Source organism: Theropithecus gelada, chromosome 5 (genome assembly GCF_003255815.1).
Source record: "Theropithecus gelada isolate Dixy chromosome 5, Tgel_1.0, whole genome shotgun sequence".
NCBI lineage: Eukaryota > Metazoa > Chordata > Mammalia > Primates > Cercopithecidae > Theropithecus > Theropithecus gelada.
This window is the reverse complement of record NC_037672.1, coordinates 174,813,105-174,885,193: the sequence shown is the minus strand read 5'-3', so window position 1 is coordinate 174,885,193 and position 72,089 is coordinate 174,813,105. Positions and strand designations below refer to the sequence as shown.

At 34.5% G+C, this 72,089-nt stretch overlaps 1 long non-coding RNA gene across 1 annotated transcript; it reads right to left on the bottom strand.

Annotated features, from left to right (window-relative positions):
- Window positions 1-39,179: 39,179 nt before the first annotated feature.
- Window positions 39,180-71,394, bottom strand: LOC112624211. The gene is made up of 4 exons (XR_003119365.1): window positions 71,315-71,394; window positions 65,474-65,576; window positions 53,835-53,974; window positions 39,180-39,263 (listed from the first exon to the last, which is right to left on the bottom strand). It is a non-coding gene; the product is annotated as an uncharacterized LOC112624211 (long non-coding RNA).
- Between the last annotated feature and the right edge of the window lie 695 nt (window positions 71,395-72,089).

Below are 72,089 nucleotides of genomic sequence, written 5' to 3'. Positions count from 1 at the left end.
GCATTATCAAATGCCCATTGATTTTAAAGAGATACAATTTTTTGCTGTAAAGTAGCCGACTTTTGAAATCAGTGGTTTTTATACAAATAAGGACTATTCTATAAAATGCATCCCTATCTGGGGATCAGGTTTTTGCTATTTATAATCATTTTGCCTTTTTTGTGACTATGAATATAAAGGATCTATTTTGAGTAATTTAGAAGCTAATTTTTAAAATTCTGTCTTCAGTCACAATTCCAGTGTTTAACATCATTATAAGTACTCGAAAGGTATTATTATAATATATTATTAATAATTGCTTTAAGTACATATTAAAGGCTTATTTAGTAAGTAGCATATTTGCCTGCGGGCAAATTTATTCACAGCCATATCAAGATTAATGCTCAAATACAGTACAAACATTCTCAATTATTTATACAATGCCTTTTCTCTTGAATTTCATTTTTTTCAGTTTCATTATAAAGTACGTTCTCGGTTTTTAATGTATTCAGTAACTTTAAAATAGAGATTTAACCAATATCATGGAAGAAGTCATTCACAACCCCCTGACAGAATTCCTCAGGCTTGGAGTAAAATGAAATTCTGGAGGGAGAAACCTGAATCTTTGCTGGCCTGAATTAACTAAATCAGTAGCCTACGCTAAAATCGAATGGATTTAAATTGATTAAATGTGTGCTTCCCTCGTGCATTGCTGTTCTTTAAGCAAGGCATGTGCGATTTCTAATGATAATTGTGTTTGTTGTGTACTTAGACTATAACAGGTGCCCTTCTAAGTGCTTTATGTGGAAACACTGAGATTATGACCTGAGTATTTCTTCCAAAGTTAATGTGCTGGAAACTGAATCCCCACTGTAACGGTGTTGAGAGGTAGGTCCTTTAAGAGATGATGAGGTCATGCAGACTCTGCCCCCGTGAGTGTTGCTGTTTTCACGAGAGCAGGTGAGTTATAAAAGCGAGTTTGGCTCCTCTTGCTCTCTCTCCTGGGTTGTCTTGCGTGTGGTACCTTTCACCAAACACCAAATGGACTAAGACAACTACTTAATCATCACAACAAACTTATTGAGAAACCGTATTTTTACCTCCGTTTATAAAATGAGAAAACTGAAACACAGGTGGATGTGCAGTCGCCGAAATTCACACGGTAAGTGGCACAGGCTTGATTTGACCTCAGGGTCTATACAGTAACTTAAGAGGTAGATAGTTCTTGCAAACTGTGACTTTAAAGGGCAAAAGGACTATAATGAAACCGATTTTCCCTTAGGCTAGTTGATACAAACTAGAGTTAAATTCTTAGGGTCTATTTCCGGTCACAAAAGCATCCTCGAAATTCTAAATGATGACCCTAAACACTTTTAATATAAAACACTGTATCATGAATGGCATGAGGTCAGACATAACGAAGTTCATGCACCTTTATGTTTTTCCACAATGTCAGACTTTTAATGATGCTATTTCAATCACGAAAATCCCAAGCTACGCGGAGCTCCCGAGGGGGCGGTTCCCCATCGTACTTCCGCTTCCGCCTGCAGTCGGGCTGTTCTCCATCGTACTTCCGTTCACTCTGCAGTGGGAGCCACAGGCACACAGGCTGAAGCTACTCCACAAGTCAGTCAATATAGCACACCATACGTACTAGTGTACTCAATATAAAAATGTTATAGGTTAAACATTTCACAACAAAGTAACATTTAACATAGAGAATAAGAAAAAGGATTATCTGTTCAGGGAGAGACGTGGAAAAAATGAATGGCCTGTGCTGGTCTGGATGGTCCATCAGTCAAAAGTCTTTGATGTGGGCACAGCCTTCAGCAGCAGATGCTGGGTGCTTATCACAAATGACAGTGAGACATTGTCTGTTAAGACAGAGGCTCAAGCTGATGAAGTCCTGCTATTTTTATGGCCACAGAGCCCTCTGGTGAGGACTGATAGTGGAGGAGTATGCCTGGTTATGTCCTTATCTGGTTGGATGCAGTCTTTTTTTTTTTTTAATTTATTTATTATTATTATACTTTAAGTTGTAGGGTACATGTGCATAACGTGCAGGTTTGTTACATATGTATGCTTGTGCCATGTTGGTCTGCTGCACCCATCAACTCGTCATTTACATCAGGTATAACTCCCAGTGCAATCCCTCCCCCCTCCCCCCTCCCCATGATAGGCCCCGGTGTGTGATGTTCCCCTTCCTGAGTCCAAGTGATCTCATTGTTCAGTTCCCACCTATGAGTGAGAACATGCGGTGTTTGGTTTTCTGTTCTTGTGATAGTTTGCTAAGAATGATGGTTTCCAGCTGCATCCATGTCCCTACAAAGGACGCAAACTCATCCTTTTTTATGGCTGCATAGTATTCCATGGTGTATATGTGCCACATTTTCTTAATCCAATCTGTCACTGATGGACATTTGGGTTGATTCCAAGTCTTTGCTATTGTGAATAGTGCTGGTCTTTATCAGCACGGTGACCCATCTTGTCCCTGTTGGCATGATGCCTTTTGAAATGTAAGATGGTGTCATCTTCTAAGATGGAGTTACTTATGTCTAGGGTGCTCTAAACAATCCACCTCATGATTTTAGTAATCACAATGCAAACAATATTTGAGGAAGGGGTTACAAAAATAAAAAATTACAAGTGACCTTGGTAATTAATTTTCTCTTGGCAGCTTGTTTACAAACTTTGTTTTACAAAGGCTGGCAATGCAGGTTTTCAGTTTATAGTTGGCAAAGAAGATGACTGCAATGAAGATAACAAAGTTCTATAAATGGTCTCAAAGATTTTAGACCAGTTCTGGAATCCAGTTTTTAATATATTTATTAGATTTCAAGCTAACCATGACCTATTACAAAAAGTGTGGCTAAAGGTCTTTTTGATCGTTTGCAAGAAGGTACATCTTCTGTGTAAGCCATCTAGGTATTTTTCAATGTGATTTTATGTGTTTAATATTGCTATTCTATGTGTTATTGTCTCAGTGGTGCATTTTAATTGTGCTAATTCTATGTGGAATTTATCATGAGCCTGTTCAAGTTCCTTTGAATTTTCTTGTTTGTCTTTGTCTGTGCAGTGTCTTCCCAAGGCGCTTCTTATTATGTTGGAGTGCCGTGAGAATGAAAAAAAATCTCTACTTTTTGTTTCTTCCATATAGTTGTAAGTTTTGAAGTGTTTGTGAGGGTGGTGTTTATGACATACATCAATTTGATACATTCTAATTGCAAGTGTATGTTGTGATGTTTTCGACTTGTGTGGTTATAATCAGGTTATGATTTTTCTCTGAGCACACTATCCAAGTGAAGTTTCCTAAGACTAGAGCCATTGTGGGTATTTTTGTAATGCTGATAGGTTAAGTAATCTAGTTTAGGTACTAAGTCCTGAAAGATATAGTATATAGTGTTTGACTGTTGGAATAGTAATTATCTTTATATTAAAAAGCCATCAATAAATAGTGGCTTTTCTAAGGAAGTTAGTTGGAAATTATGTCTTTTATTTGTCTATGGATTTGCCATTGTGCCAATATGCCAATAGTGAGTCTTCTCCTCTTAATTCACAAAGGTTTAATATACATTGCCCTGAATAGTCACATCCTAATGGTTTGAATGTGTTCAGTTGAACTACAGCTGCTTTGTCCCAATTTTCTGTGAATGATTTTCTGATTGTATTATGTTTCTTATATTGTTTCAAGTCTGAGTTACTAAAGTACTTATCCTAGTCCACTGTGTTTGCCCTAGTTTTTCACCAGAAGGTTTCTTAATGTAAATACGTTGACTTTTAGATGTCTACCTTGTGATCAGTATTGTAATTGAATTCCTTTTGATATTCTGTAAGAACATTGACATGAGTTATCATTGATTTATTTCATTGAGTGCCTGTGAAATTGATGACAGTTTAGATGTGGTAGTTGACATATCGGAATTAAGTTTATGTTTAAAATTAAATAAGTCTGTTTTAACTTCCTGAATTTCTGCTTTTTGTGTTTCTGCAATGACTAAGTTTGAAATAATTCCAATTGTTGCAAATATTTATAGCAGTTTTCTAAAGTACATTTTTCTAGTGTAAGTTTGGTAAAATGAACTGTATGTTATGTCCTTGTCCCTCAAATTGTATACACTGTGGTTAGATATTTGTGACTTTAAATTGTTAGTTTTCGGCCAGGCACAGTGGCTCATGCCTGTAATCCCAGCACTTTCGGAGGCCAAGGCAGGTGGATCACCTGAGGTCAGGAGTTTGAGACCAGCCTGGCTAACATGATGAAACCCCATCTCTACTAAAAATACAAAATTAGCTGCGCGTGGTGGTGTGCACCTGTAATCCCAGCTACTTGGGAGGCTGCAGCAGGAGAATTGCGTGAACCCAGGAGGTGGAGGTTGCAGTGAGTTGAGATCACACCATTACACTCATTGCACTCCAGCCTGGGCAACAGAGTGAGACTCTGTCTCCAAACAAAACAAAACAAAAAAAAATTTTGAAAAATATTTTCACTCTCGTAGGTATTGATTTGTAAATTAATCTTAGGGGTTAATTAGGATGGGTTCAAATAAATTTGATTTTAGTAATTTAGGTGGAGGGTTTATTGTCCCTTTGGTCCACTATGGTTTCTAGTGGTGTGTCTTTTAGCAACACATGTCATTCCAGCATCATGTCTCAATTATGCATGGTTCAGTGTCCCAAGGTTTACCATAGCTTTTCCAAAAGAGCTAACTTTAGATATAAATTTACATAAATGGGAATCTAGTCTGGTTATATTTTTGTAAATAGGGTGTTGAGCCGACCATGTAACGTTATTCTATGATTCATGGGATAGCTGGATAATAGAGAAAATGTAATTTGACATACCTGAATCTGTTTTTGTGAATTTTCCCACATTTATTTTGGTTCCTACTGTTTCTCACCAGTCAATTAATTGAAACTGTATGTTGTCTCTATCTACATCTTCGAAGTAAAAGGTTAGATCATCCTGATTTCCAGTGGGCACAATAGAAAAATAACTTGATCTCGTACATTTGGTTTTATAGGTAAATTTGTCTAGTATGATCATGTTTCTTGGATCATCTTGCGTAAAGAATGTGCTAATAATCTGTTTTGTATGTTGGTGTGAATGGTCCAAGTACTAGTGGTGAGTTAGATAATAGCAGATTGTAGGTATCTGGTCTGTGAGTACATGTAAATATTATCCCATTTTATTTGTTGTCCTTTATCAAAAATACTTATCTCCAGTGGTATCCAGGACCATAACGGGTTTCTGGAAGATGTTGAAATCCAGCAATCAATAGATTCAATAGGGATTTTGTGTAATTGTGACTCTTCTCTTTTTCCTGTAGTCCAATATGTATTTTGTGTCTATTGGCCAGAATGTACTACTGAGGGATAGTGTTGTAAATTAGTCTAGTACTCACCTTGTAAGGTATAATATTTGCATAATATTCTTCCTTATCTTTTATGACTATTAAAGTCGGTTGATTAAGATAAGACTGGGGGTTGCTCTTATGGAGTCTGTCTCTTTGATTTAAATGAAAGCATACCAGGTTAAGAGTTTATTGGAATATACTCATTTTGTCTAAGGTTTTTAATCCTCTTTTTATAGTCCATTAAGTCTCTCTAGATTTCCTGCCATGGGATTATAGGTAGGTGGAAATTGCACAGTATTATATCTCATTGATCTGTCAAAGCTTATGTAGCCTTTGATGCAAAATAATTTCCCTGATCACTTTCAATTATTTTAGGTGTTTTGTAGTGAACCACCCAATTTCTATGGCTGACATGGTATATTTGGCAGATGGCTATCTAGCTACTATTGCTATGACAATCTGTGTACATATACATTCACAATTGTTACTGCATATTTTTATTGGTAGCGGTGCTTTAATGATCCTATAAATTCTGTTGGCAAAAGGCATTGGATTTTTATGTATCTTTTTGTTTAGTATTTCTATATTCATCTAGGTAGTTTTACATTGCTCACAATTAGCTATAGGTTTTTTAACTTGGTGCCATGTCACATGTTGATTTCTGTCTGATAGCCACCTGAACAGTGAGTATATGCCCAATTGTTCTTTCTGCTTACATAATTGTAGGAGTATTTGAATACAAGCTGCTTCTGGGATCTGTTTAAAGTCATCTCCCTGTTTTATTAAAGCTACTGGGGGTACTTCTAGTATCTCCCATTTATTGTCTGATCTTCTCCTGAATTGTAGAGATGGTAATGAATGTCTCCATGAGTTGTCTGAATTTCCCTGTAGTTTTAATTCGGGTATGTTTTGTTTGTCAGTGGTTACGTTCCTTGTTAATGCATCTACCTATTATATTTTGTCATCTCTGAATAATCTTTTTGGTGTGCTGATACATGTTTGACAAATATCTTAATTCTGTTTGATAATTCAGATATTTCCTCCCAGTAATATTTGTACCATATATCTTTAGTATTAATTTTGAAATTATTTTGTTTCCATTTATGTGACCATACGGCTAAGCCACTTGCAACTATCCATGAATGTATAAAATGTAAGTTTTCTTTTGGTTTTCTGATACTGAATGTCTGACTTGGAACAACTGCAATCAGTTCTGCATGCTGTGCAGAGGGTGATTTGCCTGATGTCTTCAGGATTTTTTGGTCCTTGGGTCTGAGCACTGCTGCCATCTGTTGGGTCTGGCCTTGGGTCATGGCAGCTGATCCATCTGTAAACAAGGTATTATTCTAGACATTAGACCAGACTGGGCCTATTTACCTGGATTGGCATGGATTGTTCATATCCTCAGAATAAATTCCGGCAAGTCTATTTCAGCCTTGTGAATCTCCTTGGTGAGGAGGCCTGGTTGACCCTTAAAGCCTGTGTCTTGACCCTGGATGTACCATTACCATGTGAGCAGCTTTGGATCAATTTGGATACCTGTCAGTTCTTCAGAATTCAATTTTATCCTGTGAAGACGAGGCTTATGGCATCTTATTGTAATGTTACTGCCAGTCAGAGGCTCAGTATTTTCAAGACTTCCTATGTAAGCCATATGTGTTTTTCAAATGGGCTGTATTTGTTATTAGAGTATGGAAATTTTATTGTTGCAAATTCTACAAGGTGGGTGGATTTAGTATCTGGTTTATCTGTCCATATTGACCATGTTCCATATTTATCATTCATTAGAATTTGCAACCTAATTTGTGAATCTGGAGATGGATAATGCACTATCTAGGACATAGTGATGTACCTTTGAGTATTTGAAGTGCTTGTTTTTGTTCTTGTCCAAATGTGAAGTCTTGGAATTCTCTAGTTACATTATCTATTGGTTTCAGGATGATGTTTAAGGCATATGCTGTCTCCAGTATCCAGATAAACCTACTAGTCTTTGTGCTTCCTGTTTTTTGATGCTTTAAGGGCTTTTCTTTTATCTATCACTGTGGTTGGGATTTTTCTCCCTTCTCATGAACATTCTACTCCTGAAAGTTTACAGTTGGTGTCCGGGCCTGTGGTTTTATCTATATTAATAGTTCATCCCAGTGATCTTAAGTGTGTTATTAAGGGAGGTTTTTAAAAAAGTTTTTCTTGGTTCTTGTTTATCATTATAATGTCATCTATGTATGATACTATTAGAGATGTATATTTGGAGTGGTCTATGTGTGATAATAAAATGGAAGAGTTGACCAGGCGCGGTGGCTCACGCCTGTAATCCCAGCACTTGGGAGGCCGAGGCAGGCAGATCACGAGATCAGGAGATCGAGACCATCCTGGCTAACATGGTGAAACCCTGTCTCTACTAAAAATACAAAAAATTAGCCAGGCACATGCCTGTAGTCCCAACTACTTGGGAGGATGAGGCGGGAGAATCCCTTGAACCCAGCAAGCAGAGGTTGCAGTGAGCTGAGATCATGCCACTGCACTCCAGCTTGAGCAACAGAGCGAGACTCCTTCTCAAAAAAAAAAAAAAAAGGAAGAGCTGTTCCTGAACTATTCAGATGTCCGTGATGTAAACTTCAATTGCTATTGTTTGCCTTCCCAAGTAAAGGTGGTATATTCTTGGCTTGGTCTATTGGTATGCAAAGAACATGTCCAACAGGTTTATAAGTACATAGTATTTGCCGTTATAGTTCATGATCTTATTAATGACGTCTACATCTGGTAATACATGGCATTTTAGGTGAGACTTTTAGATTTCTATAGCCAATCATTAATCGATAGCCCCATTTGGTTTTAGAACAGGCCATACTAAACTATTAAAGTTATTTGAAATTCCAACTTTAATATCTTCCTTGAGAAATTCTAGATTTTTGCTGTTGTTTCTTTATGCCCTCCCTTTAATGATTAATGTTCAGTAGGGTATCAGCAGTGTTATGGGTTTCACTTTAATTTGTGCGAGATTAGAGAATTTTAGTTCCTTTAAGTTTTTTAATAGGCCACCACTGATTTCTAGGTATAGGTTTAGAGTTACAGAGAAGTATAAAAGCAGAGATTGGGAAGCCTTTAGTTAATTTTCCTCCAAGTCCTTCTATGTGGACATTTGTGCCAGAATGTCAGGAAGTATATATAAGAAGGCTTACTTGTGATACGGTTTCTAAAAGAAATGTGTGTACATATTTGTCAGTTTGTATAGCTAATTGCATATATGGTTGGTTATCCCTAGATTTGATTGCTATAGCTTGTACCCAAGGGGTTTCCGGTTTTTTTGACAAAAATTTTCTTGTAAAATTTCCTTATTGTTGCTGTTACTGTTTTTGAAATTGTGGGTTTGGTCCTGGACCTCAAGAATGTCTCCACCCATACATTTTAGTATCTAGCTGATGGCCTTGGACAGCCTTGTTGTCAGTTTGGTCCTTTTGTCCTTGGTTGCTAATTATTTTGCTTAGATTGCTAATTGTTTTATCTGGGTTGCCGATTCATCTGCCTTGGTTTATTTTGCCAAAATGGCTTAGGTCCATTTTGAGTGAACTTTGGGACTTGCTTGAAAAAAAAAAAAAATATATATATATATATATATATATATAATGGTGACTTCCTGAATTTATCTTTTGGTGTTTATATCAGGATTGTCATAGATATTACCTTATGGGTTCCTAATTCTACAGAAAGTTTAAAAGTTTCTAGTATAATATATCTTGTAGGGTTGTGCGTGCTTGAGAGAGCATTCATGTATGAGACCTTCAGGTTTGTGGTGCTCCTAATAGAAGTGGTCTTTTAATTTCATTTGTAGCTGGAATTTCAAGTGGAGTCACATATTGGTCATGTCTATCATATACCATCCCTAGGATAGCTGATTTTTTTTTTTTTTTTTTTTTTGTTGTTGTTGTATTCTTCTGTGCCTGTGTTAGATCATTCCACTGGAATCTGTCTCCTAATTTTGTTGGGTCTAAATACTAGTGGGCAGATTTCCAGGCTAATTGATTTAATCCCAGAGGGATAGGATGCTTGTTGGGTAATTTGTTTTTAGTTCTAATAGTCGATGATCCAGTAATGTGTTTTCTACTAATGTGGGGATCTGATGCCTTTCTGTGCCTGATAGTTCTATGATGTTTGCTCCATAATCCCATAGATGGAGGAGCCAGTCTACATATGTAGTCTGTCTGTAGCAAAAATCTGTTCTTATGTTTTGTAATTGTGCTCTGGCATATTCTGCATCCTCACTGATGTTCTGAGGTCTGCCATTTCCACGGTTATAATCTATAACTGTTTCTAGTTGCTATAGGTCTTGACACATATACCTCCACTCCAGGGTCATCATAATATACTAGATCCTCTCAATTGGGACCCAGGTCCCCATTTGGCCCCAAGGGTTCTCCCTTAAAGTTACATCTGAAAAGGATTTTTTTTTTCCTTAAAATTTTATGAGCTATCTATTTGCCTTTCTTTGGATCCCTGTCTATCTATGAGATACTTTACATTATGAGTACAGACATTTCTTCTTTAGGGACTCTGGTAATTAAGGGCTTAATATTTTTGGGGTCCCTCAAGTATGACCGTATATCCTCATGGCATTCATCATACAGGAAGCCTTTTTTGACTTCCAATTCTGTTGGGTGCCTCAACACTACGTACTGTATTTGGACAGTGAGCCCTCTAGCATACCATTCTTTCCTAGGGCCGACACATTATGCAATATTAGTGGCTACTCTGTTTAGTTTCTTAATAATAAATATTTCAATTTCCCACCTTAACCAACCGTACGAGTGGAGGTTATGCGATAATTCACTTTCCTTTCTTTCAGCCAAATGAAAAATTTGTTTTGACAGCCACCATCTCATTGTTGAGACCCTGCTTAGTATCAGCCTTTCTGGCTCCACCAGTTTCTTAGCTTGGCACCACCCAAGACCTTGGCAGCCTTCAATCTACATGGCATGGGTACAGAAATCCTATCACCTAAGATTTCACTAAGGAGCCGGGCTTTCAAGGTGAAGCAAGATTATGTATCTTTTTAGAGAGAGTGGCAAGTTGTTTTGCAAAACAGCTTGGTTTCTAATTTAAGTCTTAGTAGAGGTTTTGGCCTTAGGAATTTTCTTAATTTGATTTTTATAGTTATGTGATTATAAATGCCAATTAAGTTTAGTTTCGAAAAATTGTCTGTAGAGCAAAAGCACTGACTATAACTATTATTGTGAGTGACAGACGGTCAGAGATAACTAGGCCCATGCATGTTTGTGTCTTTCCACAATGGTCAGATTTTATTAATGCTGTTTAAATCACGAAAGCTACAAGTTCCATGGAGTTACCAAGGAAGCAATTCTCCTTAATCCATCCTGTTCACTCAGTAGTCAGAGCGACAGGCACACAGGCTCAAGCCACTCCACAAGTCAGTCAACATTGCAAACCATAAATAAATAGTATACTTAATCAATATGTAAATGTCATAGACTAAACATATCACAACAAACGAAGTAACATTTAACATTAAGCAAAAGGGGACAGAAGAACAGCAGTCCCGGGAGAGACGTGGACAAAAAGAGTATCCTGTCCTGGGTCCGGCGCATCCATCGGTCCATCAAGAGTCTGTGACGTAGGCAGAGCCTTCAACAGCAGACGCTAGGTGCTTATCACAAGTGACAGCAATATGGTGTCTGTTAACACCAGTGGTTTTGAACTGGTGACGTCCCACTCTTTTGAAGGTTACAGAGTCTTCTGGTGAGGACTGATAGTGCAAGAGTGTACCTGGTTGCATCCTTATCTGGCTGGATGCAGTCTTTATTGATTAGGTGAACCATCTTGTCCCTGTTGACATGATGCCTTTAGAAATGTAAGATGGAGTCTTTTTTGAAGATGTATTATATTTACTTATCTCAAAGGTGCTCTATACAATAGGCTATTGGAAACTGCAACTAAAAGGAAAACAACTATAAGAAACCAATTTTCCTTTAGGCTAATTGACATAAACCAGAGTTAAATCCATAAGGTATATTTGTGGTCACAAAAATATCACCAAATATCTAAATAATGACCTAAAATAGTTGTCATAATAAACATTAAAATAAATGTTAGCTATACATACATTTAAGAAAGATAAATCAAAACACATAAAATAAGTATTTACCTGCTTATTCCAGTTCAGGCCCTTAGGGAACCAGGGAGGACCCACACTACCAGGATGCCAAAGCATAGCAGGACGGCTCACACACATCCTAACTCACTCACATGGGGATCACGGAGACTTGCTAGTTCACTAACGGACACAGCTTTGGGCCATGGGAGGAACCCAGAGTCCCCAAAGAAAACCCACACAGATGTGGGGAGAACATGCAGACTCGAGACAGACAATAGCTCCTGGAGAGTGATGTTTTTCTCTCATCGATGTGACAGCAAAATGAGCACCTGCTGTACAACCGGAGTCTGTGCTTCTAACCACTACACCCCTGCTGCCACCATCTTGATTTCTTTATTATGTTATAGCATAAAATGCTTGAAAATTAAAGCCTATTCTTAGCCCTCTTTATCTCTCTCAAAAGGTCATTTAAAAACAAGTGCCAAGTGTTTTCTTTTTCTTTTTTATTGACATGACACATCTTATTAAAAACCAGGCACAATTAGTGGCTAATTTACTATATAAACTGGGTCTCTTCCTAAATCTACAGCTTGCTGGGTTTGTTTTTTCTTCTGCTTTGTTTTTCAACAGCTTTATTGAGGTATATGTTACGTCCAATAAATGTCACTTACTTTAAATGAACAATCTGAAAAGCGTTGAGGTATGTAAAATGTTGTCACAAGTGACAGCAATATGATGTCTGTTAACACAGTGGTTTTGAACCGGTGACGTCCCGTTCTTCATATGAGGTATGATCATATGTTATATGTTCGTGTAACAATGACCACAATGAAGATAGAGAATTTTACCAATATCTTGAATATTTTCCTCAAGCTTCTTTCCCAGAACCCTAGCTATAATCGATCTGCTTTGATATCATTTGCTTTTTCCAGAATGTCATCTAAATAAAACCAGGTAGTATGTGTTATCTGAGTTCTTTCACTTAGCATGATGTTTTGCAGTTGGTCCAGATTGTTACCTGTGTCAGTTGTTTGCTTCTTTTAATTGTGTGTGAAGTCCATATTATGCTTATATCAACATTTTATTAGCCATTCATCTGTTGATAGACATTTGGATTCTTTTCAATTTCAGGCTACTGTGAATAATGGTAGTAGCAACTTTTTTATACAGGGCTTTTTGTAGATACGTATTTTCATCACTCTTAAGTAAACCTCTAAAATTGGACTTGTTAGGTCATAAGGAACTTTAGCTTTAATTTTACAGGTGACTGCTAATCTGTTTTCCAAAATGACTGTACAATTTTGCATTCCATGGAGGAAAGTATGAGAGTTTCAGTTACTCTATATCCTCACGAACAGATGCCTTTTTAATTTTAGCTAAAGTGGGTATACAGTGTTATGATATTGTAGTGTTATTTTGTATCTCTCTGATGATTAGTGATTTTGAGCTTATTGGCCATCCATATATCTTCTTCTGTAAAGTATTTGTTAAACATTTTGACCCATTTATGGATTTTGTGTCTTTTACTTTTTGGATAACTTGCTATTTCATTGTTTGGGTTTTTTGATTTGCTTTTTGTTTTTGTTGGTTTATTGTGTTTTTTAACTTAGATCACTGAATTATGATATTTTATCTTTCCTGACATAATGATTTAAAGTCATAAAATGCCTTTAAGAACTAGGTTTAGTTTTATCCAATACCTTTTAATTTGTTGTGTTGACATTTCCATTTAATTCAAAATGTATTCTCATTTGCTCTGATTTTTTTTGTTGACCTAGGAATTATTGGGATCATTTTTGTTTAATTTCAAAGTATTTAGAAAAGTTTTGATATGCTTGCTTTATTAATTTTCATTGTAATTATGGTGGAGAGTTTTAATGCATCTTGTTTTGTTAATACTTATGTCTCAGTGTATTGTCTATCATGGTGAATATATGCCACCCACTTGAAAAGAATGTGGGCCTGTGGAGTGCCCCAAAATATTAAATAGGTCATGTGATTAATAGTGCTGTTCAGCTGTTACATGTTTTTGCTGATATTTTAAATCTGGTTGTTATATGAATTTCCAAAACAGGGGTGTTAAGACGTTCCAGCTATTTTGTGGGCTTGTGTAATTTATCCTTTAATTGTGTCCGTTTTTCTACATGTATTTTAAAACTCTCTTATTAGATCACATACACATTTACAATTGATGCCATTTTAGGGTGAATTGACATTTTTTTCATTAGGAAATGTCCCACTTAAGGTAATAACTATTTTTATACTAAAAACTATTTAACAAAAGTTACACTACTTTTCTTAAGATTTCTTTGTTTGCATAGCATATATTTCTGAGACATTTGTTTTCAACTTATGTCTATCATTGTACTTAAGACATGTCTTCTTTTTATCCATTACGATAATCGGTGGCTTTTTATGAGAGTCTATTATAGCTTCATGTAACAATTAGTATGGTAGCATGTTAGTATGTATTACTCTATCTGATGTTTCCTCTTATTTATTGACACATTTTGATGTTCATGTAAGCTTATTTTTATTTTGTCACTTAGCAGTTGTTCAAGTGATTCCTTAGCCAATTTTGAGTTTATTCTATGCCACTTTTCATGCAATGTAGAAAGTTTTAAATCAGAAAGGTGAACTTATCCTCACCCTCATGTTTTATATCGTGGTAGAAATCAGTAATTTCACATCTCTCCTTTTTTTAAAAAAAAATAGGCCTTTAGGTTTTCAAATACTTTTGCCCTCATTTTCTCTTTTCTGTCTGTATGCATTTGCTAGGCTGCCATAGCAAAATATCACAAAAAGGATATGAGGATCATAAATAACAGAAATTTAGTTTCTCATAGTTTTGAAGGCTAGAAATCTATGATTATGAGATGAGCAGAACTGGTTTCTTCTCAAGACTCTGACGAGGAATCTGTTCCATGTCACTACTTTAGCTTTTGGTGGTTTCTGTTAATCTTTGATATTCCTTGAATAGTAGAAGCATCACCGTGATCTCAGCCTTTATCTTCACGTACAATCTTCCTTTGTGGGTGTGAGTGTTCAAATTTCCCCTTCTGATAAGGACACCAGCCATATGGAATTAAGAGTTCATCCTATTATAACACTACCTCTTCTTAACAAATTACATCTGCAACAATACTATCTCCAAATAAGGTCACATTCTGAGGTACTAGGCGTTAAGACTTCAGCATACGGGTTTTGAAGGGACAAAATTCAACCCATAAAACTCTCCATCCAGAAATCAAATCATGTGTGTATTAAACTATTTGATATTATCTGATAGTTATCTGAGCCTCTATTCACTTACTAAGTTGTTTTCTAAGTAATAGTTGTAATTGCTATATCTTCTAGTTCACTGCCTCCTTTATGGGCATTCCTTGAGGTAACAGTTATATGTTTAAATTTTCAGTTATTGTTTATTTTTATCTCTGTAATTTCCATTTGTTAATTTTTATTCTTTCTATCCCTCTATTAATGTTTCCTATATTTTTGATCTTCGGAAACATTTTTTTTTTTTTTTACATGAGAATCTTCTTATTAGCAGTTTTTAAATCCTCATCTGCTAATGTTATCTGGTTTATCTCTGGAGTTTTGTCTTAGTTAATTTTTTATTATTGAAAATGGATCCCACATTATAAATTATTTGCATATTAGATAATTGTTGCAGTGTATCACAGACATTATTCATGTTACATTGTGGAGAATATGCATTTACTCATTAACTTTCTGATGTGTCATTTCTTTTGTTCTAGCAAATAAGTTGTTTGGATGCAAAATATGCACTCTTTTTTTGGGTAGCCACTCGTGATTTTAGTTTTGATCTTTTAATTTTAGCTGAATGCATTCATTCTGGTCTGTAAGTGAATGGTTGAGGTGTCAGCCAGGTATGCAAGAAGTCGATACCCATCCCTTTTCTGGCTCTTTAGTTGCCTGGACTTGGCATTTTCTGTTCAGTGGTCATAGTTGCCTGACGCTCAATTTCTTGGTTTCTCAGGCCAACAATACTGAGTTGCCCACTGATATTCACTGTTTGGTGCTAACTGTTCCTGCCTGTAGTCTAAACATGGCAAAAATGGGTGCAATCACTCTGTTATGCCCTCCTCTGAGTGTGAATGTCCTACCAAAATCTATTCCTTTTGTCCACTCTCCGTTGCCTTCAAGCATTTGCTTTTTAAATTAATAATTATAGAGTTTATAGTTGTGTGTGGGCCATCCAGCAGTGTTTTGATCCACCATTACCTAAAGCAAAAGTCCTGTCTGATTGTTCTTGTTATACTATACAGCCATTTCTTCACATTAGTGACCTTTAGGCATGTGAGGATTCCTAAAAGTTTACCATGTGGATTGTAGTTTTAGAGTAATAATTAGAGAAGGAGGATTAGAAATATTATAGTAATTATAGTAGCAACAGCAGTAATATCAGTAATCATAAAGTAGTGATCAGATAATCTTTGGGAAAGGCACTGTGCTAAATGTTGTTCATACACTCTTTCACTTAATCCTCACATTAATGTGGTAAGTTAAATATTATTCTGGTAACTTACCCAAGGTCATGCCGCTTCTAAGATACAGCCTTTGAAACCAAATCAGTCTGACTCAAAAACCTGTGCACTTTACTTCTGTATTCTGTGATTGCTTTTTACTTACGTTTGTATCAATGTTAATAATATATCTACAATTATTACATGGCATGTGATAAGACAGTGACTGGAAATGTTACATAAATCAAAGGCTCTCATCATCTATGTCTCATTTATAATAAAAAAAAAAAAGTAAAGAATTTCAGAAGTGGTAAGAGAGAACTCTCCAGTGTTGACTAAAAGGAAAAAAAAATATTACTCTAGGCAAGTAGCTTTTCTTGAAATAGCTGAGTTTGGGATCTGAGTGAAGACCGGAATGATTTCAAAAGGAGCTCTCACTTGGTTACACATTTTGAAGCAGGGTTCAGAAAGTGAATTTTAATTTTAATACCACATAGATAAGCATTTTCTTTCAACTTTTCTCTTTGAACATTTCTTTCAACTTTTTTTCTAATGTATTCCCCAAAATTCCAGAAAAAGTATTCAAAATAAACTATTATAAAATATTTATCAGTAAGTAATCAAGTTTTAAACTGAATGATGTTCTTTTCTCTTTAGCAAAGACACACACAAAGATTAAATGTTGACGTTAACAATTAAACTTTCATAAAGAAATAGAATTCTAAACTTTGAAACGTTTCTACACACATATACAAAACTTGAAACATATTTTTGAAGATGGAGGTATTATTTATATAATGTATAAATCTCTGATTTGACTTACTTTTCCTTTTCTTAATAGATTCAAGTTTATTTTTGAAACTATGTATTTAGAAGAGCCACGTTAATGGATAGGATCCTGTGGCAAACAAAATCTGAGATGCCCTCATTTTTCCTACCCATTGGTGCTTATACCTTTTTATAATCCCTTTCCTTGAGTGTCAGAAAGATAGGATTTGCTTCTAACCACTAAATATGGTAAAAGTGCTGAGATGTCACTCCCATCATTATATGACTTCATCTGACATACTGTCTTTCTAGCAGATTCACGATGGTGCTCTCCAGCTGGCCTTGAGGAAGCAAGCTGCCACGTTGCTCACTGCTCATGGAGAGGATCACACGTGGAGGAACTGTGCATAGCCTCCAGGAGCTGAGTGCAGCTTCCAGGTGACAGTCAGGAAAAATCTAGAGCTCTGAGTCGTACTACCGAGGTAAGGAAATAAATTTTGCCGACAACCTGACCAAACCTGCAAGTGGATTCTTCTCCAGGTAAGCCTCCAGATACAAATGTGGCCTGACTGATTCCAGAAGGCACCCTTCCTAGACCCTGAGTGGAAGAATGAAATAAACTGTGATGAGGTGTTTGTTCAATAGAAATAGGTGAGAGAATAAAGATGTGTCTTTTTTTTAAAGTCACTGTTTTTGTAGTGAAGTGTTTTTTGAGGAGTCTTGCTCTGTCGCCCAGGCTGGAGTGCAGTGGTGCAATCTCGGCTCACTGCAAGCTCCGCCTCCTGGGTTCACGCCATTCTCCTGCCTCAGCCTCCTGAGTAGCTGGGAGTACAGGCCAGGCCCACCGCGCCCAGCTAATTTTTGTATTTTTGGTAGAGACACAGTTTCACCGTGTTAGCCAGGATGGTCTCGATCTCCTGACCTCGTGATCCGCCCACCTCGGCCTCCCAAAGTGCTAGGATTACAGGTGTGAGCCACCACGTCTGGCCTTTTGTAGTGTATTTTACAGATAATTTATATAGCACTATCTTAAAATCATAAAAATTTCTATTCTTAAAAAAATGCATTCTTTTTAACAATTTTACTAATTGCCAAGCAATTTGGAAAATGTGCTAATTTATTATTCGATTGTTTGCCCTAAAATTACTAGCAATCACTACTGAATTAATTAAAGTGTTTTAAAACTTAATTTTGTATCTATAACTTGGTTTCTATGAATATTTAACATCTTAATTTGATTCAGATATCAGAAATTGGTCTATGCAGCCAAAAAAGTTTTCATTTAATTTATAGTTATGTGTTTTATATATATATATGTATATATATGTGTATATATATGTGTGTGTATATATGTGTGTATATATATATACACACAAAAAAAACTATATAGTTATATATTTGATGGCAAGAGGCAATAATGAATACTGGAAAGGGAGTTAAATTTGTAAATATATATAAATATCGACTACTTAAAACATTAGTGTTTTGTGGAGTTTTAAATGTATTGAGAGAGGAAATTTTGCAGACGGCAGAAGCATCTGAAGGAGCAATGTGTTCTGAAGTTCCCATGTAGATTTACTACAGAAATATTTCTATTACACTGAAAGATGTAAGAATATGTAATGTAATCTGTAACATAATTAAATTTTTTTAAATGAAATAACATCACATTATTAAATGGAATTATGGAACAATTAAAAGTATTAATTTAAAAGAAGACAACATAGGAGGGAAGGTAGGATCTTAAAACAAGTGAGTCAAATAGAAAACACAATAAAATTATAGGTAAAACTCAGCAATTTCAGTTATATGGAATATGTGGTAAATTCTCAAAATTAGACACTAATATTGTAGAGCTGGATTTTATTCTCAACCTAAATCTATCAAAAGTTTTGTTGCAAAGATAAAAGATACAATAGGGTTGAAAGAAAATCTTGGAAAATGATATGCCGTGGAAATCCTAAATAAATTGACTTAAAGCAGTTTACTAGCTAAAAGATAAAAATTTTGTAATAATGAATTATAATTATTTTGTAATCTCAAACTTCTATGTACTTAGTAACATAGCTATTACATAGATATAGCAAAAATTAATCAAATTCATGGGAAAAAGTAACCTTCAATATTAAAAACTACTTTAACACCTCCTCCAGTAGCTGATAGAAGGAATGGAAAAGTGAGCAAGGAATCGCTTTCTTTTCTTTTTCGTTGATATATGAGAGTCGTACGTATTTTGAAGGTATGTGACATTTTGATACGTGTATGCAATGTGAAATAATGAAGTCAGGGCAATTGAGTATTTACCACCTCAAACATTTATCTTTTCCTTCTGTTAGAAACATTATAAATATATTTTGAGAGATATAATAAATTATTGTTAACTATAATTTGCCTGCTGTACTATTGAATACCAGAACTTATTCTTTTTTTATCTAACTGTATCTTTGACCCTTGATTACCTTTTTCTCATCCTCCTTCCCTTCTCTTCTCAGCCTCTTTAATTCAAATATAATTTAAATATTTTTATTCCTATAGGAAGAACCTGGCATCAAAAAAACAACAAAAAATAAGTTTTATTCTCAGTTGCCATGAAACATTTGCCAAATTTTATAGCTGAGTCAAAGGAAATCCTCAAGATGTTTAAAATATTTAAATGTTTTTATTTCTCTAACAAATGATAACTGGAAAATTCCTAAGTGTGAAAACATCAAACCACATATCTCAGAAAATCCCAGAATTCAAAAGAGAAACAATGAAAACTAGAAAATATTTAGCTGAATACTAAACATATAAATTCTTGCAGGGTATAATTAAAGCATGGTTGGAATAAAATGTACCGGCTTAGATGAATAGATCAAAAGAATATGAGTAACAAAAGATTTGAAATGTTTTCTAATTCAAATTACGGGAAAATGCAAATTAAACTTAGTATGTAAAATGTTGTAATAAAGATATGGGTAGAAATCTAAAAAATAAAAAATATATAATAGAAAAGTTAGACAAAGCCAAAAGTTGATTTTTTGAAAAGATTGATAAACCTGATAAACACCTCATATCACTTGTTGATTAAAAATAAGAAAATAAAAATAACTATATGGCAACATTTAAAAGGGGACATTACAACACCATTAATATTATCATAATAAAGTATGTCAATATATTTGAAAATTAGGATAAACATGCTAAAGCTGACAGAATAATAAAAGATTTGCATGTTCTATCTATTGAAGAAATTTGAATGCATTATTAAAAACCATCACAAAAGGAAAATCACTAGTTCATATGACTCCACCTACAAATTTCTCAAAACACTCAAGGAATAACATCAGTTGTATACAAAGTCTTGAAGACATGATAAAAAAAAAAAAGAAAATATTTACCCAGTCTTTTAATAAAGCTAGCATAATCTTGGCATTAAATTTGAAGATAATAAAAAAAATGAAATTTCCAAAATAATTTCTGGAAATAAATTTCCAGAATACTCTGTCTTGTAAAAATAGATGGAAAAAAAAGAAAATAAATCAATCTGGGATTATGTACAAGATAATCTACCCCAGCTATTTGTAGGAAGACAGGGGTCATTTAGCATGTGATATATTAATGTATGAATGCTTTAATATGTTCTGCCACAATAACAAAACAGGAGAAATCAATGTGACTATCTCAAAAGATGGAGAAAAATACTTGTCTTCAATAGATACAGAAAAGACATCTGATAAAATTTGTCAGTCATTTAGATTTTAAAATTCATAGTATCTGTGTCTAATAAAAACATGTGTAAAATCTCCACTAAATACCATACTCCATGGTGAATTTTTAAAGCCTTGCCTCTAAAATTTGGGAAAAGACAAGGATATTTAAAATCATGCCTTTCTATTCAACGTTGCACTTGTCATTCTAGCCAAAATGAAATGCAGAATAAATATTTTAAATGTGGATACAATTTGGAAAGGAAGGAAAAAAGGCACTATTTGACATAAACACAGAAAATATAAAAGAATCTAGATAGCATGACATAAAAAACTGCAATCATTTACAAAATAAAGGGCAATGAACATATGAAAAGATTATTAAATGTATTTTTTTCTGGGTGATAAAAATTCATTCCATGGATTATTACAATTATTAAAATTATAATTGTAATAATTATATATAATTATTGTAAATAATCATAATTATATATATATATAGAGAGAGAGAGATGTCATGTTGAAATCAACAAGCTAACTCAAATGCATATGGAACTACATATGACCAAAAACAAACAAGATTGTATTGTGGAAAAGGTACAACACTGGAAGACTTACGATCTATTATAATGCTAGTTTAATTAAATTTGTTGTCTGAAAATTATATTAAATGACCAGAAAAACAGTCCTGAAATACTTCTACACAAATAGAGTCACCTGGTTTATGGCAACAGTGGCACTGCAGTTTAAAGGGGAAATATGAACTTTCAACTAAGGGTGCTAATTCAATGGAATGTCCTAAAGTAATGCCTACCTGATATTGTGCACAAAATTCTATTCTAAATGCATTAAAGTTTTTCTTGCCTTTTAAATTTGAAATCCAACAAATGCCGAAACTTAGAGGAGCATCTTTGTGATGTTAGTGTAGGCAAAGGTGTCTTGAAGAGGATCCAAAGGCATTAATCCTGCAACAATATATTGATGAATTGCATTAAATTAAAATTAAGAATTTCTATTTTTCAAAAGGCAGCTTTAAGAGAATGAAAAAGCAACCTGCAAATAGACAATCTGAATAGGCATGCCCACTTAAAAAAATTGAATCAATAATGAATAACCTGCCAAAACAGAAAGCCTTAGGTCCACATGTGTTCACTAGTGAATTCTACCATACATTTAATAAAAAATGTATACAAATTCTCTGTAATCTCCTCTAAAAGACAAAATCAGAGGGAGTGCTTTCTAATTAATTCCATGAGACCAGAGTTAGCTTCATATAAAAATTAAGGAGATTATAAGAAAATAAAACAATATCTTTCATGAACATGGATGCAAAAATCCTCAGAAAAAATTAACAGATTGAAATGAATAATTTATGAAAAGAATTATACACCAGAACTAAGTGGACTTCATCCCATGTAGGTAAGATTGGTTCAAAGTTCAAAATTAATATAATCCATCACATCAATAAACATACAAAGAAAAATCACATGATTACATCAATAGACAGAGAAAAGTCATTTGACAAAACAATACTTACTCCTGATTTTTTAAAGAAACACAACTCTCAGCAAATTAGAGTACTGGGGAACCTCTTCAGTTTGATAAAGAGTATCTACAAAAAAACCTACAGCTAACATCAGACTTAGTTTTTTAAAAACAAGTATTTCCACTTAGATCAGGTAAAAGACAAGAATGTCCCCTCACATCATTCCTTTCCAACATCATACTGAAAGTGCTATGCAGTAAGACATGAAAAGGAAATTAAATTATAGATATTGAGAAGGAAAAAATGAAACTGCTTTTGTTTGCAGATGATAGGACTGTCTATGTAGAAGATCTAAATGAACTGCCAAAATAAAAATAAAAATAAAAATAAAAAAAACTGGAGTCAGTAAGAATTTATAGCAAGGTTGCAAGATACAAAGTTATTATACAAAAGTCAATTGCTTTCTTGACTTACTATACCCGTAATGAACAACTGAAATTTAAAATTAAAAACACAATGCCATTTACACTAACACCCCAAAAGATGAAATACTTAAGTATAAATCTGACAAAATATGTATATGTGTCTATGTGAGGAAAAACTACCAAACACTGGTGAAAGTCATCAGAAAAGAACTCAATAAATGGAGACATTCTATATTCATGGATAAGAATATTCAGTATTGTTAAGATGTCAGTTCTTCCCAATTTTGCTATAGAATCAGTGTAATCCCAATCAAAATCTCAATGAAAGTTATTGTGTGGATATTAAAAAACTAATTCTAAAGTTCATATAGAGAGTTAAAAGATCCCCAAATAGCCAACACAATATTGATGGAAAAGAATAAAGTTAGAGGACTGACTCTACCCAACTTCAAACCTACTATAAAGCTATAGTAGTCAAGATAGTGTGATATTGGTGAAAGAATACAAACAAACAGATTAATGGAACAGAATAGAGAATCCATGAAAAGACCCACTCAAATGAAGTCAACCGACTTCTGACAAAGAAGCAAAAGCAGTTCAGTGGAGAAAAGATAATCTTTTCAGCAAGTAGTGCTTGAACAACCAAACATCCACAGGCAAAACAAAATCAATCTAGACATAGTTCTTACATCCTTCCCCAAAACCAAGTCAAAATAATCTAAATGTAAAAGGTACAACCATATATCTTCTAGAAGATAATATAGGAGAAAATCTAGATAACTTTGGGTATGGTGATAACTTTTCAGATTTAGCACCAAAGGTATGATATATAAATAAAAGAATTGATAAGCTGGACTTCATGAAAATTAAAAATTTCTGTCCTATAAAAAACAATGTCAAGAGAATGAGACTACAAGCCACAGACTAGAAGAAAATATGTGCTAAAGACATATTTGATAAAGGACTGTTAACTAATACAAAAATAATTAAAACCCAGCAATAAGGGAACAACCCAATTAAAAATGGGCAATAGACCCAAACAAACAGTTTATCAAAGAAAATACACAAATGGCATATAAGCCTGTGAAAAGGTGCTTGATATCAGGTCTTGGGCAATGGCAAATTAAAACAACAATGAGATACTCCTACACACCTATTAAAATGGTGAAAATCCAAAACACTGACACCACCAAATGCTAGTGAGGATGTGAAACAACAGAACTCATTCACTGCTAGTGGTCATGCAAAATAGTAAAGTCACTTTGGAAGTTTGATAGCTTCTTACAAAACTAGACATACTCTTACCAAATGATCCAGCAATGACACTCCTTGGTGATTATCCAGAGGAACTGGAATTTATGTCTTCACAAAAACCTGAAAAGGGATGCTTATAGCACATTTTTTTAAAAAAATTCAACTTTTATTTTAGATACAGGGGGTACATGTGCAGGTTTGTTACAAGGGTATATTGTATCCAAGTAGTGAGCATAATATACCCAGTAGGTAGTTTTTTAACCCACGTCCCCTTTCTTCCCTCCCCCCTCTATTAGTCCACAGTACCTATCATTCACATGTGTATGTCCATGTGAGCTCCTATGTTTAAGTGAGAACATGCAGTATTTCATTTTCTGTTCCTGTATTAGTTTGCTTAGGATTATGACCTCCAGCTTTATCCATGTTGCTGCAAAGAACATTTTATTCTTTTTTATGGCTGCATAGTGTTGCATGTTGTATATATACCACATTTCCTTTGTCCGGGCCACCGTTGATGGGCACCTAGTTTGACTCTATGTCTTTGCTATTGTGAATAGCATGGTAATGAACACACAAGTGCATACTTTTTTTGATATAGTAATCTGTTTTCCTTTGGTTATATACCCAGTAATAGGATTGCTGGGTCAAATGATAGCTGTGTTTGAAGTTCTTTGAGAAAATCCAAACTGCTTTCCATAGTAGCTGGACTAACTTACATTCCCATCAACATGGTGTACACTTTCCCTTTTCTCTGCAGCCTTGCTAGCATCTGCTGTCTTTTGACTTTTTAATAAAAGTGACTGGTGTGTGATGGTATCTCATTGTGGTTTTAATTTGCATTTCTCAGATGATTAGTGATTTCATATGTTTGTTGGCCACATGTACGTATTATTTTGAAAAGTGTCTATACATGTCCTTTGCTCATTTTTTAATGGGATTATTTGTTTTTTATTTGTTGATTTGTTTATGATCCTATTCTGGATATTAGATCTTTAATGTATAGTTTGCTAATATTTTCTCTCATTCTGTAGGTTGTCTGTTTACTCTGTTGATAGTTTATTTTGCTGTACAGAAGCTCTTTAATTCTCAATTGTCAATTTTTATTTTTGTTGCAATTGCTTTTGGGGACTTAATCATAAATTCTTTCCCAAGGCCGATGTCAAGAAGGTTTACTTCTGAGATTTTTGCACTTTGAGGTCTTACTTTTAAATCTTTAATCCATTGTGAGTCAATTTTTGTATATGGTAAAAGGTAGCGATCTAGTTTTTTGTTTGTTTGTTTTTTGGAGATGAAGTCTCACCCTGTCTCCAGGCTGGAGTGCAATGGCATAATCTTGGCTCACTGTGGTTTTATTCTGGGTTCTGTCTTCTGTTTCATTGGTCTAGGTGTCTGTTTTTATACCGGTACCATGCTGTTTTGCTTACAGTGTCCTTATAATATAATATGAAGTTGGATAGTATGATGTCTCCAACTTTGCACTTTTTGCTTAGGACTGCTTTGATATTCAAGCACTTTTCTGGCTCCAGATAAATTTTAGAGTAGTTTTTTTTTTGTTTTTTTTGTTTTTTTTGTTTTTTTTTTTTTTAATTCTGTGAAGAATGACATCTGTAGTTTCCTAGAAATAACATTGAATATGTAAATTGCTATAGGCAGTATGGCCATTTTAATGACATTAGTTCTTTCAATAGATGAGCATGGAATGTTTTTCCATTTATTTTTGTCGTCTCTGATTTCTTTTAGGAGTGTCTTGTAGTTCTCCTTGCGTATCATTTTCTTTATGGCTATTGTAAATGGGATTGTATTCTTGAATTGACTCTCAGCCTGGAAGTTACTGGTGGAGAGAAATGCTATTGATTTTTGTAATTTGCTTTTGTATCCTGAAATATTATTAAAATCATTTATTGGTTCCAGTAGCCTATGGGCAGAGACTTTAAGGTTTTCAAAGTATAAAATTATATCATAAGAGAGATAGGTTGACTTATTTTCCCATGTGAATGCCTTTTATTTATTTTTCTTGCCTGATTGCTCTGGCTTAGACATAAAGTACTGTATTGAATAGGAGAAGTGAGAGTGGGCATCCTTGTCTTATTACAGCTCTTAGGAAGAATGTTTCCAGCTTTTGCCCATTCAGTATGATATTGGCGGTAGGTTTGTCATAGATGGCTCTTATTATTTTGAGGCATGTCCTTTTGATGCCTGTTCTATTGAGGGTTTTTATCAAGAAGGAATGTTTCATTTTATCGAAAGTTTTTCTGCATCCATTGAGATGATTATGTTTTTTGTTTGTTTGTTTGTTTTTTAACTTTACCTCTGTTTATGTGGTGAATCACATTTGTTGACTGGTATATGTTGAAGCAACCTTGTATTCCAGGAGTAAAACCTACTTGATCATGGGGAATGAACTTCTTGGTGTGCTACTGGATTCAATTTGCTAGTAATTTGCTAAGAATTTTTGCATCTGTGTTCATCAAGGATATTGGCCTGAAGTTTTTGTTGTTGTTGTTGTTGTTTTTGTGTCTCTGCCAGATTTTGGTATCAGGATGAGGCTGAATTTTAGAATGAGTTAGGGAGGAGCCCCTCCTCGATTTTTATTGGAATAGTTTTAATAGTATTGTTTCCAGCTCTTCTTTGTATGACTCATAGATATTGGCTGCATCCATGCGGTCTAGGGCTTTTTTTGGTTGGTAGTTTAATTACTGATTCAACTTCAGAACTTGCCATTTGTCTATACAGGATTTTGTTTTCTTCCTGGTCCAATTTTGGGAGATTGTATGTTTCCAGAAATTGATCCATTTCCTCTAGAGTTTCTGATTTGTATGTTTAGAGTTGTTCTTAATAATCTCTGAGAATCTTTTGGTATTTCTGTGGGATCAGTTATAATGTCATCTTTGTTACCTCTTACTGCACTTAAGCTTATTTGGGTCTTCTCATTTTTCTTTGTTAATCTAACTAGTGTTCTATCAACCTTGTTTATTCTTTGGAAGAAACAACTCTTGTTTTCACTGATCTCTTGTATGGACTTTTGCATCTCAAGTTCATTCAGTTCTTTTCTGGTTTTAGTTATTGCTTTTCTTCTGCTAGCTTAGGGGTTGGTTTTATGTTGTTGTTGTTGTTGTTGTTGTTCTACTTCCTGTTGGTGTGTGATATGGTTTGGCTCTGTGTTCCCACCCAAATCTCATGTTAAATTGTGATCCTGAGTATTGGAGTTAGGTGGAAGGTGATTGGATCATAGGGTCAAATTTCTCCCTTGATGTTCTCATGATAGTGAGTGAGTTCTCATGAGATCTGGTTGTTTAAAAGTGTGTAGCACCTTCCCCTTTCTTCACTCTCTCCTGCCACAATGCGAAGACTTGCTTGCTTCCCCTTTGACCTTCCACCATGATTGTTTCCTGAGGCCTCCCAGCCTTGCTTCTTGTATAGCCTGCAGAACTGTAAGTCAACTAAACCTCTTTTCTTTAAAAAACGTTGAAGATAGTTCTTTATAGCAATGGGAGAGCGAACTAATATGGTGTGATGTTAGATCATTAATTGGAGGTCTTTCTAACTTCTTGATAAATATGTTTAACACTATAATCTTTTCTCTTAACATTGCTTTAACTGCATCCCAAAGATTTTGGTAAGTTGTGTCTCTATTTTCATTAGTTTCAAATAATGTTTTTGATTTTTGCCTTAATTTCATTGTTTACCCACGAGTTATTCAGAAGCAAGTTGTTCAGTTTTCATTGGTTTTGATTTTACTTTTATTGCCCTGTAATCTGAACGTACACTTGGTATGATTTTGAGTTTTTTGAACGTATTGAAAGTGGCTTTATAGCCAAGCATGTAGTCAATCTTAGAATACGTTCTGGGTGTGGGTGAGAAAATGTTTATTTTGTGGTTGTTGGGTGGAGTATCCTGTAGATGTCTATGAAGTCCAGATGGTCAAGTAGCTGCTTTGTTCATAATTGCCAAAACTTGAAAGCAACCAAGATGCTCTTTAGTAGGTGAATGAATAAAGAAACTAGATACAACAGCAGACAATGGAATATTATTCAGTACAAAAAAGAAATTTAAGCTGTCAATCCATGAACAGACATGAAGAAACCTTAAATGCATATTATAAAGTGAAAGAAACCAATGTGAAATTGTGGCATATTTTATGATTCCAACTAACCACAGTACAAATATCTAATAAGAGTTTATAAGAGAAAGATGTGATAGTAACTTCCCTAATGAATATATTCTAATGACTAACACATGAAATAGGCTACTCAACTATATCATCTTACACATTTTTTAAAACTCTGGAAACATAGGCTATTTGTTTTGAGTAAATATTTGAAAGGAGCAGATCTTACTGGAGGCTTGGAAAATGTAAGATTCAGGGATAGCGTAAGAAGCAGTGATAACGGGGGTTTTTACACAGTATTTTATAAGTTAAACAAAAGTGAAATCTTTCAAGTTGTAACATGAAAAACCTTCACTCAAATACAAAGTTCAAAATACATTGGTAGAGTGTAACACAACATGTTCAGCAGTCAAAGATGCATAAATCATTAAAAAATAGTCCCTAGATTTTTAAAAAACACAGAAGAAATGAAACTAAATTTTAGTGATAAACCAGAACAGTGCACAACAGTTAATTACAAACATTATGTCAAAATATACTATTCTGCTAGAATTATTACTTATTGGAAATTCAAATTCATATTATAAGCCAATACCATTACACTATTTATTTGAAAATGCAAATTCATATTATAAGCTAATACCGTTATATCCCAACCAGAATGTCTAAAATAGAAAGATGTAAAAAATAATGTTGGTGAGAAAGAGAAGCAATCCACACTCTCATCTATTGATAAAAGGAATATAAATTTTTAAAATCACTGTGGTAACTGTGAGAGCACTTTATCAAACTGAGAATATTAATATCCTCTAATCCAGCAATTCTACTCATTGGCGTATGTCAACAAGAGCATGTTTGTATGAGAGCCAAAAGACATGTTCTAGAATTTTTATAGAAGCATCATTTGTAACACTTAAAACCTAGACATAATCCAAAGGTCCATTAACACTATAATGGACATAAAATGTGTGGTATAATTGTGAATTTGATCACCATCTTGGAAGTGACTCATCTTTGTTAGAAATGAGATCAGTGATGACCAATACTAGAAAAGGATGCTAATTGACAAGTGTCCTGTTTCTGCTAATATTTCCTGACCTGGGAGCTAATTGAGTGTGCAAAATTGGTTAAAATGTACTGAACTGTGCACACACACACACACACATACACATGATTTGTGCACAATTTTGTAGGTATTCTATACTTAAATAAAATTCCACTAAGGAAAACACTATCTTGCTAGTATTTTAAGTTTGGATAGGCAAGGAATTGGCCAAAATTGATTATATAAGTTTTAAGAATCACATAGTATGGTCTACACTATTTTATTCAGGTGTAATAACTAATCAAAAATGAATTTAAATTATAGACTAGCTTATCCATTGGTAGAATGTAACATAACAACATGGTCAGCAGTCAAAGATGCATAAATCATTAAAAAATAGTCCTTAGATTTTTTAAAAACACAGAAGAAATGAAACTAAATTTTAGTAATAAACCTGAACAGTGCACAACAGTTAATTACAAACATTATGTCCAAGTATACTATTCTATTGGTAACTTTCTTGAAATGTAGCAAGCTTCCTCTTGATTTAAAAGTAAACTAAATGTTGCAACACTCTGTAACTCACATTATTATTTCCAGTGGGACATATTAAAGAATAGTCAATAGAATATGTTTCTCTTCAGATTTACACTCTTTAAAAAATAAACATTTATCTCTAACAAACGAGGTATTTGCTTTTCTTACTTATAAATGAAATAATAAGTAGAAAGAGAAGTATCTGAATTAACATTGTATAATAGTGCGTTTTTTAAATATGAGGATATTTTCTGGAACCTGTCTTTTAAAATGAATTTTGATATGATTTTTCTTGGGATGAAAAATGGGTAGGCTTCTCTTTCCATTGAGATCTCATGGCTCTTTTAAAAATTGATCCCTTAAATTATACATAGTGAATCTTTTCTCCAGTTTTTATTTTGAAAAATAATAGAGACATGAAGTAAAATTATAGAATAATGAAAAACTCTAAACAACTCACCTGGATTCACAAGTGATTTAAAAATAATTTACACATTTGTTTATCTTTCTCTCAATACAATACTTTTTTTGTGTGTGTCTAAAAGAAAGTAACTGCAGATATCCTAATACTTCACACCTAAATTTTATTACACTTACGTCCCAATTACAAATACATTGCTCTCAGAACTACAGTAATAGTAAAAACCACATGCTTTTTTTCAGTTAAAGTATCAACTAAATAGTCCATATCCAAATTTACCATTGTTTCCAAAAATGTCCTCTGCAGGTTTTATTTCTCAATCTGGGTTCCAATGAAAGGTCATGCAATTAATTACAATATCTCATAAATCTCTTTTAATCTCAAAATCTGAGGCTTTTTCTTAAATGTCTATGATCTTGACATGTTATTAATATTTTTTACAGTCCAAATCAGTTGTAAGGTTCGCAGTTGTACTTTATCACACAATGTGTATATTTCTGATTTTTTCTTCTCATAATTAGATTCAGGGTAAAGATTTTGAGCAAGAATACTCTATAGGTGTGTAGCGCTATTACTATCACAGCACATCAAGTAATAAGCAGTGTCTGTTATTTATCATTATTGATGATACTAAATCAGTGAATGAACCTATTTTCTCTAAGCAATCTGTAGAAGATACTCTGAGATTGTGTGACTATCCTTTTTCTCAGTGTGTTTTCTCTCAGAGGATGCTGCCTGAATCGAATATTGCACTGTTGATTTGTTAATTCTGTTTACCTCTCTACATTCCTTAGCTGGTACTTCCTTCAAGAGAACGTTCTTTTTCTCTTTCTATTTTTGTGAGTGCTATTATACATTCATGAATTATTTTTCTAATTCAATGGGTAATAATTCAACACTGTTATGTATTTTTAACCCTCCAAGTGTCCCAAATGTGGCCAATGAGAATTCCTTCCAGCTGGTTGCTGTGCTTTACCATAACTTCTCTAATGTATTAGCACTCTTGCCTCGGTTCAACTTATAATTTCCCTACACTAGTCCAGAGGCCCTCATTTCTCTTAGAAACAATGGTTAGGTATAGTGGGGAATATTATTTATAAGGCTAAACTTGAGTAATAGGTGTGCTCATCGCTACTGCAGAATTAGGTTCTGTTTTCTACTAAAAATATGAATTGTACTTATATGTCTATTTCAAAACAAGGTCAAGGACATATTCTTATTTCCTCTCATTCCATATGTTTTCTGGCTTTCTTTCAGAGTGAGAACTGTAGATATCAACAATGAGAACATATTTACTCATTTGTCTTATCCTGAATCCATACAAAATAGTTTCAGAATTACAAATATTTCTAAACTAAAGGAAACATTGCATCAAACACATATTTCCTTGGAGACTTGACTCACTAAAGGTCCACATTCAGGTTACTGAATTCAAAGGTTTTATGAATTAATTATTCATGTATAATTATATAAAATATTAATTACCAGTTGAGTTAAATTGTTTCTGGTATTTAGTTTTAAGGTTTTCTTTTTCCTTATTTGTGGCACAAGGTTTGTCTTGACTTACAAATATTTTCATGGTTCAAAAGTTCTGTTTCTCTCTGAAAATATTCCTTTATCTCAAGTTAGCTTTGTCTGACGGTAATAGGTACCTACCAGCTTTAGTGAAATTAATATTTCCAGATAAATATTTTCAGTGATTTCCATTTAACCTATTTATGCTTTATTTTTAAAGTGCTATGGGCTATATCAAAATAATGACAGTACACAGAAAACACAATTTTACTGTAACTTTCTGTCAATCTAATAATGGACAAACATTCCAAAACATTTTATATGTGGATCAAAAATGCATCCATATGCAATTCACAAACTTCGTTTGTGAAGTGAAGACCTAGCAGTGGGGCAATTGATTCTCTTTATTTTACCATAATTCTTTTTCACCCCTGTCCTTCATAATCTTGTGGAAAACTGTTTTCTTTTACCAGGGCTTTGCAAAAGGTTTTTTCTGCAGTAACCTATTTTTTGGTAATTTGTGAAGAAATATAAATTTTTACAAAACTGCACTGGGAGCTTTGAAATGTCATTATATTTCACTATTAGAATATTGCCTATCTCTACTAAATTACATTGAAATCTTTAATTACAATACAACCTCTCATTTTTATTTTCAGAATACCTTATTCTAATGCTTATGGGAGGAAAATATAGTGCTTGAAGTGATTTGAAAATATGCTCATTTGAATTCAAACCCGAATGTTGTTGAGTCTGCAAAGCCATTCAGCTTGTCACCAATTAATCAAAATTTAAATATAACATGCTACTTTTTCTACATTTCTACAGACAATGAGCAGCATCTTAAGTCTTCCAAGGGAATAGGCATATCTGATTACTTTCAATACAATTTGAGCACAGTAAAAAATACTAAGATATCAATGTTTCCTACCTTTTAATCATTCAGATTTAACCAACTATAATAATAATAATAATAATAATAATAATAATAGAACGACTGCTAAAGAAGGGGGAGAAGAAATAAAAGTAAATATTTACAATAAAGAGAAAAAGAATGAATTTCTAAAATGAGAAAGACAAGCTAAATAAGCCACATGAGAAACAATAATCTTAAAAGAAATAACACAATCTGTGCCTGTGGTAGGTCAGTGACTGTGGGTGGTTCATAGTGAGTGTCGCCTTGATTGGATTGAAGGATGCAAAGTATTAATCCTGACTGTGTCTAAGGGGGTGTTGCCAAAGGAGATTCACATTTCAGTCAGTGGGCTGGGGAAGGCAGACCCACCCTTAACCTGGGGGCACCATCTAATCAGCCGCCAGTGAATATAAACAGACAGAAAAACGTGAAAAGGCAAGACTGACCTAGCCTCACAGACTTCATCCTTCTCCAGCGCTGGATGCTTCCTGCCTTCAAACATTGGACTCCAAGTTCTTCAGTTTTGAGACTCACACTGGCTCTCCTTGCTCCTCAAGCTTGCATCACGGCCTTGTGATCCCATAAATTAATAGTTAATAAACTCTGCTTTATATATGTATAAATCCTATATATCATCTGTCTGTCTATACACACACACACACACACACACACACACATCCTGTTAGATCTCTCTCTCTAGGGAACCCTGACTTCGTGGCTTGTTTTTGTATTATACATGAGTACCTGCACACATGGGCAGTATGTCTAAACTTCTGTTTGGTTATTTGGTTCTGAATAGAAAGTAGATGAATCAACAGAAAAAGATCAATGGCCGACTTCTTTCTATTGGTCTCCTAATTGCAATGCTGTGACTCTTTATCAAATTGTTTTTGTATCCTCACTTTATTATAATTTGGTAAAAGGCCCCAAACTGAAAGCAAGAGATGATTACACTTTAGACATTAGAAAGAGATAACGCACCCTACACTAGACAGATAAGTTGTTGCTAAACACTTCTTCCAAGGCTTCTTAAAGGGGAAAAGAAAAGAAAAAAATCATTTGTATGGTGGACACTCGCATTCTCCCAGTCTATATTTTAAAGACTAGAAATCTAGAGTTTGTGCAAGCTCTTGAATAAGATTGAAAAGCGTTGGACAGAGCACTGAGGTTTTAGCCTAGTGCTCCTGGGGAGAATTTGGGATGAGGTGCCTTCTTCAGACAAAAGAAGGTGATATTCAAAGGAAATGCTCAGAGATCTCTACAAAAGGAAAGACTTGGAGCCCAGGTTTTTGGGTGGATGTGCGCCAAGTTGCACAAACTAGGTACAGCCTGGAACAGCAGTGGGAATGCCGTGAAAGGTGTTTTCAAAGAATGGAGCATTTTATTTTCCCCCAGGACACTGAAACGGGCATGTATGGACATAGAAACCAGTGCTGATCCTTTCCTGTAGAATGCTGAGGGCAGAAGAGTAGCCAGAAGAGGCAGAGGGCAGCAGTCAGACAGACGGACAGACGGAATGCCCTTTGTGGACACATGAAGGATGTGTGGGTCAAATGGACACTATGGAAGACAGACAAGATGGAGCTGTCCTGAAAATAACCAGCCAAGGGGGCAAACTTTTCAAGCAAGAAAATCTTAGTAATTAGGTTCTCTATGCAGGATTTGCAGGAGAGTCGCAAGAGTTCAAATTAAAGAGAAAGAAATGAATCCTATGGGAGACAGAGCATATGAATGTCTGCCTCGAAAAGGTTATTGAAAGCAGAGTAATAATAGCCCCAGTTAGAAAGCACTTTGTTTCCTTTTCTCTGTTCCAATTTACCTGACCTGCCTCCTGAAGATTCTACCAGCATGACATGGAAGACATAAAAGAAAAAGTGAAGAAAAGACCACAACCCTTGTCCCTACCACAGGCACCTGAACTGAGAGGAGAGGACAAATAATAATTTTATATGATACTTAAGTTTTAAATTCCATATTGAGATTTTTTGTTATTTAGCTTTGATACTTGCTTTAATTCTCAAAATGAGACTTCTTTAGACTCAAAGTGGCTGGAAATCTGTGAGCTATACGTGAGATTCCAAAAAGAAGTTGAGACAAGAGATCCTAAACAGCATACTGGAAGACAATAGTTTAAACAATTTGTTCCAATTCCTCTTTGCATTCAACATATTCAAAATTCATGATAAACTAGTTTTAATTCAAACAAAAATATACATGCTTGCCTTATTTCATTTCGTTGTAAAATATAAATGTGCATGTTTTCCAATCCTTATAAATTCACGGTTTTTAATATAACTGGTATTTTCTACATACAAATTTTAAGTAAACATTTTAATCAACAAATAAGAGAGACAGAAAGAGAGAGAAAGAGAGAGATAAGAAACATTATTTTTTGTAGATGTATACATTACAAAATGGCTAGTTAATATGAATTACCTTACATAATTTTTTGTAGTGAAAATACTTAAAATCTACTCTCAACAATTTTCCAGGATACAATACATTGTTATTAACTATAGTCACTATGCGGTACAATAGATTTCTTGAACTTATTCATCTCGTGTTCCTGAAATTTTATATCCTTAAACTAACATCTCCCCCACATCCCCACCTGCCATCCCCTGGTATTTCACCGTTCTACCCTCTGCTTCTGTGCGTTTCATTGTTTTTGTTCCCACATATGAGTGAGAACGTGCTGTATTTGTCTTTCTGTGCCTAGATTATTTCACTTAATATAATGTCCTTCGAGTTCATTCATGTAGTCACAAGTGACAATTTAAGACAGAATAGTATTCCATTGTGTATGTATATGACATTTTTTTCTTTCTTTTCTTTTTTTTTTTTTTTTTTTAAGGTAGGGGTGGGTCTTGCTCTGTCACCCAGGCTGGAGTGCAGTGGTAACATCATGGTTCACTGCAGCCTCAACCTCCTAGGCTCAAGGGATCCTCCTGAGTCATGTAACTGGTATTTTCTACATACAAATTTTAGAATTTGTATAGTAGTTCTTGAAACTGTAGGTGCATACCACCATGCTCAGCTAATTTTTTTTAGCTGAAAAAAAAATGAGTAGTATACACGTGTATACCACCATGCTCAGCTAATTTTTTACAAATTTTGTATAGATGGGTTCTCACTGTGTTGCCTAGGCTGGTCTCGGACTCCTGGCCTCAAGCAACCTTGCGCTTCACTCTCCCAAAGTGCTTGGATCACAGGCATGAGTCACTGTACCCAGCCTGTATATCACATTTTCTTTATCCATTTATCCATTGACGGATACTTAGGTTGACTCCATAACTTAACTATTGTGAATAATGCTGCAGGGAACACAGCAGTACAGATGTCTCTTGGATATACTGACTACCTTTTCTTTTAGATATATATCAAGCATTGGGATTGCTGGATCATATGCTGGTTTTGTTTTTAATTTTTTTAGGAATTTCCATATTTTTCCCATAAGAGCTGAGTTAATTTGCATTCTCACCAACAGTGTTTAAGGATTTCCTTTTCTCCATGTCCTCACCAACACTTCTCTTTCATCTTTCGGAAAATAGCTATTCTAATAGATATGAGGTGATTCTCATTGTGCTTTCCATTTGCATTTCCCTCATGATTAGTGATAATGAGCATTTTTAATATATCTTTTGGCCAACTGTATGTCTTCTTTTAAAAAATCTTTATTCAGGTCTTTTGCTCATTTTTTCAAATGGGTTATTTATTTTCTTGCTATCATGTTTTTGAGTTCCTGATATATTTTGGATATTAACCCCTTATCCAAATATACAATGTACACGTATTTTATCCTGTTTTGTAGGTTGCCTCTTTATTGATTGCTTCTTTCGTGGTGCAAAATCTTTTCAGCTTGATAAAATGTCATTTGTTAATTTTTGCTTTTGTTGCCTGGCTTTTGGGGGTCAAACAAAAAAATTACTGCTCAGACACATGTTGTTTCGGTTTCTCCTGTGTTTTCTTCTAGTAATTTCAGTTTCAGGTCTTACATTTAAGTCTTTAATCCAGTGATTTTCAACAAAAATGCCAAGAACACACAATAGGGAAAAGAATATCTCTTCAATACGTGGTATTGAGAAAACTGAATATCCCCATGCAGAAGAGTGACATTAGACCCTTAACTCACTCCATAGCTTTTAAATCATCTCTTTATAACAATATAAAATTTTACCTAAAAAATCGTGTGAATTTTATCTTTAATTATCATTTATTTTGGTTTATTATAAATAAATAAGACAGGATTGTATATGTAATTCAGAATAGACAATATAGGACTCCTAATATATTCTATATAATTATACATTTTCTATCATTTCATATCTATATATTATACATTAAATATATCCCACATTATATATGACTTGGCATATATTACCTATTATATAGAACGTATTTTAAGACTTTAATATTGTAAATATATAAAGTATATAAAACTATATTTTTATGTTATGGTTACCAACAAAAAACTAGATGTTGGTGATATACACATGTATATATATGCATGCACATACACATGTATATATATATGAATGTAGAGAACTCTATCACAACTAAACATTTACAGAAATAGAAAATCACAAGAAAGAGCCAATTTGAGATCTTAAAGAAATATCAATACATGATTTCTAAAAAACGTATCACACTATAAAAGAATGAGCAAAAACAAAATTGGTGGTATCATTTTTAAAATTTATCCAATCACCTTTTCTTTGTCTTCCTAAGAGCTGTCATTGTTTCTTTGTATTTACTTGAATAAGTGTATGTTTTATTGTTGCTTACCAGTGCAGATTTGTTATGTGTTTAGCCTACATTCATAGACCTTATAAATTCACAGACCACCTTAAATGCATTTAAGAATTTCTATTGTTTCACATACTTCAGTAACACCTATATCAAAGAGACAGCCACAGTAACAAAACATAGAAACTCTGTTTGGATATTTAATCACACTTTTTTACAGCTTTGAAGGATCAAGTTAGGCTTATAGTCTTTGAATTTTTGTTGTTGTGGTTGTTTTTTAATTAACCAGGATCACTTTGAAAATAGCAGAAATGTGGAATATACTGTTTCCTTGGACACATTAAATAAATTGGTCTATACTTCCTCGCTCATTTATATTGATCCACTGTATCTTGCAAAGCATAGGAATTTGAAGTAGCTTTTCTTTTTCTAAAAAATAGCATGGTTTATTTCTTTAACACTGTTTAAGGAGTCAAAATTAGGATCATTCCAATTTTATATGATGAAAACTAACTCAGAAACAAAATGAACACAAATTATTTTATTTAACTTGAGGAATGAGTGAACAGAATACAGCTGGACCAGAAAAATAACATTTTCCTAAAAATCGTACATTTTTATTCCATAAACTCAAGTCCAGAACATACAGTATATGCTTTCAGGTCATCAAATGAGTTTATAAATAAATATATATATATATATTTTATATATATATAACACACACATATATTTGTATATATTTTATATATATAAAAACATATATATTTATAACATATATATAACAAAACTCATTTGATGAGTTCTATATATAATATGTATTTTATATAAAATATATATTAAAAACTTTAAGTTTTTTAAAATGTTAAATATAAGATTGAATGTGGACACCAAGGAAAATAAACAGGGTTAAAAATAATAATAATAAGGGATAGTACAGCAGGACTAGATTAAGTCAAGGAACCACATAACACCTAGAGATGATGTTTTCTACTTTACAAAATATTAGGCTTTACAACTATAACAATACAGTGACAGTGATGTCAGTTCACATGAAAAGAGAGTAAAGTGATTCTTACCCCTTAAATTTTTGTAGTCAGTAACATAACTACACAATATAACCAGTTAACAAGAACGCTGTTCCCACATTGCAATAACTCTTATGTAAATTATCTAAATTATTAAATAATCAATCCTTATTATATTTCTTAATATTAAGAACCATTCATTTCTAGCAATTTTTGCAGGTTGTCAAGATGTCACATTTGAACTAAATTATATGCCTTTAATCTTACTCTTACTATTTTAAATTCATATTACTGTGCTTGCCTTGGTAATTATACAGTATAATTCACACAAATTCTAATTAACTTTTACCATACTGGAAAGTTTTCACCACCCAAGAAGTGTTTTTCTCTATTTTCAAGACTTCTATGTTAATAGTATCAAATACGCCTTCATTCTGTGGAGAGACAATACACATTATTTTGTAAAGCGCCATGGATTCCATGTTTAATTTTACATTATGCTCATAAAATTTCTGTCAGATGGGTATCATTATCCTTATTTTAGAAAAAAAGGAGTAAAGAAGAAATATAAGCTGCTTATAGTTTTGAGCTACAGAAAGTCAGAAATCTCTTTCCAAAGCCCAAGTCAGATCAAAACTTTTGTAATGCATTCAAGTTGTTTATATTACTAGGTTTCAAATGGAATAACTGAGAATCCAGGGCTGGAGACAGTTTGTCTCAGTTCTAAGCTTTATTTTTCACTGTATCTCTTCCTAAACCGTATTCTTCAACCATCTCAGACTTACAAACATTGCCCCCGTGCAGTATGCATTTCCATAGCCCTGATATTTATCTCATGCTATTGTTTCCATTAAAAAGCCATAGAGCCTTCTCCACTCTCTGAAGTCCTACTCACCCATCCAATCTCAGTGCACATTTTCACCTTCCCTTCAACACTTACTTCTTCCCTCAATTGTATTTAGATAGTTTTTTCTTATGCCTTTCCTGTCAGTATACCCACTGTAGCACACCATTCATTTAATCCTCCTTTGTTAAACAGCAAGTAAAATTTACTAGTACAGTATAACATGCTATCAAGTGGGAGCACATCATCACGGGATTTAGCAAAAAGTAGAAACTGAACAAACATTTATTCGAAACAAAGCTTTGTTATTTAGTATCTGCTATGCCAAAACTAGTATTGGTAGTGCACTGACCAGTAAAATTTAAAACATTACTTGGGTGATTATTTTTTGACAAGCATTACACATACTGATGGCAGGTTCTGCATCACTATTGCTTGTAAGTCCAGGGGAACCATAGCAATCCCCACAAAGTCCCGAAGGTTGGGCTGGTGGTTACTCAAGTCAGTTTTGCTTTATAACTTCTTTCCTCAAAACTGCACAGTGCTTAATGCTGGAATCTAAAAGAAAATATGTACGTTATTAGGCTCTGCAAGTTTCAACATAAGAAAAATTATTGAGTTGGGGATCAACTCAGGAACAGAGTCACATGGAGCTCACAGGGTAAACAATGATGCATCATAATCTTTTGATTAACGTTACTCAGTATTTTAGAAAATAAGTTATTCAGCTTCAAAAATAGCATCCTAGTTACCTGAGTGACATTTATCTTCTACCTACTATTTACAAATACACTGGATTTTTTAGAAATTTTATGTTTACAGAAAAATGGAGAAGTAGTACAGAGAGTTCCCATTTACCCTGTACCCAGTTTCTCGTAATAGTAACATTTTACATCAGTACGAGATATTTGTCACAATTAGTCAGCCAATGTTGATACATTATTATTAACTCTGGTCTAGACTTTATTCTCATATCATTAGTTTTCCCCCTGATGTCCTTTTTTTCTGTTAAGAGATCCCATCCAGGACACCATATTAAATTTAATTGCCATCTGTCCTTAGGCTTCGGTTAGCTATGACAGTTTTTCAGACTTTATTTTGATGACCTTGACAGCTTTGAGGAGTAGTGGTCAAGAATTTTGTAGGATGTTCCTCTATTGGAATTTGTTTTTCTCATGATTGGATTGGGGTTATGGGTTTGGGGGAAAAGGTCAGAGAAATAAAGTGCCATATTCATCGCATTATGTGAAGAGTGCAAACTAACAACGTGATTTATAACTGTTAATGTTGACCTTTATCACCTGGCTGAGAAGGTGTTTGTCATTTTTCTGCACTGTAAAATTACCCCTTTTCTATCGTGTTTCTGTGCTGAGCTCTGGAAGGAAGTTACTTTGTGCAGCACACATTTAACAAGTGAGGAGTTGTGCTTCCCCTCCGTGAGGACGGAGGGCCTACATAAGTTATTTAGAAATATTATTCTGCATGGGAGATTTTGAATTCCCTCTTTCAATTTGTTCAATAATTTACTGTAAATATATAGACTCAGGAATATCCATTTTATATGTTGACTTATAATCTAATACTATTTTATTTATTTAGTTGCTCAAATTATTCTAGCATTGCACTTTGGACATTAGGAGCTCTTTAGTTTCCTCTTGTGCTCCTTTGACATACTCCCAATCAAAGTTGTGTGTGTGTGTGTGTATGTGTGTGTTTAGAATTTTTTAGAAGCACAAAGTACTACAGACACATTTTGTATATTGACTATCACAGCTCTATAATCAGCCATTCTTAGGTCCCGTGGCTCATTTTATATTAAAGAACGTTTGGAGGAACTAAGATCTGAGCACTAGGCATGCTCGTTGCTACTGGTGTGTCATTTCTTACAGGTCCTCTCATTTAAATGGACAGAGAAATCCCTATGTGTATACTAACCTGTGTATGCATGATTATCTAAAGTATTTCTCTACGCAACCACCTGTATTAGGTTAAACACATGTACTTATGGCTTCAAATTGATTTCATTACCACATGGATTATTTTAGCCTCCTTTCCTTGCATATCTGTAAATTCACTTCAGCAGTGAGAATCCCACCTCCCACCATGTATCATCCATTTACTTAATTGATCAATTCTATTATCCCCAAAAAGCAGTATCAGAATGAAGCTCTACTCCCATGAAAATTAATTTTGCCAATGGTGATACAGGTTTATGTGAATTTCCTTTTGCCTTTATGGATTTCATTCTTTTCGAAGTTATTTACATCAGTATCTCCCCAGCCTGACCCTCTTCAATGAGGCTGTTTCATACATTTGCAATACACTTAGATTCTAATGTCTCAAGCTGCATCTTTCCTGGGATTCCTTGACCTTCTAAATGGTTGTTTTCTTTATTAATGTTCACTCTTTGTACCGTAAAGCTCTGAGGGTTTTGACACATGCAAAATGCCATGTATCTGCTATTAAAGCATCATTGAGTATAGATTTACTACCCTAAAGTCCCCCTATGCTCTACTTTTTACCTCCCCCGTCTCCTTGGTCTCTTGGCAAACAACTGGTCTTTTTATGGTTTCTATAGTTTGCCTTTTCCAGAATACCATGTAGTTGGATCATCTACTATGTGACATTTTCCAGACTGGCTTCTTTCACTTACCAATATGCATTTAAGATTTATTCTTATCCTTTGGTGACCTGATTACTCATTTCTTTTTAACATGGAATATTTCATCACTGTGTAAATGCACAAAAGATATGCAGGCATGCAATTGCTAAATCACATGAAAATACTATTTCTGGTTTTGTAAGAAACTCAAACTCTTCCAAAGTGACTATACCATTTTACATTCCTACCAGTAATGAATGAGAGTTCTTGTTGCTCTGCACCAGAGCCAGATTTTGGTATTGTCAGGGGTTTTTTTGTTTATTTGTTCTGCTTTGTTTTAGCCATTCTTATAGTTGTATAGTGGCATCTTATTGTTGTTATAATTTGTGAATTCCTATGGATAAATGTTGTGCATCTTTTCATATGCTTATTTGACATTCAAATATCTTTCTTGGTAAAACAGATCTTTTGACCATTTTAACTTAGTTTGTTTTCTTACTGTTGAATTTAGGAGTTCTTTGTATATTTTGGATATACTCTTCTCTTTTTTAAATTGTAGGAGTAAAACCATGAAAGCCTTAAAATTACAGTTCAGGGAGATTGCATTACCAGATTAGGGTCTTGAAATAAGCTTATAATTCACCCTACTCACTACTTCTAGTAGTAACTTTTCAAATGTTTCTGTAATATACGTGGGACTTTTTCACACATTATCTTTGATTCTTTCTTCTGACAGATTTATGCAGGAAAACAACTGACTAAGTGACTAGGCAGTATTTCTTCTGTAGTTCTCTTTCCCAGGAGTAAAAATGCTCTACTCCCTGCTGACTTTTCTTTAGTATTGGTATTGCCTACTCCATCTTTATTCTTACCTCTTTGGGGAATAGAATGTATTATATATTATATCTCTTTGAGGCATCTTTAAGTTTTCTATTGTTCCTTCAAAATACAAGAATGTGAACATAATGCTACATAAATATACACATATATATAAAGTTTAAAAATAACAAAAACCAAGTAAAATAGTTATTATAGCTTTAAAAAACAGCATAATAATAATAATGACATATACTATTGGAAAATTCCAGAAACTAAAATTGTGAACCCCGTTCTATTTTCTTCATAATTTAATATTAGTACTGCGTGCCAGGAATTTTTCTGAACATTTTAGATAAAGCACTGAACAGGGCAAAAAATGTCCATACCCTCATGGCACATATATTCTAGAAGGATATAGACAATACGAAAAATAGTAAATAAGAAAATGTCAAGTAGTGATAAGTAGTATGATAAAAATAAAATAAAAGATAAATGATAAATACTTGAGGTCATGAATATCCCAATTACCCTGATTCGAGTGTGACACATTGCTTGTATCAAAATATCACATGTATCCCATAAATATGTACAACTACTAGGTATCCACGAAAGTAAAAAAAATGAAAGAAAAAAATGAAAGTAAAAGAAGTGGTAGCTACTAGCCTCTATTTCCAAATAACAGTAAGTTGTAATTATCTTTATAACTAAAATTATTTATTAACTTTAAAAGTTATTTGTTTCAATACTACAGTCTTTGTCTTCTTTTAGCTTGTATGTGTTTATCTCAAACCATAATATGCAGAATGCATTGAGTACATACATGAATCCATTGCTTCTGTATATAAACATGAAATTCTCATGTAAGGCTATATTATATGTGAATATCAATGTTCTTGTTAGCAGTTATGATTTACATAGATTTTCAGAGAGAATAAGAGTATTAGAAAGTATCCTTAATGTGTAAATGTGTCACATTTTCTGATCTGAGAAATCTACTTTTTATAGCCTTTGAAACAGGATATAATATCACCCAATAATTATATGTATTCATACCTCTGAAAAATATTGATGTAGAGTTTCATCTATGAAGCAGTGTAGTACAGCTCTGTGGCTTGCCTCAAGAACACTCAGGGATTCAGAAGTAAATGTGTGCTTCAATGCACTTATAACTGAACCATGTCTCTTGACATAGCCAAATGCATGCGTGAGGCCTGCAAATAGTGCTGGTTTATCACCAGCTGCATGAATCAAATGAATGCCTGCATGATTTTAACAAACGGGTGGTAAAAATACTTGTTAGGAAAAAGTAGCCTATATCAGGATGTTTATACAGAATAAATATATAAGCAAGCAAATTATGTGTATGTGTGAATGCGTGTGTGTGTGTGTGTGTGTCTGTGTAGCAAATTAGTATGTAAAGTAATTACTACCTGGGAAATTATAGGCCAATCACAAAACAAATGCCATTAGGACAGGATAGAAAAATATGCTATATAAATTTAGAGGAATGGCACTGCCACATGAATAGGGGCAGATTTATTAAAAAGAAGAAATATTCCTCCAAATACACATTTCTTTCTAGACATAGTGATAAAGGTCTAATACTTTCAGTAGAATATATTAAAATGCATGAAGGTTTTATCTGTTCTAAGGAGATACTACTGTATTGAAATCAGTAAATGATAAAAATCACACCAGAGGTTTAAAAAACACACTTCTATGATGTGACATGTTGGAACTGAAAATGTTTAGGTAGAAGCTCAGGTTCCATGAGTTTTCTGTCACCATAACATAAAAAGTTGATTACAAAACAGAGGTAAATTTGTTTTTAGAGAGTCTCTTAATGATTTAGTTAGTTGACTTTGGCTCGAAAATGCTTGCACAGTGCTATATCACTTACCTAAACCTGGATATTGAAAAAAAAAATGGCTCTCCTAAGGATTATATATCTGCTTGCTTTAGATATTTCAATCAGGGAACAGAAATCTAGGGTCTTATATATAGTACAAGGTGGGGTAACAGGCAAGTGCCATATTTCTGCTGAGCAGATCATGCTGATAATTATCCTCAATAATTTGATATTACACAATTTTTAAATTTCAAAACCATACCTTTATACAATGTTTTCTAAGTATTATCAAACTACCATTCTGTGAAGCAGGTAGATATTTCCTTCATTTTACATATGTGAGTAATCTGATCTCAAAGAGGTTAAGTGTTTGACTTCAGATCCAACAACCACTATGTGGTTTACAGATAGACATGTCTTCTGTTCTCAGGCCCTGTCAGCATGACACCACAGAGCACCCTGTTCTAACAGGGAGTATGGAGTCCCAGGCATTCTCTGCTTCAGCTGTTGTCCATTGATCAGACAACAGCATGACTTTAATTGATCTATATAGGAATTAAGATTTGTGAAGAGAGTAACAAATTATTAACATTTTAGAGAATCTCCTAATATCCTTTGTATACCCAGTTTTGTTTGTAAAATGTACAACCTAGTACAGCAGAAAACAATGTTAGAATAGAACTGAAGACAACTCTAGCTGGACCAATAACATGCTAAATATTCTTGGGACATTCCTCAATTGATTTAGCTTCAGCTAAATAGGTTTAGAAAAAGGCAAGCTCCAAGATACCATTTGACTATGAAGTAGTGTAATTAAAAACATATAGGAATTACTCCCCTGTCAAAATCTTCTAAAATAAAAAAACCCCAAAACATTAAGGTAAATGCCACAATTCATTAAAATTATTTTTAACTTTAGAAGGATTTCATGATACCAGTCTTCAGTCTTCTTGGGGGCACTGCAAAACTCAAACATTGTAGTTTACATTACTACACCCATGATTAGAATTAACATGATGAAAATGCTCTTGGGTGAAGGCATGCAGAGTGACCGGAATCCCCTGGCCTGCTTTTACAGCAGCAGGCACACTTCCATCCTAAACATCCTCAGCTTCTTCCTTGGCATAATGATTCCACTGAAAAGGGAGCACTAAAACTGCTGAGGCTTAAGGCCACAGTTTCAAATACTGGTAACTTCTATAGCACAGGTGGAGAAACGAAAGAAAACGACTAAATTGTTTGCTTTCAGATTGGTTTAAAATTATCTGGCGAATGGCCATTTTACTTAACCCTGTCAGGAAAAATGAAGCATATTTTGGGGGAGAAGGCAGTGGCAGTGTACAGAGTGAGAGATGCTGGTATCACAGTGCTGCCTAAGAGGAATCTCATCCCATGCTTGGGGCCTTGAATTCCTGACCTTAAATGGAAACCACAAATGTATGTGCAATCTAAGAAACAGCAATGCACATGCCGTTCAGTGAGGAAAGTGATAATTCATGCCACGTAAGGTAAAATATCCAATATAAAAACTATGCCATGTTCTCACATTTTTATAAGGAAAAAAAAAAAAAAAAAAAAAAAAAGACCTGAAACGAATAAGAAGAATGTTGGCCAAAGACTGAATTTATAGCTATAAAAAGAATGTCACTTTTCCTCATCACTTAAAGAATATCAATATCTTCTCTACTTGATAGACCTTTTCAATTGCACTTTACCGAACAACTATTATTTGAAAATCCCTTTAGAAAATTAGGTCATTTTTTCTTTCACATCCTCATTCTGGATCCTATAAGACATGTTTTGTAGATAATAGGAAGAGTTCCAAAACTCACACTGACTTTTTATTTAATGAGAGATACATTTGATTTTCTCCTGCTACTTGAAGAGGAGATTTATTCCAACACTCTCTTTGATTCTGAACAAAAGTCAGCCCAGGCTCATTTTTAGAGAGAAAAAATATCATTTATAAGAGAGCAAACCATCAAATCAGCAAACCACTCCAATACACATGAGTGTGGTTTGGGTCACCGTGCAGCTTGCTTCCCCAGGAAGTGTGAAGAGCTGCATTGTGCCCGGGAATTTGGAGATGGAAAAAAGGAAGGACATTCCAGCAAATAGAAATCAGAGGGACTAGATCTTTTGCAAATAAAACAGATTTTTTAAGAAAAAAATATGTACTTCAGAAATGTCATGTTCCTCATCTATATATGAGACCTAAACTGACTTGAAATCTGAAGACAACATGGTTTTAAAAAATATCATCTGTTCCCTAAAAAATAAAAATATATGTTACTGGGATTTTTTTGTTTGTTTGTTTTAAGGGATGATTTAATGATTTCTCAAGGTCCATTTCTTTGTTTTGTGCTACTATAATACAATGCCACATATCAGGTAATATAAGAACAGAAACTTATTTCTCATAGTTCTGGAAGTTCAGAAGTCTAAGATCAAGGTGCCGGCAGGTTGGGTGTCTGGTGAGCGTCCAGTCTCTGCTTTCCAGGTGCTGCCTTGAACATTGCATCCTCAGTACGGGAAGGATGCTGTGTTCTCATAGGGCAGAAGGTGCAAAAGGAAAAGGGATAAACTCTTTCCAGCATGCCCTTTTATAATGGTATTCAGTTCCACTCAGGTAGGCTCTACCCTCACGACTTAATCACCTCCTGAGGACCCCACCTCCTAACGCCATCACTATGGCCATTAAGTTTCTTTCTTTTCTTTCTTTTTTTGTGACATGAAATCTTACTGTTGCCCAGGCTGGAGTGCAGTGGCACCATCTCGGCTCACTGCAACCTCCACCTCCCAGGTTCAAGCGATTCTCATGCCTCCGCCTCCCTAGTAGCTGAGACTACAGGCGCACACCACCAGACTTGGCTAATTTTTGTATTTTTAGTAGAGACAGGGTTTTGCCATGTTGGCCAGGCTGGTCTCAAACTCCTGACCTCAGGTGATCCACCCTTGGCCTCCCAAAGTGCTGAGATTACAGGTATAAGCCACTGTACCCAGAGTCCACTAAGTTTCAACATCTGGATTTAGGAAGGGACACATTTAAACCATAGCAGTCTATGTTTTAGTGACATCATTCTAATAATGTAACTATTAGTCACATATTTAGAAGCAACTCATGTAGCTTTATATAATTTTTAAAAAGTATCTGGTGACATGTAGGAAATACATGATAGAAAGCCTGCAATATTTATATATTATATATCATATTTTAATTTTGTGTGCCTTTATCTTAATGGGAAGAAGATAAATATTACATATTTGTGAAATAGAAGTCCAAAATGTACTTGAAAAATATAATTTAGAACTCTAAATTTATTATAATTAGAGAATACAAAAAATACTGGATCACATTTGTTTCAATGAGGTCGGGACGTGAGGAAGAAAAGTCCTCCACAAAAATTTACCTTTCGTAGATAACGTTTCAACAAACACTAATCAAATTTCATACAAAACCATATTTTCAGTTCACTTTTATAACCCTCTAGTGTTGTTCTGTCTTTCAATAAGAGGTAATTGGAAAAGGCACTATGCATTTTACAAATGTTTTCCCTTGGATTTCTGAAAAGGTGACTTTTTCAAAAAGTAAAAGCCAAAGCATTTCTAAGTCAGAAATCTCATATAATTAAAGCCTCGAGCTGCATGCATTTTTAATACCACGGACAACATAGTAATTGACATATGTGATTCTGGATCACACTTCAGATTTTAAATTATTTTAGTCTGCTGAAATGTGTTTAAGTGCACTAACCAGATATACTTTCAGTAATTCGGCTTTTAATGACTATCCTTCACTTCAGAGCTTTGATGTTAAAATAGTCTAAGAAATGATGTAATTTCCCCACATGCTGGTTGGGTTATAGTCAGATGTTTCTTAAATATTTCATGTGAGACCTCTCCCTGACCGCTACCACTGTGAAAATGGGAGGAGATTTTACTTAAAATAATTTTATATCTTGTAGTTCACTAAATTAACGGGAGTGATCAGGACCTCAACCAAAATTTATTGCTGAACCTAAAATAAGATCAAAGCAATAAATCAAAAGGATATAGCAGATGTAAAAATACAAATTATAAGGATAAGTTCAGAATAATTAATATTGGCAAAATTGCACTGCAAAAGACCTTAGAAGGTGTAAAGCTCATAGTACATTAAAATCTAAAATTTTAAATAGGCCTCTGAGCCCAGAAAAGACCACTAATTCCTACTTATTTGCTGTGAAGTCACTAGGCCTACCACAGAGCTTTACTAACAATTGCATTGTCTAATCTCTCTGTGTATTTCCTCTAGTGCCTTAAACTTCTTGCAACCAGGCTGTTCAATGGGCAGCCACACATATGAACATTCAAAAGATTCCAATCACCTGTCATGTGTATCAGCAAACATCCTGGCTTCTACACTCTTCTTACATTGTTTACACAAAATATATTTTTAAAAAATTTTCAAATCTGCACATCCTGCCCTGGAACTTAAAAATATTTGTTTTAAATAATTTTTTAAATAAAAAGTAAGCTGTATTATGTCTCCTATAGTATTTAGTGAGAAGTAATGATGATTTCCAGTTAACATATGTAGAAAACGAGGCTAAAATACGTTAAAGAATTGGTTCCGCAGGAACAGAAAACCAGATACCGCATTTCTCACTTATAAGTGGGAGCTAAACATTGAGTATACATGGGAACAATACAAAGAAGGGAACAATAGGCACTGGGGCCTACATGAGGGTGGAGGGTGGGAGGAGGGTGAGGACTAAAAAACTACCAATCAGGTATTATGCTGATTTCATGGGTGACAAAATTATCTGTACACCAAACCCCTGTGACTTGCAATTTACCCATGTAACAAACCAGCACATACACCCCTTGAACCTAAAATAAAAGTTGGAAGGAAAAAGCTGATTCGAGTTCGCACAGTTAGTATTTCCGAACATGGTGGTTCAGACTTTGAGTTCGGTCTTTCCAACTGTACAACTGGAAGAGAGTGTGCTTCATACCTGGTCATGAAAAGCAGGAAATCAGTCAGATAAAAGTAGCAGGACTGGTTCCTGGGAATCTGTAACAGGAGCCAAGAAACAGATCAATGAGAGTGCAAAATAATTGTAACTGTAAATGCATGCAAGAATCAGAAAGTATTTTGAAAAATGAATTATAAGAGTGTTACTCACCAACAAAATAATGAAGAGACAGTAAAAGAAAGATGCAAAAAGATTATTTGGCTTAAAATTATGAGACATCAAGTGAGCATCAACAGAAAAGTTTAAGAAAAAAACAGGAGGGAGATAATGAGATTCTTGGATGTTTGTTATGCTATGACCTCTTAACTAAACTGTGGGTTCTTCATAAAAATATATATTTTTGTATTCCCAGGTAAAATTTTTTATTTTGAAATATATTTGATACAATAATTTGATTTTGATTTCTTTTAGTTGATCATTAAATATTAAATATGAATATTAAAAGATGGAAATTGGCTTGGGGTTTTATATATATAAAGACACAAAGTAAAATGGTGGTTGCCAGAGCTGAGGGTAGGGAGAATGGGTAGGTATTGTTTAAAGGTTACAAATTTCAATTTGGGATAATGAAAAAGACCTGGAGATGGATTGTGGTGATGGTTGAAAAATAATAGTATAAGTGTACTTAATGCCACCAAACTGTACATGTAAAAATTGTTACAATGTAAACTTTATGTTATGTATACCTTACAAAAAGGAAAAAGAAAGTCAGCTAGGGAGTAGAATAAAGTAGAAATGGTAGAAGGTGTTGAACTGCAATGTGGTCACGACCAGGACCTTGGCAGACTCCACAGGGAGTGCCAGACCCCAGTGTCCATTCAGAACTCACCCACCTTGAAGACAAGAGCAGAAATCTTTATACCACCCACATCAAGCAGACATTGGGTAGAGGCTGCTTTCCACACACCTTGATGAGGCCCCTCTATTCTTCAGAGGATGATTTCAATTCCAAGGTGGCGGGCCTCGCTTACATAATCAGCCAGCAACACTCCCAGCAGCTGGGGAACGAGTGCTTCAGTCTTAAGCGGGGGTTTGGCAACATATCATAGCATCCACTGCAGCCCACAGTCTAGATCCTTTATTCAACCCCCTGCCATACAATAACATTGCTCCCTCACTCATAGTTGTCTCTCTCTCAGCTTTAAGAGCCATCCCAGATGCATGGTAGGATGGAACTCCTATCCAACAGGTGGGTGCTTCCGTTCCAGGAGCTTTCTTGACTTCTGACATAATCTCCACCCATCTTGACTAAGCACTCTCAGAATCCAGTTCTTTCCACATTCCCTCCTCCTGTTACATTTTGGTTAAGTTGTGCAGCTCCTTCAGTTCTAAAATGCATTATTAGTAGCATGAAGTAATAACATTTGTAATATTTCTGGTAACTTTTATAATGTTTACCTGTTTCTTAGTTGTCTTTCCAGACTCCCCTCCAACTGGTTCTGCATAAAACACTACTAATTACTTGGTTAACCTTCAATAACTAAAGACTGCATCCTCTATGAGACAAGAAAATGGGAGTAACATTTTTCATAGTTTTATTGTGCACTTTATGCTGTATTTATTAATTACTGAGAGGCAAGTTTTATCTCTATTTTATAGAAGAGGACCCTGCAGCTCTGAGAAGTTAATTGACTTGGAAAGGATAAATAACTAAGAAGTAATAGAGAAATAATTTGGCTATAAAATCTCTGTATTTAACAACTACTTTCTTATTAGTAATATTAGTGAAAGCTATCATTCATTGAGCATCTACCATGTGACATGAATAGTGAATGGCATTTCATAGATTTTAAATCTAACACATCAATCCTATAAAGTAAAATTATTCCCTTTTTTATATGTTTTATAAAAACCCTTGCACCTCAGAGAGGCAGAACTCCTTAACACAAGCAAATATTGTTTACCATCTTTGTCCCAAGTCACTCTATTTTTTGGAGGTGTCATGCCCATCATGAATCCCTCTTGGAAAGCTGAGGAGTGTGCAAAAGCACCAAAAGTTACCTGGGTGCAGTGGCTCACACCTGTAATCCCAGCACTTTGGGAGGCCAAGGTAGGAGGACTGCTTGAGACCAGGAATTTGAGGTCAGTCTGGACAACATAGCAAGACCCTATTTCTACAAAAGTAAAAAATAAAATTTTTAAAAATCCAAAAAATTACCAAAGAAATTACATATATATGTACACACATATTCATGCATACATATATATGGAATAATTCATGTAAAAATTGTTCTTTTGGGCATGTCATTGGAAGCATTTCAACTTAGAAAAAAGATCGCAATAGAATACCCAGGCTGATAAATTTCCATGCCTTATTTTCCACTACAAAATAGTTGAAATATGTCATCTTCTATTTAATATGAAACATAAATCTGTCTTGAAATTAATATACAGAATGCTCTATGCTGATTTTAGACTGCTGAGAAAAAAATCAGAAACTCCTTTATAGGGGAGTATACTAAATACATTATTGTTTTTCTGAAAAGTCCTTAAAGTTGTTTAAGAGATAAATGGACTTTTACTACTATTTTAATAAGGCTTGTATGACTTACATTGGTAAGCCTAAATCACTTTATTACAGCAATTTCTAAAGCAACATTTAATCATCTGTAGTTAATAGTACAATCTAATGAACAAAGCTATTATGCTCAAGGTTCCCAAAGGTAGAGGAAAAACTTACACTGGTCAGTAAGTTCTAGATTTAATAATGTGTTCTAGATTAATAATGTAATGTGTGTGTGTTATCTGTATGTGTGTTTAAAATATATGCAATCCCCAAGATTGTATTAATTTGCAAAACAGAAACTTAATCACTAAAACTGAAATACAATCTGAGAAAATAATTTAAAGAATAATAGATTATTAGATTATTAATAATATTAGATTATTAATAATAGATTATTAATAATAATAGATAGGCTAGTACAGTATTTTAGATAATAACCATAAAATCTTCGAGAAATTCAGTTAAGTATGTGGTGCCAGTGCACTTGATTTGAAAAGCTTTAAAGTGATGAGTTGGACCTGCATAAAGAGGAGCACATTCTAAAGTCACGCTTCATTTGGAAATACATGGGACAGGCATTCTATTCCTACAATATAAGTTTGATGGTAAAAAAAATGGGTTAATTTTACAAAAGTCTTTCTAAAATAGGTTCAATAATGCTTACTTCTAGAATCATGCTTTGTTTAATCTGCAAATACTTATTTGAAGATGACAAGTAGTGACTGCCACAAATCAAATTTGATCTTTTTCAATCTTGTGCATAGGACAGAAATGTTAGAAGTAAGATGCAATGAAGCAGCACAATCATTGGGGTCATTCAATAAAAGTATACATCTGAGGCTGCAATCTTTTGAAAGGGATTTTAGAGTAACGCCCTTTTATCTAGAAATTTATACCTCAATTGTTTTAATATAACAGATAATAACGGGAAGTAAGAGTTCTAAATAGAATATGTGTTAATACCATTTTAGAATATTTGGAAGACAAATATTTTATTAAATGACCTATAAGTGTTTTGTTTCATTTTTTGGTTCTTAATAATATATCTACTGTATTGCAGAAATGAAATTAGAAAAGAAAGTAGTTAAATAGAATGGATTCAAACCTACCCACTGATGAATACCAAGTTGAATATTACCATTGGTCAAAAGAAGTAATCTGTATTAAGATCCTTTATGTACATATATTTCTGTTTTATACTACAAGCATGCACCTTTTCCAAATCTTACTTCTGTCCTAAAAAAGAAATCAGTCTCAATGTGACATTAAAAATCAGTCTAATGCTCACTTCACATTTCAAATATAGATGCACCTAGTTATAATTTTATCAATAATGGAAAAAGAAAGTGAATTGTACTACACTGGAAAATTTCCAAACTATGCAGTTGGTATTATAGCAAAAACTTATAAATGTGGCTTGTGTTCCTGACAGGAAAGGAAGGGCATGTATAAAGAACCTTGAGCAAAAATAGGGCATGCGACACCTTGTTCATGCTGAATGTGCATATCTCCACCAAGCAACAGACAAGCTATTATAAGTTTATTGTTTCAGGATATAAGCCTATTATACCCTGCAAATGAAGATACTGACATGCTGCTGTATTGGTTGAAAAGATTAACATCCACAAAGAACAGCACCAAGTGTGCCAAATTAAATACACTAAAATACTAAAGCTTACCATTCAATATGCCCTTTACTGTAGATGTGCATACAGTGTAGTTTCAATGGCCTCCGTGGCCCTGTTAATAACGTAGTGGCATGTCAGTGTTGGAGATGTAATTTATATCTATGCTATTTGGCAATAAACCATAGCAGGGTGTATTTTTCTAAACCATTAATAAGTATGTATGGCATTGATGAAACAGTGAAGGAGAATATGTTTAGAAGCCTGTTTGTTTGTATTTTAGTCACTCATGCCCTGGGAAACCTTATTAGACTTAGGAAACTCTATTCAAAATACTTCATTAATATATTTTTTAATTGTAAATACATAGCAAATTTTTAAAAATGTATCTCCAATCCCGATAGCGTTTTTGCACTTGTTTACATTTAAAGTTTTATTTAGTCACACTTTCCCTTTGTTTAAAAGAACTAGTCTCCTTTTATATATCAATGGTTGATTGATTCCATGGAAACGAGTTATATCTCTTCCAGCTTTTTCAAATATGTTAACTATTGGCAGCAATACCAAACCCACAGGCTTGTTGTGAGAATCAAACCAATATTTTAAAGCATATATCATAATGTGTAGCATATAAGAGGAAAAGCATGTTAAGTAATAATGCTTATGACAATAATAATTATCTCTACCTCACATTAGCATTGCATACTCACCTGGGATTTAGAAAAAATATACTTCAGAGTATCACACATATTCTCTAGGCTCTAGAAAACATCCATTGACTTGCTCAACCCCTCTCCCGTGCCCCAGTGATGACAATGTGTCATTCTAGATGACCGCATTGTTTTCTCTCCTAAGAAAAGAAAATTCAACTGCTTGTTTTGCTTTCTCTGCAAGGAATGCACAATATCCCAATAGGTTTGCCCTCACTACCTTGATGATTAACACAGAGCATAATAAAATCGGTTTTCTGACTCGCATGTAAAAGGAACATGCATGCTACCTGTAGCTACAGCCAGACTGTGTGTGTTTTTGCAGGTAGATTTCTACTTGTAGTACAGAATTCTTTACTTTTAAATACAAGGAGGCATTTACCCCACTGCTTACGTGCACATCCATACCAAAGGTCATATTTGTGTATTTATTCAACATGATGACTTATCTTAGTAAAACTTTGTATTTAGTCTTTTTAGAGTCACAGTGTTAATGGACTTCAAATGGGCTGTTCAAAAAGGTTAGGAAGTAAGTTAACTGACTTGGTAAAACATTTGGACCCAAAAGTTTTTGTAACTGCTCATTATAAGATGAAAAATATAAGAAAATAAAGTAGAAGGGAGAAAATTATGGTTATCGTTTGGAAGGCACTGTGGTTTCAGCTTCCCAGGCTAGCAACAGAACTGAAAAGGATGAGACTCAACTTTCCCACAAAAATACAAGCAAGGGATGACTCAGGTCATGCTTTTGGGTTCTTATTCTTTCTATTTATAATTGCTAAACATTTCTCTGAGAAAATGTAACATAAAGACTGTATAGCCAACATACTGTTTTTTTCCCTTCTATTTAGAAGAGCAGGGGAGAGAGACAACATAAAAATTTTAAAAGTAAAATCCTGGTACTCAGCCTCTGTGATAAGACACACATAAGAGCGCTTTCATTTGGTGGCTTTCAAGTCTGACTCTGCTTGAAAATCTCAATATGTGCAAGTATATATCTTAAAGGAATTAATTCTTTATTGGCTTCGAGTGGCATTTGTAAACAATGGTTTGCATTTTTTAAATAAAATCATCTGTGTAAATGTAACTATAATGCTAGGAAAAGCATATTATAAAAGCTAGGTGTTAGAATAAGAGAAGTGATAAAATAATGTGACACAGAGAGTCATGGTTTTGAGCTGAATAAGTGAGCAGTGGCCACATGTGAGATTCTTTGTTTATTCAGTAAGCACAAACGGAGTGTTCACTGTGTGGGTCACTCTTGTAGGTGCTAGAGAGTCAGCAGCAAACAAAATAGAGAAAATCTATGACATCACAGATTTCACAGTCTGGTGGAATCTGTAAAAACTGAAGGCAAGTTTTTGTTTCCCATCTAATTCACAGAACTTTAAATTCCATTTTCAATAATCACTGATTATTTTCATCTGAAAATAATACATGACAGTTGATGAATTTCAAAGGGCTAGATTTAAAAATAAGAAATTAATGTAAGAAGCCAGATTATGCATTGTAAATAATTCTTTAAAACACTTTGCAACATTTTTTTTTTTGAGACGGAGTCTCACTCTTTTGCCCAGGCTGGAGTGCAATGGTGCAATCTCGGTTCACTGCAACCTCCGCCACCTGAGTTCAAGCAATTCTCCTGCCTCAGCCTCCCAAGTAGCTGGGAGTACAGGCACACACCATCACGCCTGGGTAATTTTTGTATTTTTAGTAGAGACAGGGTTTCAACATGTTGGCCAGGCCGATCTTGAACTCCTTACCTCAGGTGATCCGCCCAGCTCAGCCTCCAAAGTGCTGGGATTACAGGTGTGAGCCACCATGCCTGGCTGAAACATCTATTCTTTACTGTAGGCTATTATTATACAAGTGCTCTGATTTATGCCCATGTACTATTACAAAGGACTAAAATGATTGAAAACTGAAGAATTTCTCTATGTTGGTGAACTTGCACATCTCTCAAAGCAAAATAAAAAACTATTTTGGAAAGTTTCAAATAATTGGTTAAGTTGGAGACTCAATGCCTGCCTACCTTACTATGTATCCGTGAAGTTACCAAGATTTTAAGAAAGAAATTTTCTGAGTTTACTTTTTTTATGGGCCATATAGGTTAACATTGTTTTTGAAAAATACTGGCAAACTGAATCATTTTGGTGGGCTTCACTATAAAAGCTAAAAGTAATTTTTCTTTATAAGACATAAGATGGTACTAGGGCTTTTTTTTTTTTTTTTTTTAAATTTATTTATTATTATTATACTGTAAGTTGTAGGGTACATGTGCATAACGTGCAGGTTTGTTACATATGTATACTTGTGCCTTGTTGGTGTGCTGCACCCATCAACTCGTCATTTACATCAGGTATAACTCCCAATGCAATCCCTCCCCCCGCCCCCCTCCCCATGATAGGCCCCGGTGTGTGATGTTCCCCTTCCCAAGTCCAAGTGATCTCATTGTTCAGTTCCCACCTATGAGTGAGAACATGCGGTGTTTGGTTTTCTGTTCTTGTGATAGTTTGCTAAGAATGATGGATTCCAGCTGCATCCATGTCCCTACAAAGGACACAAACTCATCCTTTTTTATGGCTGCATAGTATTCCATGGTGTATATATGCCACATTTTCTTAATCCAATCTGTCACTGATGGACATTTGGGTTGATTCCAAGTCTTTGCTATTGTGAATAGTGCTGCAATAAACATACGTGTGCATGTGTCTTTATAGCAGCATGATTTATAATCCTTTGGGTATATCCCCAGTAATGGGATGGCTGGGTCATATGGTACATCTAGTTCTAGATCCTTGAGGAATCGCCATACTGTTTTCCATAATGGTTGAACTAGTTTACAATCCCACCAACAGTGTAAAAGTGTTCCTATTTCTCCACATCCTCTCCAGCACCTGTTGTTTCCTGACTTTTGAATGATCGCCATTCTAACTGGTGTGAGATGGTATCTCATTGTGGTTTTGATTTGCATTTCTCTGATGGCCAGTGATGATGAGCATTTTTTCATATGTCTGTTGGCTGTATGAATGTCTTCTTTTGAGAAATGTCTGTTCATATCCTTTGCCCACTTTTTGATGGGGTTGTTTGTTTTTTTCTTGTAAATTTGTTTGAGTTCTTTGTAGGTTCTGGATATTAGCCCTTTGTCAGATGAGTAGATTGCAAAAATTTTCTCCCATTCTGTAGGTTGCCTGTTCACTCTGATGGTAGTTTCTTTTGCTGTGCAGAAGCTCTTTAGTTTAATTAGATCCCATTTGTCAATTTTAGCTTTTGCTGCCGTTGCTTTTGGTGTTTTAGACATGAAGTCTTTGCCCATGCCTATGTCCTGAATGGTACTACCTAGGTTTTCCTCTAGGATTTTTATGGTATTAGGTCTAACATTTAAGTCTCTAATCCATCTTGAATTAATTTTCGTATAAGGAGTAAGGAAAGGATCCAGTTTCAGCTTTCTACTTATGGCTAGCCAATTTTCCCAGCACCATTTATTAAATAGGGAATCCTTTCCCCATTTCTTGTTTCTCTCAGGTTTGTCAAAGATCAGATGGCTGTAGATGTGTGGTATTATTTCTGAGGACTCTGTTCTGTTCCATTGGTCTATATCTCTGTTTTGGTACCAGTACCATGCTGTTTTGGTTACTGTAGCCTTGTAGTATAGTTTGAAGTCAGGTAGCGTGATGCCTCCAGCTTTGTTCTTTTGACTTAGGATTGTCTTGGAGATGCGGGCTCTTTTTTGGTTCCATATGAACTTTAAAGCAGTTTTTTCCAATTCTGTGAAGAAACTCATTGGTAGCTTGATGGGGATGGCATTGAATCTATAAATTACCTTGGGCAGTATGGCCATTTTCACGATATTGATTCTTCCTATCCATGAGCATGGTATGTTCTTCCATTTGTTTGTGTCCTCTTTTATTTCACTGAGCAGTGGTTTGTAGTTCTCCTTGAAGAGGTCCTTTACATCCCTTGTAAGTTGGATTCCTAGGTATTTGATTCTCTTTGAAGCAATTGTGAATGGAAGTTCATTCATGATTTGGCTCTCTGTTTGTCTGTTACTAGTGTATAAGAATGCTTGTGATTTTTGCACATTAATTTTGTATCCTGAGACTTTGCTGAAGTTGCTTATCAGCTTAAGGAGATTTTGGGCTGAGACAATGGGGTTTTCTAAATATACAATCATGTCATCTGCAAAGAGGGACAATTTGACTTCTTCTTTTCCTAACTGAATACCCTTGATTTCTTTCTCTTGCCTGATTGCCCTAGCCAGAACTTCCAACACTATGTTGAATAGGAGTGGTGAGAGAGGGCATCCCTGTCTTGTGCCAGTTTTCAAAGGGAATTTTTCCAGTTTTTGCCCATTCAGTATGATATTGGCTGTGGGTTTGTCATAAATAGCTCTTATTATTTTGAGGTACGTTCCATCAATACCGAATTTATTGAGCGTTTTTAGCATGAAGGGCTGTTGAATTTTGTCAAAAGCCTTTTCTGCATCTATTGAAATAATCATGTGGTTCTTGTCTTTGGTTCTGTTTATATGCTGGATTATGTTTATTGATTTGCGAATGTTGAACCAGCCTTGCATCCCAGGGATGAAGCCCACTTGATCATGGTGGATAAGCTTTTTGATGTGTTGCTGAATCCGGTTTGCCAGTATTTTATTGAGGATTTTTGCATCGATGTTCATCAGGGATATTGGTCTAAAATTCTCTTTTTTTGTTGTATCTCTGCCAGGCTTTGGTATCAGGATGATGTTGGCCTCATAAAATGAGTTAGGGAGGATTCCCTCTTTTTCTATTGACTGGAATAGTTTCAGAAGGAATGGTACCAACTCCTCCTTGTACCTCTGGTAGAATTCAGCTGTGAATCCATCTGGTCCTGGACTTTTTTTGGTTGGTAGGCTATTAATTGTTGCCTCAATTTCAGAGCCTGCTATTGGTCTATTCAGGGATTCAACTTCTTCCTGGTGGTCTAGTGGCTAGGTACTAGGGCTTTTATTACATTTATATTTTAACAATTCTGACCAACAGCCATAAAGAGTAGAATTAAATTTTTTTAAAAATGTTTAGGCCAGGTGCGGTGGCTCATGTCTGTAATCCCAGCACTTTGGGAGGCCAAGGTGGGTAGACCACTAGGTCAGGAGATCGAGACCATGCTGGCTAACATGGTGAAACCCCGTCTCTACTAAAAAAAAAAATTAGCTGGGCATGGTGGCGGGCGCCTATAATCCCAGCTATTCGGGAGGCTGAGTCAGGAGAATGGCGTGAACCCAGGAATCAGAACTTGTAGTGAACTGAGATCCGGCCACTGCACTCCAGCCTGGGCAACAGAGACTCCGTCTCAAAAAATAAAAAATAAAAGTTTATATGACTATTGTTATGTATTATTTATAAGATTTACTTTCTGGAATTATATTTTTAAATCAAATGCCAGAACAAAAATATACTTACAAATATTAATATAAAATTAAATCTTAGTGTTTTATACATATTATAATAGCTTTGTAAACAAATATGAGTTTCTCTTCACAAAGATTCTGGGATCACTAGAAATCTTGCCAGAAGAGCCACTTCCTCTCAAGTTTGGCTTGATGAGTTTTAAGTATCATGTAATCTGAGCAAGAAGTGGTTACAGAATTTGCTACATCCACATGGTAGAGGGCTGTCTAGACCCTGCATCCTGACTGACAGAACCTGGAGCTCTGAACAACTACTGAGGTCTGGCGGATCCTTCTATAAGATCCAGTGTGGTAATGATGTCATTCTAGCTGTAAACTGATTCCATTTTAAGACAAACAATAATAATGAGAGGTACATTATCTAACCATCTATAAGAATTTATTTACATAAGAAATCTGGAGGCAATAATTAAAATTGGAACAAAATAGATAAAAAATTTGTGATCTGAAAATTAATTTTTGAGTAGTAAAGTGTTGTTAATTATTAAATCTGTAATTTCTGTGTTAAATCTCAATTTCACCCTTGCTTCCCCCACTGAAGACCATTGTGCATTATTAACATGAACCTAGTCATCCCATGTATGATCAAACAACAATCTAAAGAGTATTATCTGTTATAATAGTCATTAATCCACTGTGCTTTAGGCATTACCCTTGAATATCTCATTTCACTACTTAACAAGTCTACCACCTGAGCCTTGTACAAAGAAGGCAGGGGGAAAAGGTTCCGACAACCTTTAAAAACTTCACTACGATTATTAGATTTATTTTTAGTATGTTAACATTATTATTTTTAAATTACAATTTAGAAAATTTTTCACAATATACCATGAACACCTTTAGGTATACCCTTCTATCCCAGATCAAATAAAATTTAAATATACTCCTTTGTGAAATACTCCTTGTAAGAACGATTGTAATTATCTTCCTGAAATGGAAGACGCCACTAATAACGTTGTTTATATCCTTGGTGGAGGGCCGACTCTGAGGTTCTCACACTAACCAGGCCTCTCAAAGGAAGACAAAGTAGTACCGCGTTGTTAGGAATTCATGGTCCTTGGGTGAAGCAGGAGACACATTTCCTCCACAAGAAAATCTCTCTAAATTAAGCCCCTTATGCCTGCGAATTAGGATCAAGTAAGTTTTTTCATCCAGCAAAGCACAAGTATTCAAGACTAAAGGAGAAATAAATGCACTTTCAGAAAAATAAAAACTGATCCATCAACATGGCAAAACAATTTCAGTGAAGGAGCCTACAAAGGCATACTTCAGGAAAAAGGAAAATAATCTTATAAAGAAGCTGAGATGGAAGAAGAGTTAACAAAAATAAAATTGTTTAACATACAGGTAAATCTAAAACATTTTCTCATAATAATCCTGTGTGCTACATGGAATTAAGAAAAAAACAAAACTAAAATACAAGATCAAAATAGCATATTTGCATGCCTTGATCCAGAGCTGTAGAATTAAAATATATTCAAGTTATAAAAAGATATTAACAATACATAAATACAGTGCAAAAAAAAAAAATAACAAGTCCCTTTGGAAAAAATAAACAAATAACATTCTCCCTTACGATACATTTTCTTAGGCATATTTTTTCTATGTCATATTCTCAAGAATAAACAATGGAGAATAGGGATTATTTTCTTGTTGTTTTTGGTTTGGTTGTTGCTATTATTTAGTCTTTCTCACCCCCCTCAGCAATCCTTATGCTATTTCTACAAAATGTGCGTTGGATTTTACATGGTGCCCTTTTCTAACTTTATGAATTGCTTTTCTCTGTAAAGAAGATCATAGGTCCAACAAACACAATGTCTCATTCCAGTTAGTGCAGCCCTTGCAGGGAGAGATCAGTTTTATCTTCCAGATCAGCAGGACAAATATGAATAGAACTAGCTTTGTATTGTCTGAGCAATATTACTAGCTAGCTTTGCATTGCCAAAATATTACTGTTTAAAATAACTTTCTTAGATTTCTGTCTTAACATCAGTTACTTAAGACTTCACACCAAAATTGAAAATTACACTATTGTAAAACATTTAACAAAGAAAAACAATATATATATATGCACACACACATATGTATACACATATATACATATATCTTTTATGCACATATATGTGTATTTTGTGCACACATGCATATATATACATATACATATGTATATGTGTAATATACACATATACGTGTAATGTGTGTACATATACATATACATGTAATATGTGTATAAACATATATGTATATAGACATATGTGCATTTGTAATTTCCAGAGTATTTTATGCACATATGTTGTTTACAGTTTTTAATCATTAGAACGAGGCATGAGAACAATGGTATCAATATGATTTCATTCTATCATCTTTCCAAATATGAAATTTTGATTTATGAGCAAATTGTGATGTGAATTCTTCTAGTAATCACAAATGGTATCTTAGATATTTAGACTCAGGCCCCAGTTGACAATGAATGTCAGTTATCCAAGTAAGTTCTGAGCCTACAAAGGTTCAGGTTTTCAACGTAGCTGGGCATATCAGTTTGAGAGAATGGAGACTGAGAGATTACCTTGGAGAGTGTTGTTGCTGTGTGTGCTGAGTTCCGACATTCTCTCCAAATGTGGATGACCGGAAAGAGGCTACCTGCTTAAGCCTAGAGAAAGGTGACTCACAAAGGTCACCTTGATCTGTGATTCATGGAGTTTGAAGGTAAGCCATCAAGAAGAAAGAAATTCTGCCAAAATTCTTTGGTAGGAAATTTACTGCTAGAATCTGTCAAGATAAATGATAGGTAAATGTTTCTTATAGACCAGATAATTTGTCATTCAGGGAAGTGTCAGCCTGTAGTCAGTGTGAGTCCTGCTCAAGAGTATCATGTGTGTATACAGTGAGACTCAGAGTTTTCCATGAATGGGGCCCCTGAAAAATCAGACGCATACAGGGAGTAGTACTCAGGGGAAGGGTGACTGTAGCCCACATCATAGCAGAGAGTCCAAGCAGAGGCGCCTCAGTGACACCACGAAACCTTAAAATAAGCTAGTAACTAGTAAAAGTCCATACTAAAATCCTGCCAGAAGTAGTGAACGCAGATTCATTCTAGAGCAGCACCTCTATGTAAAAGTCTACCCTCTGACTATGCCCCTTTCTGTATTTCAATTTGAGAGGCTTTGCAAAAAGTCAAATGGAAAAGAGAGAACAAGCTGGTCATGCCTATTCACAGGCAACAGCCTGCCTGAAGCCAGTCTTACATGTCACAGTGAAGATTTAAATCAAATGCATAGCTATACATATCGTAAAGTCAGGGCATTATAATAGTATTTATGACACAGCACTCTCCAAGCAGTTATCACAGCACTCTCCAAGAGTGAACAGAAGAGTCATAGGCCTACCCAGATTTTCTTTCAGTGGCAAAAAAAAAAAAAAAAAAGAAAAAGAAAAATCTTTCCTCTTTGAATAATGTTAAATGGTCCATAGGGACCAATAATGAGCAGATATATTAAAGGAATTTCACATGACATGTCTGCTCACCATTTAGGTGCTATTTGCATGAAGGAATTATGTCTTCTGGTTAAAGTAAGGTAGAACAAATTTCAGACATTAGACCAACTTATATAGCCTATGAAGATAGAATGAAACAAGAAAAAAAAAAAAAACACATAGAATTTTTTTCATGTTGTCCTTCTCAGTATTACCATCTGGCAGCTATCCTGTGACAATTACTGTAGGAACAAGTGGCTCTTATCCCAGCAGTCATTGAAGCACACAATGGGTATTTAGAAGAAAGAGAATCTCCAATCATATGTAACACAGATGTCAGAAATGTAGAATGGTTGGATGGAGCTTTGTTTTTTTTTCCTCCAAAATTCGCAAGGCAAACAACACATTTTGCTCACTCTTCACTTTTGAGCACAATGATTAATCTAAATCAGTGTTTCTGTACCTCAGCACTGTTGACATTGTGAGCCAGATACTACAAGACTGCCCTGTGCCTTGTAGGGCATGTAGCAGCATCCCTGGCCTTTATATACTAGATTCTGGCAGCAGCCTGCAATTGTGACAACTAAAATATTGCCAGACATTGCCAAGTGTCTCCCACACAGTACAACTGCCCCTCTCCCTCACCAACCTTAGAACCACTGGTCTAAAAATTCAGATCGCATATCAAAGTCTTGATTGGCAATCAAATTCTAACATACTTTACTTCATTTAGCATCTTTTAAAAACTCATGGTAATTCAACACAAAATGACATTGCTTGGTAAATCCCAGTTGGAAAGAACTGATACATTAGAGGAATGTTGAAAATCAAGAGATTTTGTTTCACTGAGACTACCAGGACTCTTAAAAGGCGGAGTAGTCTTTATCGTACTATTAAAATGTGCTGGATACGTTGATTACCTTGATTGTGGTGATGATATGATGGGTGTTTGTGTATGTTCAAACTCATCAAATTTTACATATTGAATATGTGTAGTTCTTTGTATATCAGTTATAACCCCATAAAGCTGTTAATTTAACAGTTTTATTAAGAGTGTCATGAAATTTGAAAAACACAGAATTACTTTCATAAACACATATTTCATTGAGTATTTAACACACTAAAAGCAGATAAATAGTGCTAATCCTAGCATAAATTTAGCAGAGTCAAGCATCTATCACCCCCAGATTACTTGAATGTCACTATAAATGACACTAGTCCTTCCTGCCACAATGCATTTTAGTTTCTTTAGATGCAGTCATAACAAAATCAATCTCTTAGGACAATCTGTTTTATTATCACTTTATAAAAATGATTTAGGTTACTAAATATTAATCCCAATAATTTTATGAAAAAAATGACTTAAATATACCTTGATTCAAATTGAATAAGCATGGTTCTAATTTGCATGACATTTTAACAATATTCAGATCATGTTTTATACTTTGTGGTATTTTAAACAAAATTAAACTTTTTAACTATAAAAATAACTGAACGTGTAGATTTTTTTAACTCCTAAAATGGAAATGGGAAGTGTCAAGTTTTCTCCCAATTAGGTACCTGTTCTTGAGGACATTTTTGTTCCTGATATCATAGTCATGATTATTCTATAAATTAGAAGATAAAAACAATAGAAAGGGTATAGATCTAATAGTATGTCATTATACCAATCCATTTTTAATCAAGAGAGACAGCCACTATTTTTATAGGTAATTTATAATAAAAGAAAAATAGCTCAATGTTTAATGAGAAAATTTTAAGGGATCCTGGTTTATTGAAAAATTATTTTAAACTAGGAAGAAACATTTAATATAATTTTATTTACAATAAGTGCACATTTTCTTTTCCAAACTCGATTTCCTCAAGTGAGATCAAATATATTAAGATATTAAGTCATGTATCAGGTCAGCAAATGGTCAAGGCACAGTTAGTGCATGTACTGTACATTCCTGCATTCTTAATTGCTAACGTGAGTGTGAAGAAGAGTTTAAAGTTGTGTGTAATGTGTATATTTTTCTTTGAATAAGAACACAGTGGTACAAACAAAAGGCAGGACAGTCATGTCTCTCCATGATGGAAATATATTTTCAAAAATGCATTGTTAGGCGATTTTGTCAATGTGGAAACACCATAGAATGTACTTACACAAACCTAGATGGTATAGACTACTACACACCTAGGCTATATGGTATAACTTATTGCTTCTAGTCTACAAGCCTATACAGCATGAACTCTACTGAATCCTGTAGGCAATTGTAACACAGTGGTAAATACTTATGTAACTAAACATAGAAAAGGTACAGAAAACATATAGTATTACAATCTTATGGGATCATTGTTGTATAGGTGGGCTGTCGTTGACCAAATCACCTAATAAGGCACGTGGTGTATATAAAGTTGTATCTTGATGGTCTTTAAAATTTTAATCTACAGCATCCAAGGAACAATTAAGTTATTAACAAAAAGTGATCTTATATAAAACTTTATTTTAAATTAAAAATGTTCAAACTCTCAATATCTGCTTTCATGGGTCAGAAAACTGACCCCTCACTCCCCCATAAAAAATGAATACTGGCCAGGTGTGGCGGCTCACACCTGTAATCCCAGCACTTTGGGAAGCCAAGGTGGGTGGATTGCTTGAGCTCAGGAGTTTGAGAATGCCGTGGGCAATATGGAAAAACCCTTTTTCTACTAAAAAAGGTGTGGTGGCTTATACCTGTAGTCCCAATTACTTGGGAGGCTGAGGTGGAAGGATGCCTTGAGCCCAGGAGGCAGAGGTTGCAGTGAGCCAGGATTGTGCCATGCACTCCAGCTTGACCCTGGAGAAAGAAAGAAAAAGAAAATAATAATTTACTGAGACCCTTTGAGTTAAACTGACTTTGATAAGGTCTTATTAAAGTCTGTTTTAGCCAGGACTAGAAAGAATTCAGAGTCATTTGCCTTCTCCAAATGATTTCCCTATAATCACTATGCTGAATATGGTATTTTGAAATGACAGAAAAATGCTCAGTCACTTTAATTAAAAAACTTGAAAAACATGCATTATGATGTGTACTAAAGTACAGGAGTAAACTGGAGGGGACATCAAACATTCACGGTTTATTTCTATGAGATAATGTCTCTTGGCACACTTATTATATACTTGTTTTGAAACAGCTGATAAGTCTTCCAGTTCTTACGAACCTCACCTAAATATTCCACATGGAAAGTAAATGAATGACCAATGAATATGCAGTAATCATATTTTTAGATGCTTTTGTTTTTTGGTGGCATACACCAACACACAATGGATTACTGTGTAAATTAATAGAGAAGTCATTTAAAGGTAGAACAGATAATAAAGTGGTAAAGGGTGAAGTAAAAGACAATATAGTTCTGTATGAAACATTGTCATGGCAATGCAACAAAAGGACAAAAGAATAAGCTAAACTCACTTTCATTAAGCTCGTACAAAATTGTGTCACCAGACAAAGGCAGTGTTACAGACAAAAATTCAGGCTTAAATTAGACAATCACCATTCACCTCTGTGACAAGACTTAAAGCTTATTTAATAAATTTGCAATGAAATATTTATAAATGGATACAATTCTAATTAACTGAGAGACATTTTACAAAGGAAAACTAATAACAGCTTCTAGACCGCACTTTTTCTATTCAACACTAAGATAAAACGAGAGAGAGTCCATTTTTATTTGGGAGAAAATATAATAGATGTTCAGCAATACCATAACTGACATAATCTAATGAGGAAAATGACCCATGGCCTTTTTCTTTAATCAAAATAATTGGTATGTTATTTTAGGCTTACTAGAACCAGACTCAAAAACACTTAACTTCTGTCTTGAATGCACACTGTGTGAGAAAGAAATGGTTTTAGAGACTAGAAATGGAATTGGAAAAATATGATACAGCTTTTCACCATAATACTACCAGTTAACTATGGCCAGATCACACTAAACAAATTTTGCTCCATCTAATTACAGTGCTTGTTAATATAGAAACCAGACTATACAGAAAAAAAAAATTAAATATAGAAAAAAGTTTTAAATTAGCCAGGTGTGGTGGCAGGCACTTGTAATCCCAGCTACGCGGGAGGCTGAGGCACGAGAATTGCTTGAACCCCGGAGGTGGAGGTTACAGTGAGCCAAGAACCATGGGCGAAAGAGCGAGACTCCATCTAAAAAAAAAAAAAAAAAAAAAAAGAGGACAAAAGAAAAAAGTTTTGTTTGTATTAGTCCCAGTAAGAGTTGTTCTCACAGAAGGAAAACTGTGATTGAACATTTTGCAAATCAAATCAGGGAAGTACAAATATTGCAGTCTCCTTACTGAGAAGGTTGCATCACTTTTCCTGGTTTGATGCCTTCCACAGGCACTAAGAAATCAGATCCTATTTCCGGGCTTTTGGCTGCTAAGGTCTCAGCACCACCGCGAGTGACCCTGTGGGTCAGGATGGAATATGATCACTTGCTATCTTTCCCCAGTGTTTCCTCATCCAGCAACGAGAACCATTCATGCACTCCTTGTCCAGAATTCCCTGGCCTCTTCAATTCACATCATGTTTTCCTGTCTTGTCAGGGAAACTGACAAAAACAAATTTTTTAAAAAATGAGTCAGTAATTTGTGGTGATGAGTAAGAGTGAGTGTAACGTGTGCATACTCTTTTGCCAGGAGGACTTCTTAGGGGAGATGATTTTGATAAGAAATCTGAATAAAGGGAAGAAGAGAGTCGTATGAATATCTGCAGGGAAACAGTCTACACAGAAACAGTATTAAATCCAAGGACTCTGAGGCCTGAGCTTGTCTAGTGTAGCAAGGAACATTAAGGAGTCCAGCATGGCTGCGTTGAAATAAACAATTGAAAAGGAAGTAGGAGAATTCAAAGGAATAACAGGAATAGGATAAGGGAAATTTGTAACAGCAAGTTATACAGTCATATAGGCTATTGTGAAGAATTTGGATTATACTCTGCATGTCGGAGGAAGTTCCTGGAAGATTTTTAAGGAGAGAAGTGGCATTATATAACTCTTCCATAAAGGAGTCTCTCAGTTCTAGATGGAGAAAATATAATAGAGGAAGCAAGTGTGAATCAGATCAGCCAGGGGGTTGCAATAGGCCAGGTGAGAGAGATGATGATGACTGGGGCTACTGATAGAAATGGGAAGACAGACGTGGTAGAAATCCCAACATAGTTGGAAAACAGGACAAGATTTATTGCTGGGGGTCAGATATTTGAGAAGTTTGCGGAAAACCATTCTTCTATTAAGTTTTGGAGCTGAAATTAAAGCTGTTTCCCTCAGACCTGAGACCTATGTTCCTTCCACTATTCAGTGGTTTCCAACCCAGGGTGATCATTATCATCACATAGCAATATTTATGAATCATCAATTTCTAAGTCCTGTCTCAATCCTATGGAATCACAGTATGTGGCAAAAGGGGTTGGGAAACTTTTTTTTCCTAATATGCAACCATGTTTGCCTCCCACCTCATGAACCATGCAGTGATAAGTACGATGAATGTGCGTACAGGTACAGCCTTAGCATTATAGAAAAATTACTGTGTTTGGGGAACGTGCCGAAAATTCCTGTGTCAGAGAATATTTCACAAAAGGAAAATGTAAGCAGGGCTTTGAAGCACAAATTGTAGTTTCTCAGTGAAGAATGGATCTAAAGAAGTATATTTCAGATGGAAATCACAGAAAGAATAACCTTCAACTCTGAATGGGGCAATTTTCTCTTTCAGCCTGGAACAAAGGAGACAAAAATGAATGTGGGAAAATAATACATTTGTTTATAAAGATAAAGATAGATATTAAAGCAAGTTTAAATCTGCTGGTCTCAAATATCTCTGTAAAATAGGATACGAAGTTGTTGACAATGAAGATTATAATGGATATTGGGTAAGATGTTTGAACAGAGAAGTGTTTGAGTCATGGCAGAGCAGAAACGAGAAAGTGACCAAAAAAAAAAGAAAGAACCCAGATGAAATTTCTGATAGTGCTTTGTAGTATGAATACATAGGATAAATTAGATATTCATCTAGCCAGCTGTGTGATTTTCTCTGTTGTACTCAGCAGCCTGGCATATGAAGAAGCAGTATTGAGAATTGATCCAAATTTAAGAATTTGTGGGTTTTAGAGGTGAAACATTCTAGGTAAAAACAATTAAATAATTTAATTAGATGTAAAAACAAATAAATTGCTTAAGCAATTTAATTAATTTTGTGAATGCCAACTTCCTTATCTGCACAAATGATCTAAACCTCAATTTATGCCATGAGGATTAAATTAATAAACTAATTGGGTTATTGTTGGTAAATGGTAGAAATCTAGAACTGGCAACCATTATTACTATTGTTGATGCTATGAAAGTATGTTAACTGGAATAAAGATAAATTATCAGAGTTCAGAAGACCAAGAATTATGAAGGTAGATTTTTGAATATTTTTATGTAGAATCCTTGAAATATCAAAAATAATAGCAGGGAGTGTCATTGGTGAATTTGGAAAACTGACATGAAAAAAAAAAGCTAACCTATATTTGTATCTTTCCAACCTGTGGGGATCATTTTACATCACGATCCTGCCACCTAAATAATGTGTTTGCTAGAACTTCTGGCTTTGAGTCATTCATAATTGCCTTTGATTTACATTTTGTATGAGCGCAGTGATCTGAGGTAAGACGTTCGCAAGGGTGAAGGATCAAACAAGGAGGGTTGTTGAAAACATTTTTGTTTGTTTTGTTTGTTCCCACACAGGCTATTTCCCTTCCCCTACCTCCTCTTCACTCTCTGATGCATTTTCAGTAGGTCTCCTGTCCCCACGCTCCACTGAAACTGCTCTTTACAGAAGTCACTAGTGACTACGTAGCCAAATCCAAATGACCAATTGGAGTTCTCACTTTCTTGATCTTTCAGCATTGACCAAGTCAACCACTACTTCTTGAGAACCTTCTCACTCTCCAGGTTTTCCCCTACATCTCAGGCTTCTCTGTCAAATTCACACATTATAAATGCAGCAAGCACTAAATGGTTACCTGGCAAATCATTTCTATCCTTGGACTCCTTAAATAATTATAAGAAACATGATTTATTCCTATGTATATGGCTATTTCTGTCCCTTTCAAGATAGAGAAAATGTGAGTCTTAGTCTTGCTCCTCTTATGTGACCATTTTTAAGTTTTGCAGAGTGTATGTGGACCTTTCTTTCCATGCAGTTTCTCCTTGGAGAGAAAGTGATCATCACCCAGGATCATTAAGCATCATTTGTGGACTGACCTTCTCTAAATGTCTGTGCCCAGATTGTCTGCATCAAACTCTAGACTCACCAATCCAAAGGTGACTCACATGTAGGTTAAACTTGTGTTAGAAACAAACAAGCAAACAAATGAAACACGTTTAAGCTTTTATGTCAAACCCATCTTTTCCAACTTGAGTTTATGCTTCTAAGCTTGCTTTTAATCAGTTATGTATGATAAATTTATAAATTATAAATCATGTAATTCCATGAAGCCTCTAGACTATAATACGTTTAAAACACAGACATAATCATTTGCTTAAAACCTGTAAATAGCTTCCCATTGGATGTAAGATAAAGTCTAAACTCCCCAGGGACCCAGGGATTTCTCCACTACTTCCTTGATTTTTGGTTTGAATAGTTTCCTGTTGTACTCTTTTGAAAGGAGTGATGCCAGGAGACCTTCTGTTTTACCATTTTGTGGACATCACTCTCAAACTCCGTATAATATTTGATTACAATAATATTTATACTAAATTTTTATGGATAAAGTTTTACAGTGAAATCTCCAACTCAAAGGGGGAAATTCTAGCAAATATTGTGCATTTACAGTTGAAAATTGAACTCATTTTAGAATCTTCAAGCAAAATCACAATATAGTTTTTGATATATAGAAACAGTGTAACTATAAAACGTCCAGTGAACATAGCTTTTCTTTCAAAATGGCAGAAAAAGGATCCGTTTGATTATAAGAATCTATTCTGCCATTGGAATTTATTTTTTTAATATAATTATTTTTCCAATATTTAAAATTGGTTTTGTAATTAATGTAATACTTTTGAAATAGGCAATGACACTTCTCTGAAATGTTTGTGTATTATAAACAGCCACGAAATATATCATTTTGTTTTTGCTGCAGATTTTTGTTTTTGTAGCAGATAAGATCTTAATACATTTTTTAAAATTAGTTTATGAAATTGTAAAATAATATACTCCAGATATACGTTTGTGACCTTCAAAACTGTTTTCCAAGGAGACTTTTTTAACTTTTCTTAAGTAAAAATATTTTTTCCAAAAATAACGCATTATTCTTGCCACAGTGGGACGTTGTTAAGCTGTCAGTCATTGCCCACTGTATAACTAAAATTACATGTGAAAAATATTCATATTGTAATTTCATGTTTTTTTCTTGAACAAAGAAAATCTGATTGATTGCAATCATTTACACAGCCAGACAAGAAGAATATTTTTAAAAATTCAAATATATCATTTCAGGCTTCTATCTACAAAGCTTTGAGAAGTGAACTAAAATGAGAAATCCCGTACTCTTTCTAGATTGCATAAAGCAGCTGTGAATTCAGATTCAACACTTCATCTTTCATTTTGATGTGGATTCTTTTGATCCCAGAAAGAAATATATTTATAATTTCCAAAAGAACTGTCTCTGAGGTATGTGGTACCAAAATGATGTTCTTAAGAGATTTAAAAAAAAATACAATGTCAGTGGTATTTGGTGGTAGATTGATGATGCATTGCACAAGAGTATAGAAACATCATTCCTATAACACTTGTAACATTATGGTTCAGAGACTATTTAACCTTTAACACAAATCATTTTTATTTTCTCGCTGGAATTTAAAGCACTTAATTTAGTTATATTGTATTTCTTTTGTTTCCCCTTTTCCCTGTACTATCTCCCTTGATAATTTTGTCTTTGGCAAACTGTAAAAAGAAAAGAATAAGGAACATGATAGCAAGACAAAACAAACTAGCAAAAGATGAAGAACCAATTTCCTCAGAAGATATATTTTAATGTAAATGAACTTAAGTCCCTACCAAAAAATACTTTTTAAAGTTAGAAATAAATTGACTTTATGTTTTTTTCTGGTGAGTTATGCCAGATAAACCTAGAAGTAAATACTAACAAATAGACAGTATGAAAAATAAACACAATGGCAGCAGTAAGTTTTATTCTGGCATTTTCCCTATTCAATCTTGCAGAATTATTAGAATTATTTGAAAGCACATCACTGATAGCATGTAAAGAGAAAGCAGAAAACTATGTAATTCTGAAAATAAAGGAGAGTCTAGAAGATCATTT